The sequence below is a fragment of the Cervus elaphus genome, chromosome 23 (assembly GCF_910594005.1).
Source record: "Cervus elaphus chromosome 23, mCerEla1.1, whole genome shotgun sequence".
Lineage (NCBI taxonomy): Eukaryota > Metazoa > Chordata > Mammalia > Artiodactyla > Cervidae > Cervus > Cervus elaphus.
The window spans coordinates 45,626,455-45,698,543 of record NC_057837.1 but is presented as its reverse complement, the minus strand read 5'-3'; positions in this window follow the sequence as shown (position 1 = coordinate 45,698,543).

Below are 72,089 nucleotides of genomic sequence, written 5' to 3'. Positions count from 1 at the left end.
ACACTGGGCACCGTGAGGGACTCAGGGTGTGGGAACGGTCAGGGAGACTTGAAAGGCAGTGCTGCTAGTGGAGTGACAGCCAGCCCCCTTCCTGAAGATGCGAGATGGTAACATCACCACTGGCCCATCTGCCAAACACCTGGTCCAGAGGGACCAGCAGCCTCCAGAGAAATGGCTTCTTGTCAGTGGTGCCTGGACTTCTCAGAGCATCTCAAGAGATGCCCTTGGGCCTTGCAACTCCAGGACAAATGGCCATACAAATGTCACAGCTATTGCATCCTAATAGATGGTGGTGCATTGTCAAGAGGACTTTACTAAACATTTTCTATTGACTTTATAGAAACATCCCCTGGCCTCTCTGAAAATACACCAAGGGTAGGGACCTAGCATTCCAGCCCAGATTCAGTACCACAGTAGTCACATAGCAGACATGCAGACTTGGAGGCGGGAGTTCAGGTGCCATGAAAATAAAGATGCTGCCAGACTTTTCATCTTGCTAACCTTTGTACATTATCTTCATGAAAGGGGATGGGAGGATTGACCCTGTAAAGGATTTGACACCTGCAGAAGAAGCAGGATTGTGAAATAAGTGCAAAGAATGTATAATTGCAAACCTTTAAGCAGTTTGTAACAACATCTGAGTCATCAGGCAGATGTAGTGTCCAGAGAAGGGAAGGTGTGGAGTGTCCCCTTTAGGTTGTCTGCTTAAAGTGGTCCTTCAGTCATTGTGAGTTGGACAAGAGCAGAAGCTGTTAAAAAGAAGGCATGGTACCTTCAAAAAAGGCTCAAGAGCTCTTTCAAATCATAGGTATTGTTGAAAATGCCCCTTTTGAAGCAGTAAAGGGCAGATGTTCATGGCCCTGGAGTCAGGGTGTGATTTCAATTGCAATGTTCATTCTCACACAACACTCTTTGTGAACTTGGGCAGTTAGGTTAAACTCTGTTGCTTTCCACTCTCTATCTGTTAAATGGGAACATTTACGTCATAGTGCCCTTGAGAGGAATAACAGAGACAGTAAATGTAAAACACTTCAATGCTCCCTGGCCCAGAGTAGGCAATAAATAAGCATTAGCTGTCATTATCTTCAAGAACTCCTGCTTGAAATGTGATGAAATTTGAAAAACAGTAAAAGATATAGGATTCAGTTGCCAAGGCAATGACATGAAAACATTTCAATACCGTCTTTCCCTGGAAAAAAGTTGCTCATGCAGAAGAACTGGAATGTTAAAAAGTTTCAGCATTTGAGGTAAATTAAGGACAAATATTGATATTAAAATCTCAAAAAAAATCCTGACAAAACAAATTGTTGGGTTTTTCCATTACATTCACTGGGTTTGAACTTCTGCTTTTGTGATTAAAAATAAACTCATTTTCTCGCACAATACTTTTCTCCAACACGAGACTTGAGAAAATAGAAGATTCAGGTTCCAGTTAATCTCATAAGCAAATTTTACAGAGTAATTTCTAAATGAAAGCAAGTTGCCTTCAGAGGAGGGAATGCGCTGTGTTATTCAGGAGGGCATGCGTGAGGGGGTATCAGTGCTTTCCAGATGCTCTAAAGCATTTTGTTGGATTTAATGTAGTCCAGTAAATGATACAAAAGAGGACATCTCCCACCCAGATTAAACTGGGGTGGATTCCAAAATGCTGGCTGCCTGTCGCGTCAGTAGGCACAGGTGGAGCTCAGGGTCCTATCCATCACTCACTGACCTGTGGCTTCAGGCAGTACATCCACGTGTGTGCGCTGGGTTCCTACCGCCCTCTGCTACGCAGCCTCTGTGGAGCCCCCAGGGGATGCCCAGCCCAGGTGGCCAGTCCTTTAAGCCCTGTCATGATCCCTTGCAGGCTCTCCTATCAACAGCCGAAACATCTGAGGAACTTTGCCAGCTCGGACCTCTGATCTTACCTATGTCACAACATCTTTACTTAGAGGTCCCTGGTTCCCGACTGGTTTCCTTTGCAGTGTTTGCTGTTTCCAAGTGCTCGTCTCAGAAGTTCCACCTCCAAGCAGCCTGACCCTGCTTTCTAATGATTTCCATCCCTTGACAAGTTGCCTAGTCACCAATGTCATTACATGAACTAGCAGAGAAACCACAAGGAGGCTTTGGATGGTGTTTAAGTCCTTATGGTCACATGCAGAGTGTGAGTGATCTCGGTGGTAACAGAACTGAAAGTGAGCCTGTCAGTCACTTTTTCATTGCTTTGGATCCCTGGGTCAGGAAGACCCCCTGGAGAAGGGCATGGAAACCCACTCTAGTGTTCTTGCCTGGAGAGTCCCATGGACAGAGGAGCCTGGCAGGCTACAGTCCATGGGTTGCAAAGAGTCGGACATGATTGCAGCGACTTAGCACACACGCACATTGGTTTCTGTATTTTGCTCTAGATGTGTTTGTGCTCTGTCTGTGTACATGTTAGGGCTGAAACTAAAGGTCTGGATTTCACCCTCCTTGTAAGTAGACAGATAGCCAGCACCAATTTCCTGCTGACGGGAGACAGGAGACCCCAGGGTCAGAGAAGACCGGTATATTACTCATGGCCCAAAGGAGGCTTGACCTAGGCAGGAACTCAGGAGTCGTGAGATTTTCTCCCATCACAATGGATCCCAGGCATTGCTTCTGTGACAGCTCACCCTGTCATCAAGTGAAAATCAGCCATTTGCACAGACCATCGGTCAGAGGGATTGTTCGGCCTGGCAATCAGTGTCTGCTAACCTGAATGCCGTGGCACGTGGGGTGTGACACCCCATCTCCATCAGTAAGAAAGCTTCCTTTGCTGCAACTGATCATATGTGCTAATATTAGTGACAATTAAGTGAATAGGTGAATATATTTTCCAGTGCCCCACATTGAAATTAAGTGTAACTGGAACATGTGGAAGCTCTGTTTTACTTCTCTCCATGAATCTGGAGAGCGGCCCTGTGAACACGGGAGACAAGACAGGGTGATGGAGAGAAGCAGGAGTTTCTTCAGACACATGTGTTGTGACAGTGGTTGTAGCTGCTGCCCACCTGCACTGAGTTGATTTTAGTGTTTAGAGTTAATGTACCTGACAGTCTATGGAGACTAAAAATTCAGAAGTATCCTTTGAGGAAAAAGGATTGAGAATTCAAGGGTAGGGTTGTGGCACCACCTCCACCTGTCAGGGCAATATGCCAGAATCAGAGAGATTCTTTCTCAGAATTACATGTGAGTCAAGACTACTGATTATTGGACTAAATTCTGTATTATAATAGAAGCACATTTAAAGCTTTCATCAGTTGTTCAGTTATCTTTTGTCAAATATAGAATGATATTGCTCATGTCTGAATAAAAAGAAAACTGTGAAAAACTAAAAACAAAACAAAACAAAGAAAAACAGGCTGCCCTTGAGAAGGAGAAACTTTGAGGGAAAAGTAGACAATTTTTGAGTATCTTTTTACATCTACCTGGATCTTGTCCAAAAGCAGAGAAAATTGAGTTCTATTGGGCCATTTTACATAGTCACATGCAAGCACAAAGTAGAAGCATACCTGCCAAGTATAGAGTGTAAGTGATAATCTCAGGAAATACTGGCTCATGTCTTTGTTATTATTTCAAATATAAGCTTTTCTGCATCACGTGATGCCACTGGTATCTGACTTGATTTGGTAGAAAGAGGCTGCAGCCAGTCAATTGTAGACTGTGGCCAGGTAGGTTCCCCTTGGTTCAAACTGTGAGAACAGCTCAGAGAAGACCAAGATGCTGGGAAGAGGGGAGCGACGTGTGGACTGAGCTGTCCCAGAGAGCTACCCCGTGCACCCCGGGGTGCCCCCCCACCAGCCCAGCCAGATTTAGCTGAGAAGCGGGTGCTTGTTCCATCTGGCACCAAGATTCTGCGCTGTTGTTGCCACAAGGTACAGAGAGCAGTGGGCTTTTAGCTCAGGGACTCCTGCCTGTGTCTCTCAGCTCCCCTCCTCCACAGAGCAGCAGCCTACAGGCCCTCACCTTCTGCTAAGCAGTGCTGGTGGGGGTGACTGTGGGTGGGGTCCTGGACTCACAGAGCAAAGATGCATTTCAGGCAGGGCAGGTGTGTTTCTTGCGGGCTGAGTGGTGCTCGCAGAGCAGTGATGGGCTCCCATCACCTGAGATCACTTCAGCGAGGGAAATAGTGCAGCGAGAGAGGGGATTTGAGTGTGTGGGGAGGCCATTCCTCACAGTTAGTCCCCTCAAAAAACTCCCAGGGCCTGTGCAGCCTTCAGCAGTGAAATGCCACCTCTCTGCAGTCAAATGCTCTACCCCTGAGCTATACCCCCAAAATGCCACCTCTCTGTTGAAGCGAGAGGACTGAGCTCTGCTCTGCTCACCAGAGATCTTCTAGACCTGCCTGAAGGTAACCCTTTCTTACCACGGCCCCACCTGATGTCATGCTGCGTGTATCTGTGCAGGTTCAGCCCTCTGTAAACCATGATATAGACAAGTACGTCATGTCAGGGCCTGGTGTAGAGGGTTTCAAATATTGTAAGACAGAAGTAGGGTGAATTCTAAGAGGTGTCTGTTGAGATGAACAAATGGTGCAGGCTGTGGCTTCCTGTGGCTTTCCTGATTTCCTCCCATGATGTGGAAACAGTGGGTGGCATTGCTCTTAGGATCTGACATGGCTGGAGTTGTGTATCCCCTCTGTGGAATTCAAAACTCCTGACTCTAAGCGACTAAACAAAAGCAGCCTGCGTTGACAGAACCGCTTGTCAGCTTTCCCCAACGTGAACCAAGTTCATGTTTCCCCAAAGTGAACAAAGGAAATATTCTCATGTCCTCTGTGAAAATCTTCTGACTCCTCTGGGCCAGACTGAGCTATAAAGTTTATGAACTATTATTAACAAATATCTCAGTATCACAGAACTTACCATATTCTTAGTACTGAGTTCATGTTTCTTTTTTTTTTCCCTAAATTTGGTTGTAAGCACTTTGCATGGATAACTTTACACATATGACTTCCCCATCTTGTCTAACTTAGAACTGAATAAGTATTTATTAATTATCCACAAGCTTATATCCTATTTTCCTGTTTTAACTTTGTTTAGGTATTATTATAAATTAATTATTCTTTCAAAATATTTCATGTCCAAGAATAATGTTTCAATAGTCCTAGAAAATTCTTGAGTGAAACAGAACAAGGAAGTGACTTTCTGGGGAAAAAAGCTGAGTCCATTTCTTTTGGATTTTACCCCTTTTTAGAAGCAGATTGAGACGCTGAACCCATCTGGCCACATCAGGAAGATACAACGCCTACTCTGTGGTTAAGAAATAGAACTGCTGGTTTTGACAGAATTATAAGGACAGGTCCTTCCTGAATGTGGGAAAGCAGGGCAGTTACTCTGACAATTGTTAATTTTCTTTTCATGGTCCAGCCAGTTACACTTTCACATAATCCTGCAGGACGCTATTTCTGCCTGGGAAAGCCTGGATTCTGACTTAATTTTTCCAAAGGGCAGACAGATTATCCCCATATCAGCTAATGGTGGCAGAGCATATTTGACAAGTAGACCCCTGATGGGATCAGAGGCTCAAAGCGTGTTTTCAAGTTAAACTTTAAAAACCTCTCCCAGCTGGAACTTCCCCTCCTGCCCAGAGCAGCCTGACCAATACCACTGGCTGCAGGTTCACTCTTCATGCGAGTGAGTGGAGCTGTTTAATTACTGAGGAAGCCGGGCTTCCAGCTTAATGACCAAGACAAAGCACTCACTTCAGAGCCCTCAGTGGTGATCATCCAGCTTCCAGGAAGAGATACGCACCTCTAAAAAGACAGTTCGCCAATGCAGTTTCTGCCTTCTGCCATGTGAAACCCCATGCTCGCCTCCCATAGATGGATGGCTAAGCTGAAAAACTTGAAAAAAAAAAAATGTGTGTCTTTATGACAGCATCAACCAGGATATGAAATAGGATTCCTCCCTCTGTTCAAATCTGTTCAGTTGACTACTGAAAATGTGATTTTTAAAAAAAATTTTAACTTTTATTTCCTTGCAAAGAGAAATGAAATGACCTTCACTGAGAGAGAGTGAAAAAGATAAACTGATTTACCCATCATTACTGGCTATAAATTATTTTCCCTTTTTCTCATCAGAAGGTGAAGAATTGTTTCTACTAGTGAAAATTCCATTTCTTTTTATTTAAATCAGTAAGTAGTTAAGTAGTATACTGCACAATTGCACTCATTCCACACTCGAGCAAAGTAATGCTCAAAATTCTCCAAGTCAGGCTTCAACAGTACGTGAACTGTGATCTTCCAGATGTTCAAACTGGATTTAAAAGAGGCAGAGGAACCAGAGAACATATTGCCAACATCCTCTGGATCATCAAAAAAGCAAGAGAGTTCCAGAAAAACATCTATTTCTGATTTATTGACTATGCCAAAGCCTTTGACTGTGTGGATCACAATAAACTTTGGAAAATTTTTAAAGAGATGGGAATACCAGACTACCCAATCTGCCTCTTGAGAAATCTGCATGCAAGTCAAGAAGCAACAGTTAGAACTGGACGTGGAACAACGGACTGGTTCCAAATTGGGAAAAGAGTACATCAAGGTTGTATATTGTCAACCTGCTTATTTAACTTATATGCATAGTACATAATGTAAAATGCCAGGCTGGATGAAGCACAATCTGGAATCAAGATTGCCGGGAGAAATATCAATAACCCCAGATATGCAGATAACACCACCCTTATGGCAGAAACTGAAGAAGAACTAAAGAGCCTCTTGATGAAAGTAAAAGAGGGGAGTGAAAAAGTTGGCTTAAAACTCAACATTCAGAAAACTAAGATCATGGCATCTGATCCCATCACTTCATGGCAAATAGATGGGAAAACAATGGAAACAGTGACAGATATTTTTTGGGGGGTGGGGCTCCTAAATCACTGGAGATGGTGACTGCAGCCATGAAATTAAGATGCTTGCTCCTTGGAAGAAAAGCTATGACCAACTTAGACAGCATATTAAAAAACAGAGACGTTACTTCGCCAACAAAGGTCTGTCTAGTCAAGGCTATGGTTTTTCCAGTAGTCATGTATGGATGTGAGAGTTGGACCATAAAGAAAGCTGAAAGTGGAAAAATTGATGCTTTTGAACTGTGGTATTGGAGAAGACTCTTGAGAGTCCTTTGAACTGCAAGGAGATCGAAGCAGTTAATCCTAAAGGAAATCAATCCTGAATATTGATTGGAAGGACTGATGCTGAAGTTGAAATTCCAATACTTTGGCCACCTGATGCAAGAACTGACTCCTTGGAAAATACCCTGATGATGGGAAAAATTGAAGGCTGGAGGAGAAGGGGATGACAGAGGATGAGATGGTTGGATGGCATCACCAATGCGATGGACAAGAGTTTGAATAGGCTCCAGGAGTTGGTGATGGACAGGGAAGCCTGGTGTGCTGCAGTCCATGAGGTCACAAAGAGTTGGACACGAATGAGCGACTGAACTGAACTGAAGTAGTTACTCGGTATTAACTATGATATTCATTTAGCTGAGTTCCAAGTAAAGAATTGTAAAAGAAATAAGACATTGCAAGTGTAAGCAGTGATTAAAGACACCCTGGAGAGGTGTGCTATCTTAAACAAAGGCAAGTTTTCAAAGCGTATGTTGTTCAGTTGCTATGTTGTGTCTAACTCTTTGCGACCCTATGGAAGTTCTCAAACTCATGTCCATTGAGTTAGTGATGCCATCCAATCATTTCATCCTGTTGACCCCTTCTTCTCCTGCATTCAATCTTTCCTAGCACCAGGGTCTTTTCCAATGAGTCAGTTCTTTGCATCAAGTGGCCAAAGTATTGGAGTTTGAGCTTCAGCATCAGCCCTTCCAATGAATATTTAGTGTTGATTTCTTATAGGATTAACTGGTTTGAGTGACCACACCATTGTGGTTATCCAGGTCATTAAGACCTTTTTTGTACAGTTCTTCTGTGTATTCTTGCCACTGCTTCTTAATCTCTTCTGCTTCTATCAGGTCCTTACCATCTCTGTTCTTTATCGTGCCCATCCTTACATGAAAAGTTCCCTTGAATATACACTGTAGTTAAAAATAAAAGAAAGCCAAAACCTTGAAAATTATTATTAGAAGTCTTTTCTTGGATAGTTCTGAGAAAAGGGGGAAAAAAAGGCTGAAAAACACTGATCTTATAAAAAAAAAATCCATTTCACAAATAAATAAGCTTTGATGCCACAAAAAGATCAAATTTACTTGTCCACAACCACAGTGGTAAGGGACCCCGCTGTGATAGAAGGGAGATTTCCTGCTGAGTGCCAGTGCTGTCTGTCCTGACCCGGGTGCCAAGCCCACGGCTCTGGTAGAGTGAGAAGTAGAGAGAGCCTTGGAGGTAAGTTCAGGCTGTCCTCGGGCAGGCACAACCTCGAAGAGGACAGAAGCACTTGGAGACATTTCCATTGGATAGAAAATTTTGCAGTTGCAACTTAGGTTCCTAAAAAAAACTGAGATTTCTCTCACAGGGAACATTTACTGGCCTCAAAATTCAGTAACATATTAGGAAAAGGAGGTGTGTTTTATTTGAATATTTCAAACAGTGGTAAAATCCCAGGAGCTCTTTCATCTTCTGCAGTATACCTTACTCAAGCCTTTAAGTAATTCAAGAAAAAATGCACAACTGGGTTAGCAAAACCTAAGTGGCAGCATTGGTGCCCCACCCCTGAATGTCAGCTATCAGGTCCCAATTCAGCCTTGATTCAAGATTTTAACACATCCATCTTAATAACTGCTAGAGTGAGCAGAAAAAAAAAACAATGAATAGGTGGTAGGTTTCAGCAACTCAGTTGATGCTCTTTTTCTATTTGATGCGAATGGACGCTGCATTCAAACTGTAGATGCAGTCTCTTTCCTTGGGCACATGAAGCATTTACCAGAAAATAGACCACATGCTGGGCCATAAAATAAGTCTGAGCGTATGTCTAAGGGTTGGAATCCTGTGCAGTGTGATCAATGACCCTGGCATGATCCAGGAATCACTAAGGGCAGGATAAACAAAAGGGCCTAAGCATCTGGATATCAGACAAGACTCTGTGAAACAATCCATGGGTTAGATGGTACCTGCAATGATAATTTGAAAATACTTTGAACTCAATGATAGTGAAAAACAATATTTGAGTAAGAATTACCCAACAGGAGAAGCTGGGCTGCAGGGGAGAATCAGCAGTGGCCCCAGCCACTGGGCCCTGAGGCACTTCATCACCCAGGCCCTGGGGAAGGGTGACTTTGGGTCTCGATCCCCTGATGGGAGGATTCCCTCTCTGGGAATCAGGGCTTCTAAACCTTCAGAGCCAAAGGTGTCTTTACAGGAAGCATGTATGTGTGTATGCATGTTCAGTCCCTCAGTCATGTCTGACTCTTTGCGACCCCGTAGACTGTAGCCCCCCAGGCTCCTCTGTCCATGGGATTCTCCAGGCAAGAATACTGGAGTGGGTTGTCATGCCCTTCTCCAGGGGATCTTTCCGACCCAGGGATGGAACCTGTGTCTCCCGCGTCTCCTGCATTGGCAGGCAGATTCTTTAACACCATGCCACCTGGGAGATTCCCCAAGTGGAACTCTAGGAGTTACAGTGTGTGGGTCCACTCTAACCCTCCTGTCTTGGATGGAAGTTTCAGATGTATTTGATAGGGATAGACAAGAACATGTTAAAGAGAATGACCACTGAATGTCCCGTGTGATCTGATGCCAAGCCAGAGGGGAACTTCATGTGGGTGTGGCCAGGCAGCGGCAGGGGAGGGCAGAGACTGACAGTACAGACTCAGGCTCTTTGGCTGAGTGAGGCTAACCGCTGCTGCCCTGCTGCTTCCTGAAGTGTTTCTCATTTACCATCTTGGTGGGAGTGGGCTTGGGAAGGCAGATTCAGAGTCTCTGTGGCCTGACCCCCCATGACAGCGCTTACTCCACAGGAAAATTAACACGGGGGTTGTGCTGCTTTTGAATGCCAAAGAATTGACGCTTTTGAACTGTGGTTTTGGAGAAGACTCTTGAGAGTCCCTTGGACTGCATGGAGATCAAAGCAGTCATCCTAAAGGAAATCAGTCCTGAATATTCATTGAAAGAACTGATGCTAAAGCTGAAACTCCAATACTTTGGTCACCTGATGCGAAGAACCGACTCATTGGGAAAGACCCTGATGCTGGGAAATATTGAAGGCAGGAGGAGAAGGAGATGACAGAGGATGAGATGGTTCGGATGGCATCACGGACTTAATGGACATGAGTTTGAGCAAGCTCTGGGAGATGGTGATGGACAGGGAGGCCTGGTGTGCTGCAGTCCATGGGGTCATAAAGAGTTGGACATGATTGAGCAACTGAACTGAACTGGACTGAAATGATGATTACATGGCTGTCATTGACCCTAACCCTGTGATAACACCCAATAAGGCAGTCTTGGCCTGGAGACTCCCATAAGCCTCCTCCCGTTCCACTTTATCAGTGAGGGGCCCCCGGGCCTTGCTGGGATGGAACATAGAGTGTGCTGATCTGAACGGAGGTTCCCAAGAGTGCCTGGGGCTGCGGGGACCTGGTGGATGTGACCAGGCTCAGGGACTGGAGGTGGGAGATGTTCTGGCCTTGTCCAGATGGGCCCTCAGGTAAACACGGGGTCCTCCTAGCCAGAGGCAGAGGAGAAGGCCATGTAATGAGGTGGAGGTGCTGGGCTCAGAAGTTGCCCAAAGGGCCAGGAGCAGAGGATGCAGGATGCCACCTGCAGGCTGGGAAGTGGACGAGGTGCCCCCCCGGACCCTCAGGAGGAAGCACTGACCCGGATCCAGTGTTTCAGCCCAGGGAAACCAAACTCTGGTTTCTGACCTCTGATCTGTGCGGTAATAGACATGCCCCAGGTTTGTGGGAACCTGGGTTTGTGGGAACCCGGGGCTGCAGTGCCAGAAGTGCACACAGCATGCTGTCGGTGTAGCCTGGCCTCCCAGCCTGCCGGTCCCCTGTGATCTCATTCTGGCTTTTTGCTTCTCCTCTGTAGGCCATGGGCCCCGCTGCTGAAAGAGCCATGTGGACAACGTGATGGCTTCTTCGGCCCCGTCCTGTTAGATGCTCTTGCCCTGAGGAGCTCCCTCCCCTGGTGCTGGGGACCGCGCCTGGACTCCAGCACGGGAATCTGGCCCTGCCTGACCCTGCGTGGCTGCAGGTGCTCCCTGCCTGGTTCTGAGTCCGCCCAGGGCCTCCAGGTCAGCTTTGCCCCAGGTTAACTATGGTCACAGGCCCGGGGGCAGATCCTGCTGGTTGGGGAAAGGCTTCTGTTTTCTCCTATAGCAAAGACAGAACCGAGGACCCCAGGGGATGATTGGATTCTGGGACAGAAGGAGCCTGAGTCCTGAAGGACAGCAAATAGCAGCAGGACCTGACCTGTCACAAAGCATGTTGGGGGCTGAGAGGGCAGAGCAAAACATGTGCAGCATTAAGCCTGAGATCTGTGTCTCTTTGCTGGCATTTCGTTTTGCTTGTCAGGTACACTAATAAAATCTCTATCGCGAGGTGCACCCTCAATTGAAGTTTGTTGACTGCATTTATAAATAAAGGAACATGAGAGCATGTGAGCCACTATTTATGTAAAGAAATCTTTAATTGCATATTTGCTTTTTCTTAGAAAATAATCTGCAAGACTTATATTCTCCCTCTGCTCACCTTTGTTCCTCATCATATATTCTAGAAATTGTAGTTCTTTTCAGCACACATAAATGAGCATTTCCAGATGAAACAAAAAGCATGGCCAGCCAGCAGTGTGCTTTCAGGACAATGTTTGCCAAGCACTCAGCTTAAAAGCAGTATGTAATTACACAGTGTTTTTATTATCTCTCTAAAAATATTGTTCATCATGGAGAATCCTGTAATTCCCAATTTATGAAATTAAAGAACCTGAAGGCTGGTTCCAATGTGATAAGAAAAATCCATGTTCTTCAACATTCATCTTTGTGTATAATTACCTGCAAGGCTGTAGCATGATCATTTTATCATATTTCTTCTCAATGTTCTGCTAAATCTATGGTGTATGTATGTGCGTGTGTGTGTGTGCATGCACTCACACAGATATATACTCTTATTATGATGCTCCTGAATATAAGACCTTATTAAACTATCATTATTTGAGAACTTTGTTATAAAAATGTATGCACAATGCCAGTGAATCCTAATTCTCTGCTACAGCTTCTTCTGCACAAGGATTTCAAGTAATTTCTCACTGATGCACGAAAGTCAGTGTTTGTCCTAGTAGACCGCTATTTGGACTTTGGTTGGAATTTATAATTCTGAAATATGTAATACACAGAATTTATAATTTTGTAATTTATAATGTTGCAATGTCGTTGAAATTGTAACTGACTTAGATATTTAACTATTTCCAAAGACAGTAGTAAAGCTTTGCTGTCATTTAAAGATTTAGGCAATTTTATGTCCAATTGAAATGTTTAGAGTTACTTCTACTTTTTCAGAAAACTGCATTATTCATTAAGCAGAGCAGTTAGTTCCTTTTCAGGTAATGACATTTTAAGGCACATTTAAATATAAATCTGAACAGAAAGATATAGTAAAAAAGCAAAGACTAAAATGTAGCTTTTTATGAAATCTACAAATATACCCTTCTCCTCAGGAAGGCTGCTCATAGCCCGTTAATTGTTACCTTGTACTTCCAACAATGGGGTTTTCCCTTTTGTAGTGATAAAATCTGTGAAGTCCTATAAATCAAAATACAAATTTCCAAAATATCCTATAGGAGTGTCTTTGAAAATCAGTGTCATTGCTTATCACTTTGTGACAGTTAATTCTTATTGCTGACTCTCAGACTAATTTTCATAGATTTGTTAATATGTATTATTATTAGGCTGTATGAGTGAGAGAAAAAAAAATCTCCCTTTTGGGTGATGTTTGGGTTCATTCCTGTTCTCCTAGGTCTTGCAGCCTGGACTTCTGTTTTGGGGGGGAGTGGGGAGTCCAGTCTCCTTCCTTATTGCTGCTCGATCATCTACTGCTTCTTAGCTGCTGCTTTTTCATAGTCCTCCCCAAACTGGGGCACCCTTTTGATTTAATACCTCTAAGAAGTTCCAGCAGAATGATGAAATGAATACAGTGTTTAGTTACATAAAAATAGAATTGGACAGAGTCACAGAAATGTCTGTTTTTTCATTTTAGGATGATGTTAAAAGCCACAGTTTGACTGATCAAAGCTCCAGTATTTGCCACCATTCTAAAGTATGTTCCACCTTAGATGCACAAGGCACAGAGCTCCAGCAACGCTGCAGGATCTCTGACATCTCTTGACGGTTGTGTTCTTTGCTAAACGGGCTTCAGGTGTTATTGAGGGAATTAGACATACGAGTGTGGCAGGGAAGTGACTGGACTGTCAAACAGTCAGTATCGACCAGCTAACTTCTAAGTGAGGTGAGATTCCTCACAGAACACAGCCATGTGGTGTGTCTGGTCCCATTGGCTGCCGTTCTCTTGTGTACCTTCTCCTCCAGTTGGATGGAGTTAAGTTCTGTTACAAAACACAGATGAATTCCTCATCACTTCCCCTGGCCTGAAGCATTGTCAGTGCTGCTCCTCCATTCTGTGGTCTGCAGGAATTTCACAGTCCCTAAAGCAACTTTGATCAAGCTTCCCTGGGTCCCTGAACCCTGCATGGTCCGCAGAACCTCAGACAGCCATAGTCTGTATTCAGAGGTAGCAGTGTTGTACATATCATCATGGAGCGAGTGCTTGTTTTACTTCTTCGTGTTGTCGGTATGAGATATCTTTCCTGGGTCCTCTGTTCTCCCAAGAAGTTCCATTTGTAATAGCATTAAGAACACTAATATTCTTTCAGAAAGTTTTCATAGAGTGGTGTATCCACATAAATGCAAAGGTGAATCTTTACATGGAAGAACGAATGGAAACAAACAAAAAACAGTTTGTTTGTCCTTGAATAGAAAGGTGTATCATTTCAGGTATACCAAGTGTCCCCAAACAAATTATATTTATTTACAGTCCTGAATATTCATTGGAAGGACTGATGCTGAAGCTGAAACTCCAATATTTTGGCCAGCTGATGCGAAGAACTGACTCATTTGAAAAGACCCTGATGCTGGGAATGATTGAAGGCAGGAGGAGAAGGGAATGACCAAGGATGAGATTGCTGGATGGCCTCGCTGATTCAATGGAATTGAGTTTGAGTAAACTCTGACAGTTGGTGTTGGACAGAGAAGCCTGGTGTGCTGCAGTCCATGGGGTCGCAAATAGTTGGACATGACTGAGTGACTGAACTGAACTGAACTGAGGGTCACTGAGGACTTCACATGATCACAGTGATTGTGCTGGAAGTGGACACATTGGAAAAGCCTGGTGATCCTCTGCATGAAGGCTCCAAGCCTCCTCCTTGGCAGTCTAAGAACAGGTTCTCATCAGCAAACACATAGGTGTAGAAGAAGATGAACACCCACTCAGAGCCCAGCACTGGCAGAAAGACTGCTTTAAGCTGAAAACATTTGAGATTCAACATATGCAGGAAAAAAGCCTCCTTGGAGCATCCCTTATTTGACTAAAAGCAGTCACTTCTGGGGAATTAGCCTGTCTCTGGGAATGCGATGGCCCTGAAGAAGGTGAAGAGTACCCACGCCGGTATACAAACATGGTCATGTGTCTCCCAGCTGTCTTAAAACCCACTCATCTTTTGTAGAGACTGATTTTTCCCTAGAAACCATTTCTCCTCCCTTCCTTTCCCCTAATGAGTTAGGTATACAAGCTTTTAACTTTGACCATTTAGAAAGCCAGTTACTTATTTTGTTGGTTTCTGTATGCATATGACACAAATATTTTTCCTCCTGTTTGTTAACTGTATTTTGTCAACTTAATTTACAGAACCTAGTTACTGCACCTAAGGGAGCAGAGGAGATATTTTCCCTCCCCGACAGCATCATTACATACTGGGATGTGGAGAAGGATACACTTTAGTAACTACCTGCTTTCTAAGAGACACATTTACATACTTACATGCTTTTGTAAGTGAGACATAATTTGCACATGGTGACACTCACCCTTCCTGGTGCACAGTTCATGAACTTCGGTCAGCATGTTTTTTCCTGAAGATCCTTCATTCCCTGGCATGGATGCGCTCAGGAGCCGAACTTGCCAGCCAGATGTGAGCATCTTGCAGACTCTGAAGTGATACCTTTAAACCCTATTGAATTAAAGAGACTTTCCAGAAATCACCTGTTCTTCTTAAGAAACCTGAATGAATTATTTCTGTCCCAGTCTGTATGCTTCCCCCCCCCCAACACATCTAAATGATGTCAGTGTCCCCCCACTCCCCCCGCCTCGATGAACTGAAACGCCAGAACTGCCTGGTGTCCTGTGACACATGGCAGGCTAACCTTGAGAACCACACATGGGTAAGGTTCAGATGTGCCCAGGGGATTTGTAGATCCAGGAACAAAACATTGTAACCAAAGTCGGTGGAGCTCAGTCTTGACTGATGGCGTGTATATTTAGAGCATTTAAGGAAAGGGAATGATCTCAGTAGATCAGGAAATGCAGGGTGTTTAAAAGTCCCACGTGCTCACTCAGGCAGCTTTTGAGTTTACTGGGACTGGGACACAGTACTGACCTTTACTTACTATGAATTCTTGTAGGAAAAATGACAACCACCCCCTCCCAGTCGCAAGGAATCCTCCTCCACTGCTGGGAATGTGCCAGTTTGGGGCAGACTCCAGGAAGACATAGCTTTATTTTGGAGACTGAAGTAATGGGGAACTAAGACTCTGGTTCCCAAGGGAGCCAGGTTCCAGTCTGGCTCCGAGACCCCCGTCCTGGGAAAGGAAGTGTGTAACCAATACTTTTCCTCCCTGAAAGCCTCAGGATCCAGGCCCCGTTTCCCCTATAAAACCTGAAGAAAATACAAGGCACTTTTTACCAACTATTCAAACCATATGATAAGTGCTCAGTGTCGCTGTGGCACTCTTCTAATTTCCTGATTAATCAGACATTTAAGACAAACTTTCAAACGTGATTTGAGAGGTTAGCCCATAAGTGTGTCTCCTGCACTTCCCCTTTCATCGTGTAACAGTCACGATTTAAAAATCTGGAGCACATATGGCACCCAGGTTATAGGTGTGATTAATAATCACATGTCGTCTGAGGCTCAAATGCCAAATTGCAGATTCCAGTGACTTTATCATGAAGCCACATTTTTCTCCCATGATAAGCTTTCTTCTCTTGTGATAAGCCACTTATCTGCCTTAGAAGAACCTATTTGTACGTATAGTTCTACATTTAAAATTGATGGTCCTTGTCAAGGGTATGCGTGTTTGTGATTATGATGTTTTTACATTAAAGTCAAGTTTTCCTGTAAGAAATTAGTCTAGAATAGAAACGTGAAAAAATAAGACAATTTATGTACTATCTATTCCAAGTCTGTTTACTGAATATGTTATAAGGATAATAGTGGAACAATATAGCATTATTGTGTCATCTCATTCTTGTCAGACATTCTGTGCCCCATGTGGAGACTTTATTTTTATCAGAAAACTAAAACCTCTCTAAAAGCTATCCTCTTTCAATATCCTCTCAATAATAAATAATAAAATTATTTCTCATTATCTTTACTTTTGTTCGTTAAAAGTGGCCATTTTCTAAGCCAAAAAGGAGGAAAAATAATATTTACCCTGAAACCAAAATTGCAGTTTTCTGAGGTGACTAGAATCGGTCGAGAGGCTATAAGAAAGTAGATTCTGCTATAGAGTGGAGGATTTTGAAAGAAGTTCTGCTATGCTTTTTTTGGTTTTCTGTGAAGCAACTTCATTCTCTTGACAGTGAATGCTGTCATAACAATGGTATCATTCTCCCTCTAAATGTGTCCACTTTGTGACATGGAGACTGAGTAGGAATAATGGAATATTTATTTAGATCAGCAATTCCCACACTTAAGCATGCATCTTGCATTTTAGTCACTGGGAGTGGGGGGCTTGTTACAGCTGCAGGTCTGAGGCTTCGTCTGGTACCCACGTTTCAAACAGCCTGGGTCTGGGGGTCCATGTCTACCTTTTGAGAACCGCTGGTGGGCCAAACTTGCTTCTGACCACGTGTCACATGTGGAGAAGGAATCCACTCTCCCTCCCCCTCCTCCACTAGATGGGTCCCCCAGGGCAGGTGGGTGAGTGTCCGACTCACAGGTTTTAAACTGCAGTGGTGGGATGGTTCAAAATGACACCACAAGAATTTTGGACCTGGAGGATCTAGAGGACAGTGGTTCTTGCGAGTGCTGTCTTAAGAATTTGAAAGGATATATTGGTAACCAAGGCAGAATAACTCTTGTTTGGGAGACTGAAGCTTGTTCTAATGAAAAGCGGTGTTGCTTGGAAGTTCTTTTTAAAATAGAAGCAAGACAGTCAAAGGCTCCACTGGGCTCAGCGCCTGCTGCAGGCAGCACAGAAGGAAGGTGGTGACATCTGTTAAACATGGTCCTTGACTGAAGTGTCTCAATGCTCTTTTCTTTTTCTGCATCAAAGTATGTTTTTTGTGCTTTGAGGGCTCAGGAAAATAATATTAAAATCTAGTTTACATTAACATGCTATGAAAACCTAGCACACACATTCCTTAAGTGAACTATAAAGCAATTCATACTTTGGAAACATTTATTTTAATATAAACAAGTTACTGATAGAAAACAGCTGGAGTAGAAAATGTCATTCTGGACTCGATAGATGACTGAATTGATAGCATGGGGTTTGGAGAGGCAGGAAAATTGATAAAATGGTTCATGCACAGACACGACAAAATCATGAAGAATACAAAATTTAGAAAAATAATGAGTCATCTTCCCTGAGACTTTTGTGTCCACATCTATGAAAGTTATAGAATAAAACTTTCCTCCCAGTCTCAGCGAACTCTGACCTCTGGGAGGGACTGGGCTGTTTGCAGTGATGGAGTAGATGGTGCTCACAGGGCAGTTCCTTCACTTGGACCATAGAGCTTCCAAGTGGTGGGGAGGATGTGGAAGTCACAGTAAACCAGCTCTGTTCATCTTGCTGGATAGAATCACTCAACCTCTCATGTTTTTGTTTTCATTTTATTGAGATATGATTCACAAATAAAAATTATACGTGGAGACTTCCTTATGTGTTGACCTGACTGCCAGCAGCTCCAAGAGTCACCAAGAGATGAGCTTGCTCTCAATAGAAGGCACTGGCCCTGTGTCCTGCTCCTACACACAGGTCACAGTCCCACTCGGCCAGAGAGATGCTGAACCCCGTGGGTTGAACACTAGCATGTTTCATGGGTCCCTCCTCCCTGCTATCACTCATCTTTCTGCCCATCATTTCTGCCCATCATTTTCTTCTTGACATTGACCATGGCAGAATACTATACCTAGTACTCCTCGTTCCATTCTCTCACATCCTTGCTTTATATGGCCTCAGAATTAAGTTTCCAAGATTAAGCTCTTTTCTTTCCCCTAAACCTCTGCTCCCACTCTCATGTATTGAGCACCTCTCACTAGATGGTGTGAGACCTAATCTCAGTTGCCCTCAAGGGCAGGTGCCCTGGGCTTTCCCCTTGCACACTCACGTGCTTTTTCAAGTGCTCCTCCCTTCCATCTGGGATGACTTTCTCTTCCCTTCTTTGTCCTCCCACCCTTCGAAGTTCTTTGGGAATTAAAAGCCTTCTCATTATTCATGATTCAGTTGCATCAGAACAGTGACTTACAGAGAAAGCATGAGTAAATATGAAAAATAATCCCACACACTAAGAGTTTTATAAAACTAATCATTTACTCTGCTCTGCCCTTTTCAAATGCAATCTCCTTCTGACCTTCCTTTGTTATAAATAGTGTTTAAATGTGATGATACTTATCATACATTAAAAGCATTATTGCTTTATCATGAGCATTATCATTGAGTCTGGTTTTTTCTTGAGGGTCAGAGGCCAGTTGTTATTAAACAATTAAGAACAATTTGTGGATTTAATGAAGAGGTGATCCCACATTGAAACACTACGTAATTCTGCTTGTTGTCTTGAAGACCGGAGGGTGTGGCAGGCCAGGAGTGAGAGCTGCCCAGCTGTCTGGAGGGACGATGACTGTGTTATGGGACTCACCGCATCTGGCAGTATAAGGAGATTTCCTTTCACCCTTCTTCTTGGAAAAGTAAATTCCACAGCAAACTGCAGACTTGAGCTTATTATCTCCAAATACCATTTGAAAATAAGTGATCAGCACTGTGGAGTCATTAAATATACACAATTGGAAGATTGAGCTTATAATCTATGAGAAAGACTTGGAATATATCGCTTCATTATTTTATTTTATAGCCAAAGACATAACTTGCATTATGTTTCAGTGAACAATGGGCATCAAACCCTGACAAAATTACCTCATTTCTTTTTTATGCTTTCTCAATATAGGCAAATGCATTACAAACTCTAATTTATTCTGACCCAGAAATTGCTCTGTGGCATATTTCTGCAGGCCCTTGTGTGCACGAAACAGGAAGTCATTCATTGTAGGGTTATTTTTTCCAAATCATTGTTTATATTCCCCAAAGTTAAAATAAAGTCAAATTAGTTTGCTCCTAGTCAACTTTCATTGTCTATTTCCTGGAAAATGACTCTGTTATCCCCCAAGGACTGGGAACCTTCTGTCACGTCTAAGAATAAGAACAACTAATAGACGTATTTACAGTCACACCAGCAACAGTGAAAGTGGTTGTGCCTGAGTCAAATGACTGGATTCCGTGTATCTGAGTGTGCTGAGATGTAGTGTGCTACATCAGAGGATGAGCAGAAGAAGGCCACAGAGTAAGGTCTCCCAGGGGGGCTTTTGCTGTCTTCATCCTCGCCTCTGTTCACAAGACTCTTAGTTCTCTAGGAGGACCTGACACCATTAAACCTCCTTAACATGGAAAAGCCCAGACATTTTCATTCCTGTACTCATCGTTGTTCATTGAGACTTTGATGTAGAGTGAGGAACCGGCCACGGAGAGGATGTGCCATAGGATTTTGCTCCGATGAAGTTCAAAGCAGAGGAGGCTAATTCACTGAGATGCAAACCAGGATAGTGTCACCAGTAGTTGGGGGTATTCTGTGACAGGAGGGGAGTGGGGTGTTTGGTGACTGGAGGGAGTGGGGTGTTCTGTTACTGGAGGGAGTGGGATGTTCTGTGAGTGGGGGGGGAGTGGGGTGTTTTGTGAGTGGGGGGAGTGGGGTGTATGTGACTGGAGGGGAGTGGGGTGTTCTGTGACTGGAGGGAGTGGGGTGTTCTGTGAAGAGGGTGTGGGGTGTTCTGTGACTGGAGAGAGAGGGGTATTCTGTGAGTGGGGGGGAGTGGGGTGTTCTGTGACTGGACAGGAGTTGGATGTATGTGACTAGAGGGGAGTGGGGTGTTCTGTGACTAGAGGGTGTGGGGTGTTCTGTGACTGGAGGGAGTGGGGTGTTCTGTGACTGGAGGGAGTGGGGTGTTATGTGAGTGGTGGGGAGTGGAGTGTTTTGTGACTATGAGTGGGTGGGGTGTTCCATGGCTGAAGGGAGTTGGGTGTTCTGTGAGTGGAGGGGAGTGGAGTGTTCTGTGCCTGGAGGGAGTGGGGTGTTCTGTGACTGGAGGGGAGTGGGGGTATTCTGTGACTGGAGGGGAATGGGGTGTATGTGACTGGAAGGGAGTGGGGGGTGTATGTGGCCGGAGGGGAGTGGGGTGTTCTGTGACTGGAGGAGAGTGGGATATATGTGACCAGAGGGGAGTGGGTGTTCTGTGACTGGAGGGAGTGGGGTGTTCTGTGACTGGAGGGAGTGGGGTGTTCTGTGACAGGAGGGGAGTGGGGTGGGTGTGACTGGAGGGAGTGGGGTGTTCTGTGACTGGAGGAGAGTGGGATGTATGTGACCGGAGGGGAGTGGGGTGTTCTGTGACTGGGGGGAGTGGGGTGTTCTGTGCCTGGAGGGAGTGGGGTGTATGTGACTGGAGGGGAGTAAGGCGTCTGCGACTGGAGGGAGTGGAGTGTTCTGTGACGGTAGGGGAGTGGGGTGTTCTGTGACGGTAGGGGAGTAGAGTGTTCTGTGAGTGGAGGGAAGTGGGGTGTTCTGTGATGGGAAGGAGTGGGGTGTGTGTGACTGGAGGGGAGTTGGGGGTGGTTCTGTGACTGGAGGGGGCAGGGTGTTCTGTGACTGCAGGGACCCGGGGGGACACTGGGGTCCTGGTGGCTCCTTTGCTTTCATCACAATCGTCAGGCATGCATTTCAGCAGAAATTCCCTGAGATGGTTGCCCTTACTGTATGTTATACTTGAGAAATTTTGTCTAGTTTTAAACATAAGCGAAATAAAGAGTGGTTTGATAATAAACAGCTTATATGGACCCCCCTTTTTCCAACAGGCACCAATGGAAAGGCGACAGAGGCCGCCTGCTGGCAGCCCGAGGCATGCGGAAGGCCATCTGTCAGCCTTCTACTGTGCTCTCAAATCGCTCTAACCCTTTGTGTGTCTTGTCCGTGGCCCAAGCGAAGAGGACACATACTCTCCCGCTGTGGTTCTCAGATCATGTTCCTGTGAATCAGGGGCTTCTGAGTGCTGGACTGAGGGAGTTCTGCTACTGAAATTGAATAATAGTAGCCTTTCCCCCCATTTTGCAGAAACTTTAATGGGTGATATTTTCTTCGTTTGATATTTGTTCTTTTGTAGAATTTCTTTAATCTCTGTTATCTGCTATCACCTTTCTTTCACTGAGCTTTTACCAAAAACAAAATTGGGGAGCAAATAGCAGATTTAAAAGCATATAAACTCTGGTCATGCAGAGTTTGATGGCTTGCTGCCTCTGGGTGAACATGCTGGTCCTGCGTCAGTGGTTGCAAGGACATGATAAAATACATCTGAGCGGCACAGTGCTGTTTAGCGTGTCAAGATCTGGGTTCCAGTTCTAGGCATCCGAACCATTGGAGAACTTCTGCCCTGCAGCGTGTAGAGACGGCCTCGCCCTATAAACTTGGAGGAAGAACCAAGTCAGTTGCGTATTCTAGACCAAAGCAAAACAGACCTTTTTCACTCCTTTTTTTACCCCTTCAGGCACAGCATCATTGTGGTGACTGAGCCCCGGGTTTTCTCCAGGCTGCACCACTGAGCTGAGGTCTCACCTCAACCCTCCCGCTGGAGCACAGAGGAGGCGAGGGGACCATGCCATTAGGGCAGAATGAAGCAGGGTTTTTTATGCTTTAATTTTTCAAAATATCCTCTTCTATCATTCTAGGGACACTTGGCATGGCAGTCTTGTTTTATAGATCAGGGAAGGGATATGAAGATTAAACAGAAAGTTTATATGGAAGTTATACATATATTTAGTTTGTGGCCAAAGTCAGGCCTCAAAACTAAAACCACTGACCATGAGCCTGAGCCTTGTTTTAGGTTCACAGGAAAATCGAGAGGAAGGTATAGAGATTTCCCACGTACCCACTGCCCCCACAGGCACAGCCCCCGCCTGCGCCCCCCACTGCCCCATTATCAACATCCCTACCAGTGGGACATTTGTTAGAATCGATAACCTACACTGACACGTCATCATCTCCCAGAGCGCACCGCTGACCTGAGGGCTCATTCTCGGTGTTGTAAAGTCTATGGGTTTGGACAAATGTGTGACAGGTCCACCATTAGCGTGTCGTTCAGAGTGTTTTTGCTGCCCTAATAATCCTCTACTCTCCCGTTCCTTCCTCCCTCTCCCCGTCGCTGATCTTTCTACTGTCTCCACAGTTTTGCCTTGTTCAGGGTGTCTTATAGTTGGAATCATAAAGTATTAATACGTACCCATTTGTTCCTAAGATTTTTAATCCATTCTTTAAAGAGAAACATATTAATTGAAAATGTTCTTTGTTTAATGTCCCCTAAATGATACTGAGCACTTCATTTTGAATCAGGCTAACATATGCCTCCTGCCCTGAGTTCTGGGACAGTAAGTAGTTTATTTAGAATATAAGCATTTAATGATTTTACCAAAATAATTTCACCCTGGGAGATGCAACAGACATGGTACTTTTGTCCTTCTTGTCTGACTCTAACAGACAGACACGCATGTCTTTACCTACTGCCATCTTAGAAACAGCATATGCAGATGGCAGAGCCCTTTAGGGCCTCAAGTGGTTAAAGCAGAGAGAAGCACAGAGAGGAAAACAAACAGGAGAAGATCTTCAGGGTAGAGGCCCACTGACCCTGGGAGGCGTCAGCTTGGGGGGTCAGCTGGCAGCTCCCAGTGTGTCAGCCAGACCTGGGGCTGCCAGAGGGACAAAAACTTCATTGGTCTATTTCTAGATAACTATCCAAAACACAAAAGAAAATAAAATCCCGAAAAGCAGGTAATTAAAAACCCAAAGCATGCTGTTCACAGAAGGAACCTTGAGATTTTGAAAACAGGTTTTAATTTTGGGTTGAGGTGAGTGAAAACACAGATGAAAGGTCCATGTTAAGGTGACTTCAAAGTAGCTGCCTACACCTTTGAGGAGGAAAATGGTTGTCAAACCCCCTTATTGATAACATCAGCCTTGCCTGCGTCTGGCTCTTTGGTGTTATCAGATAATTTGTCGCTTTCTCTCTCTTCTGAGACCGTGAGGCTGGTCTCCCACCTTTCATCTCCCCCATAGCTGCTTCTCCTATCTCTGTTCACTATCTGAGGATATGATGAGGGAACCGATGAAGGGATGCTGAACAGCATTGAAAGGACAGTGGTGGAGGCTTGTTGTGACCCAGATGTACAGTCTCCAGTGTTTGGCCACTGGAGATAGGGGAGCCACCCACGGGCCACGATGACACAGCTGCTCAGCAGTCCAGGTTTCATTTGCTGAAGTTGAAAGTTTGCATCAAGTCTGGTAAATGTTACTTGGACATTTAGATCAGATACCTAAACTCTGTATTTTTACTGTAAAGACTCATTCAGTAAACACTTTAGAGTTTCCATTCATCAGTGACTTCAGAATTCTGAGCAGCTATACTTCTCTGTCCTGGTAAACTCCATGAACCAAGGAGGAAGCTTCTGAGAGGAGGTGGGTCACAGCAGTGGGGATACTACCCCACGGTTTGCCGGCTTCCCACATGATGAAGTGATAAAGAATCCACCCGCCAAGGCAGGAGCTGCACGTTCAATCCCTGGGTCAGTAAGATCTCCTGGAGGAGGAAATGGCAACCCATTTCTGCGAGAAGAATCCTGTGGACGGAGAAGCCTAGTGGGCTACAGTCCATGGGGTTGCAAAAGAGGAGTATACAACTTGGCCTCTAAACAACCATTTAGTCTAATCTAAATGGCACGGCAGCCCACTTTAAACTCTCAGTAACAACAGGTGTCATTGGTTACTCCTGCACAGTCCCTGTGACTTAGGAGAGTCTTTCTCTTTGAGTTCACCCACCTGGTTCATGCAACACTGAAAGGTCTCGGGAGCAGAAGGGTGAGCGGAAGCAGTGGTGTCCTGCCCGCGAGGCCCCAGCACACGGCACTTGGTCTCCACTGTGACAGGAAGCCGGGTGAGCGGCTGTGGAGGGTCCAGGGGGGCTCCCAGTCCAGTGATGATCATGGCCTGTGTCTTCATTCACTGAGTCCTGTTTTGATTTTTAGCCATATCTTATAGGTTTTAGCATACACGTTCTGTACATATTTTGTTAGATTTACGCCTAAGCATTTGACTTTTGGGTGCTGTGGTAAATAGGATCTCTGTACTGATTATTCATTTCTAGCATGAGAAATACAATTGATTTTTTTTACACAGACTTTGCATGAGTCAGTATTCTCCAATATTGTGAAATTTATCCTTGCTTTGTAGATTTTTTATATTCTTTGGTAATTTCTCATTAGATAACCATATCTTCTATAAATAGAGACTTCAGATGTCCAGCACATAGGGTAGGATAGTTAGTAGTGGTAAGAGAGGTCATTCTTGCCTCGTACTTACTTTGATGGACAGCCATTCAGTTTTTAACCATAAACTAATAATGCTAGTTTCATGTTTTTCATGCATGCCACTTAGTACATTAAGGAAGTTTCCCTCTATAACTACTTAACTGAGAATTTGTATTATGAATAAAGATTACTTCTTTTTGTCAACAGTTTTCTGAATCTACTGTGAATTATCTTATTAATATGGTAAATTGCTTAGACTGATGTCCTGATATTGAATCAGCTTTAAATTCCAAGGATAAATATCACTTGCTACTACTATATCATCCTCTTTATACTTTGCTGGATTTAATTTGCCAATGTTTGGTTGGAAATTGTTGTGTTTATACTCATGAGAGAGAGTATTGGTGTATCTTATATTATCTTTGTCTAGTTCTCATATTAGGGTAATGCTGGTCTTGTTTTCTATTTTTTATTTTTTCTGTATCTTAAAAGAGATTATGTAGAATTTCCACAAATTCTTTCTTAAGTATTTGCTATACTTCACCATCTGACCTGATGTTTTCTTCATCAGAAGATTGTTAACTATAAATTCAAGTTCCGTAATAGATACAGGACTGCCTTGGTCACCTGTGTCTTCTTGAGGGAGGTTTGGTAGTTCTGTCTTTCAAGGAGTTGGTCAGTTTCATCTAAACTGTTGACTCTTTAAGCACGCTCTTTCCTTTTTTCCTCTGTGTCCACTGATGTCTATTGTGTCTATATTTCTGTTTAATTCTCAAGCAAGGCAGCGGCACATTCCTGGACTGTGGTTCCATGGCCTTTCCTGCCCCTCTGCCAGCTTTTGTCTGAACTCAGCGTACATTTTTTCTCTTCTTCTAGGGTTGAGGGATTTTTTTTCTTTTATACCCTCATAGCTGAAATGGGTTTTCATCAGTATGCTAAGGTAATGTTATATCCATAAATTATAGAATTTTGGGGGGATTTCTAGGATTGTGCCCACGGATTGGGTTTTCATGACCTTCCTGTAGTGGGTGTGGTTCTCCTCTCTAAGTCTGTAGCATAGGGAATCCTCTCAACTCTGTCACAGTTTTGATAGAGATTCCCTGGTTTTGTTGTGGATGGAGAAGTGTGTAATCTGACAACTGGAGGATGGAGGCTGTGTTGGCAGCACCAAAAACTCTGCTCTCTCTAACCACAGCCATTCCATCTCCCAGAGTTTCCCCCCACCCCAGCCTCCCTCCCCTATGTGAGCTCCAGCTGGTCCAGAGAATAGTGGCCTCCCCTCCTCTCACTGCTCCCTCCAGAAGCCGGTCTCATCTCTGATTCTAGGCGAGTTGGTGGCTTCCCACCTTCAGCTCTCATATGCGATCCAGAAAAGCTACTAGCTCGTTGTTTGGTGCTTTTCTTCGGGAGTTTCAGAGTGCCCATCTTTCCAGTTCTGTGTGCCTGGAACTGGACACCATTTGTCAGCTTTCTGTCTCTCAAAATCTTCATTTTCCACTGTAAAAAGGTATGGAAAGGATTTGTCATAAATGTTAAAAAAGTAAAAGTAATAATTTCAGTATTAGCAATGACATTTTATTTGACTTGTTTAGATGCTCAGTCATGTTCAACTCTTTGTGACCCCATGGACTGTAGCCTGCCAGTCTCCTCTGCCTATGGAATTCTCAGGCAAGAATACTGTGGTGGGTTGCTATTCTCCCCTTCAAAGTATTAATTTCAGTATTAAAAATGACATTTTATTTGACTACCAAACATATACTTAGTATTTCCTCCAGCTAGTCACTGTGCAATGTGCTTTATATAACTGACATCTGAGTTTTAAAACAACACAACGACATGGGTAGTGTTATTGTCATTTTCTATTTTTCTGGTTTAGGAAACTAAAGTCTTAGTTTTAGTTTCACCAAGTCACAAAACCAAAATGAAACACACAGGACTGTAAACGTCTTAAGTATTACTTCTGTTCATCAGGATACATTCAGTGTGTTCATGGAACATGAATAATAGAATATGTATCAGCATACAGAATTACTGTGTTTAACATACATTGCATTTTCCACATACATGGAATGCAGTGCAGAGTAAGTTCATACTATCATGGATGAATTGGTGAGCTTATATCAGGAGTACCAAATGACTGATTAGAACAGCTTCTTGGATAAAGATTTCCAACAAATGATGACAAAGAATACCAATATTTGGGATATCTATATAATTCATTATTATACAAATAAAGAATATGTAGTTTTCTCAAGATAAGGATAATAACAGTGAGATACTAATTAAAATATCATGGTAACATCCTGAATCCAAGTTTCTAAAAATTTCTTTATTTAAGCAACTAATAGGATCTAAGTTTTCATTAGAAGAAACCCATTGAATAAATGTTACAATGAAAACTCTTGGAACTGTACTAATTTAACAGAAAAGAAAAGAGAGTCTGTATTTCATTATTTACAGTATTGAGAAAGTAAAACTCTTGAAGTGTTGCAGTGACAATTATTGTATAACTCAAATGTGTAAATAATTTATGAGGAAAGCCTAGAGACCAAACCCAGCTTATTCAAAACAAACAACTTAATTAGGAGCTAGTAATATTTTTACTGTAATTGGCATATAAACACACCCCTGACAAATGTTGACTTTTATCAGTTTGATCACAAGATAAAATTAACTTGTGATTAATTAGGTTAGTTACTGCTTAGCAAAACTGAAGACATCTGATTTGCTTAGTTTTAAGGAGAAAATTGAGTTTCTTTGGTAACTCAAGATAGACATTCAGGTGTATCAACAAATTGTTTCCTAATTGATATTTTAATTGTTCTGTTACAACCCAAGAACATTTACAGGGGATGAGCTATTATGAGGACAACTCAAGAGTATTGTTGCTATGTGACCTATGGTGGACATATTAGAACAAATTTCTAGAACTCCTGAGTTGGAGAACTCAAACTATTTTATTTTGAGGTTTGCTGTGAAGCTAACATAATCAAGGCAGCTTGGTGATGTTGAAAGTCTAGACATGTAGATCAGTGTCAGAGAAAGAACACAGTTGTATATGAGTTGTTACTCATGGCCGTAGGGATTTGCCCAACTGATGTGAAAACTTATGTGTACACGAAAGCCTGCACATCGGTGTTTACTGGTTTTATTTATAATATCCTCAAATGGGAAGCAAAGAAAACTCAGTACCTGAGTTGATTTTAAGCTCTTATAGCTATATAATGGACTCTTATCAGAGATAAGAGGAAATGACCTAGAAGGTTATGAAAAGAGAGTAATGAATCTTAAGTGTGTATGTCTAAGAGAAAAAAAAACACCAGTCCTTAAAAAGGCACGTATCACTGTGTCTCATTATATGACATTCTGAAAGGTAAAACTGTAGTGCCAGGAAAAAATGAAGGTTTGCCAGGGTGTCAGGATGTGGGGGAGGGGATGACCAGGTGAGAAGCACAAGGAAGGGTTTCTGTGGTGACACTGTTTTGAAGATGCTCTAATGATGAATTTAAGATGTTGAGCATTGAGCAAAATGCACAGAACTTTAAGGCAGAAAAAGTAAACCTTAATATATGCAAATTAGAATCATTTATAAGGTGGGGATACCAGGATTGAATGTAGAAGGTGACAAGTAACTTTAATCGTATTATAGATGTATGAAGTGGGGTCTGACGCAAGTAAATTTGAAAAAGAGCGGCACTTGTAAGAATTAAGGCAAAAAGAACTATGCTTAAACACTGTACTGCGTTTGATAAAGTTAAGGGTTCACTCAGTGATAAGGACTGACAATTTTAAAATGCTGCAGGTGTGTATTGGAACTGAACAGTGAAGTTAATGGTCATTGGGCAGTGGGGGCAGGTGTCCTGTTGCTGGAGGAGGTTACAGGTGAGGTAGGGAAGAGGCCAGAACAAACCATGTTGTGGCAGAGATGGTGAATGTCAGCATGAGTTCTCCTTCAGCTTAGTGTAGACACTGGTGTTCTTATATCAAAATATTCAGATAAACGTGGGGTAGTATAACACCTGTGTCTCCCTGTTGTGTCCATTGAGAAGGCCTTGAAACAGAAACCCATTATCAATGAGTACACTTAGCTCCCAGATCTTGGTTTCTAATGCCATTCTCCAAGGAAAGCGGCTGGGACTCCAAGAAGGAATGGATGAAAGTGGAAAAGAAAATACACAAGACGATGACCCTGGCACTTTCACCCTATAGTCATCTCCCCCAAACACACTGTTCTAGCCTACCCATGAGGAGATATCCTGGGTGGGGCCCTGCAACAGAAGACATTAAGAATCAACTGAAGAGATATGAATCAGTCACTGGTCTTATTTATTAAAAATGCATTAATTTCAGCTCATTAATTTTGACAAATGTATCATGTTAGTATAAGACGTTAATAATAGAGGAAGCTGTGTGTAAGCCATCTGAGCACCCTCTGAAGGGTAGTCACAACAATTCTGTAAATATGAAATTGTTCCAAAATAGAAAAGTTTATTTAAAAATCCTTAAGTGAATGTAAAAGTGAAGACAGGAGATTGTGCTAGGAGTGACCACAACTGTGGATAAATGTTGCTTGGAGATTTAGAAGTATTAACAGAATTTTAAAGCCACCTATGTGGTTGTTATATATAAGCTTTTCCCTACTGTCTCAGGTCATCCAAACTTTCAGTGTGGTTTAGCTAAGATACCTCCTAATGCCTTCATTAAACCAGAGATTTTCCTTAGGATGTCTCCCCATCTTTCTCAGCTAGGATTAACAGGATGGTGTAAATGTGTGACAGTGTTAAAAGTGTGACAATGACAGTGAGATTAACTTAAAAATATACCCCTAAATTTGTGTGCATTTTCCTTAAATTTTTCAAATCATTTATGCAATTATTATTTTATTTGTTATCCAGAAATATGTTTTGAGTTAATTATAATATTTAATGTTTGCTGTTTTTACTTGGAAAATAAATAAATAAATATAGATGTTCTTCAATTGTTTTCAAGAAAATGAGATTTTCTTAATATTTTGTGTCCCAATATTTAAAATCTGCAAAAATGGCAAAAGAATTGTATTTCCTTTTCTTTTGACTTAATATCTGTGTTATTCTGGATTGAACACCTGTATCTTCAAACATTACATTCTCAAAGAAAGAAACTTTACACATTATATTAATATTGACACTTTTACATAACTGGTTCCATCTTTTTCAGTGCTTAATAAATATTTGAATAAGAAATATACAGTCACAGGTCTCTTTTCCCTTGAATGTTAACATTCTTTCTCAATTTTTTTTTGGAAATAATCACATCTTCATGATGGATAATTAATTTAATGAGAGGAGTAAGTATTCAAATGCCTTGCAAAAGTAGACTAAAGAAACTGTGGTAAGAAGAATTTAAAACACACACATGCATGGTGAACTAATTAGAAAAGATAGACTTTTAGACTATTGAAAAGCATTTTATTTTCCCTAACTGTAGTTTTTATCATATAATGAAACTGAAAATTAGTGTACCTTTTGGAAACTTATAAATTAACTTGGAAGAAAAGTTATGACCAACCTAGACAGCGTATTAAAAAGCAGAGACATTACTTTGCCAACAAAGGTCTACCTAGTCAAAGCTATGGTTTTTCCAGTAGTCATGTATGGATGTGAGAGTTGGACTATAAAGAAAGCTGAGCGCTGAAGAATTGATGCTTTTGAACTGTGGTGTTGGAGAAGACTCTTGAGAGTCCCTTGGACAGCAAGGATATCCAACCAGTCCATCCTAAAGTAGATCAGTCCTAAATATTGATTGGAAGGACTGATGCTAAAGCTGAAGCTCCAATACTTTGGCCCCTTGATGTGAAGAACTGACTCATTTGAAAAGACCCTGATGTTGGGAAGGATTGAAGGTGGGAGGAGAAGCGGACGACAGAGGATGAGATGGCTGGATGGCATCACCAACTCAGTGGACGAGAATTTGAGTAAACTCTTAAGAGTTGGTGAAGGACAGGGAGGCCTGGAGTGCTGTGGTTCATGGGGTCACAAAGAGTTGGACAGGACTGAGCAACTGAACTTAAAGTGAAAGTGAGGTCGCTAAGTCATGTCTAGCTCTTCGAAACCCTATGGACTATAGCCCACCATTCTCCTCTGTCCATGGGCTTTTCCAGGCAAGAATACAGGAGTGGGTTGCCATGTCCTTCTCCAGGGAATCTTCCTGACCCAGGGATTGAACCCAGGTCTCTCAGATTGCAGGCAGATTCTTTACCGCCTGAGCCACCAGGGAATCCCTAATTGAACTGAACTGAACTGAAATTAACTACACTGAGTGTTCCCATGAACTTGCTCCAGGCAGTTCTCTCTCCACAGTAAGGGGAGACACACCCATAACGTTGGTTCCTCTGGGTCTGCACTCCAAGGAAGCCAGTTTCTCCCAACACAAGATGAGTAGCTGGTCAGGAACTATAGTGCCTACCGATTGGCGTATTTGCCTAAAACCCTGTGAGTGTCCTTTTAAAACAGTTTTAGGATAGAAATATTGAACCTGACTTACAATAAGAACTGCCTGTGGTTGAAAACATACAAACCACTTAAAGTTTCACATCAACATGGTGGTTTCAACCTTAGCTCTAAATGTTGCAAATTAATCTTGTTTTGATACTTCCCAGAGTTTTCAGTTCTGTTTTACATATGATAACATACTGCTACCATTTTCAGTGCTCTTAAATCTGTGGGTTGATATTCCCATTTCTTAAATTTCATGTTGATTTTCCTCACTCTAAGTTAATGTGTCATAAAAGAAAACTCCCTTTTAGAAAAAGCTAGCGAATTTCTCTGTCTAATTTTCTTCATTTTCATTTCTGTCATCTAGGTATTTGTTTCCATTAGCATGGAAGCAGCATGAGGAAGTTTCCATGTTGGAAAATTGCTGTAATTCTCCAATCTAAGTTTCCTCTGATATAGAATGTAAACAAAGCTGGTAGATTGCTTTCACAAAAGTGCTGTAAACACATGTTACTGTTCCTGGACTCACTGCTTTTAACTGTAAAAACTGTTAGCAGGAAGGAATTCCCAATGGCCCTCCTGCTATCAGAACCACCAGCAGCAGACAGGGATGCTTCCCTGGGAGTGGAAGTGTCCAGCACAGTAAACTGTGCCTGCCCCACATGGACCATGTTGTTCGGAGTGCTGGCTCCAGAATTGCTGGGTCTTCCTGCATCTCAGAGGGCTTCCCTAGTACCTCAGCTGGTAAAGAATCTGCCTATAATGCAGTAGACCCCGGTTTGATTCCTGGGTCAGGAAGGTCCCCTGGAGAAGGGAATGGCTACCCACTCCAGTATTCTGGCCTGGTGAATTCCAGGGACTGTATACTCCATGGAGTTGCAGAGTTAGACACGACTGAGCGACTTTCACTTCACTTCACTTCTCTTCTTTCATCTCAGAGGGAGTGGACAGGGGTGAGCAGTGTTCCCCACACCCTTTCCCAAACAGAGCCAGACCTAATGTGGAGTCCCCGGGAGAGCTCTTCTGTGCTAAGGACCTTGCCTGCCTCCCCAGCTTGGGAACAGCTGCCTCTTGCAAGATCGTAGTCTCACACTTTGCATCCAGTTCTCATATATTTGCTGTATTTCCCCCTTTCGGTTATAGCTGGAGTTCGTTTCAAGAGAGCAGCCAGTTGGAATTGTGGTATTTTCCTCTTTAAAGCTCCCAGGTTGGTACACTTTAGAATCATCCGGAAGATGTAACACAGAGCGCTGGGTCTCACCCCTAGGATTTCTAATTCTGCAGACTGAGCAGAGACATGGATTCGCATTTCTAGCAAATTCTAACGCTCTTGGCCCAGCCAACCTCTCAGGGAACCAGCTTTCTACACCACCTGGCACCACTGTTCCTTATACATTTACAAGGTACTTTGATGAGGGAGCTACTTAAAACATGCTCTAAAACAACTTTGCAATTTTTTTTCTACTGTATTTTATAGTATCAATAGATGCATTCCTAATTCACTTGTTACAATTTATATGTAATATAAAACATGGGATACAAACTCATTAAGTCCAAGAGAATGGTAAGTTACATGGAAGCAGTCATTCTTGTTGATGGAGGGAATACACTGTTTTTCAGGGAAATGCTTGTTAAGAAACAGTAAGATTCTACAACTCTGCTTCTCTCTTGGACTTCCAGTGCTGGGACTCTCTTCTGTTTAATGAATAACCAGATTCATAAACAAAGATTTATGCCCAAGGATATTGAGCATCAATATTCAGAGAGTCAAATATCAGAAACAATCTACATGTCCAGCAGTGAGAAAATGGGCATAGAAAGCTTGGTAAACTGTTAAGGAAGAGTCCAATGAACCCTGTGAATTTAAATACAATTATAAAGTGCCTTTCCATCAAAATGTCTGTGAGTAAAACACTGATTTTAAAAGGAGGCCCATTTTCAACAGCATAAATCAGAAATTTAAAAATATGATGAGTCTCTTAAATTTTAGGATCAAGTTTCGTTTCCTCACCTGCCTTCTTTGAAGAGCAGTGCCCTCAAGGGTTCTGAGCAAAGGAAACCCAACGAAGCCTCTTGTTTTCATGTATGCTCGGGAGACATGCCAACATTTCGTGATGCCGGAGGGCTTCCTCTGGGCTTCCTTGTTCTTTCTCATCGCTGCCGTGATGGCTTTGAGATGAAGTAGGTACAGAAGGCATTCATCACAAGAAATAGAACCATTGCTTTATTCAAAACATTTAAAAAACAAATACAATAAATCAGGTGTTCTTTTTCCTTTGCAAGTATTAAATACAGATGTACTGTATGCATATGAAATTTTTGATTAAAATGTCTTTCACCAGCCTGTCTCTTTAATTAAATAAAGCTTGTTTGGTATTAATCAAGGCACAAAGAATTTATACCCCAAATCCAGATTAATTAAAAGCCTGGAGCTTGAAGAACAGACTGCGTATAAAGACAAAAATAAATCAATCCAAACATGATATTTATGAATATGGACTGTTTGTGGGCAAAATATAAATAATTTAGATGGAGTAATATATGTCAGATATATGATAGGATTATTTTATATTATAGAATGTATTTACATGTAAATCTGAACTCACGTTTTGAATTAAGGTTTCTATTTTTAACATTTATTGTTCATTACAGAGTGATGATAGCTCTTCCTGGCTGATCCCCTCACAAATCCCGAAGCTCTCCACTACCTGCTCAAACGCATCAGGAGAGTGAGTCACATGGCGTCATCTCCCTTTGTGTGAGTTTGGTTTGATCTTATTCAACACAATGCTTACCTCCCCAAATGAAGCACTATCCAGCCACTGTATCAGGAATTGCTAGGGCCCAGCTCCTGCACAGAATTTGGTATGTTAAATTCATTGGTATATTCACCAAATTAAAACATATATTAGTCTTTAGTTACTTTTTAAACAAGAATGCAATCAAAACATTTGACCACCTTTAAAACTAAAAAATGTATGACTACTGATTCACATATGGAAATGTCCTTTTCCCAAACACATACACAAGCACACCACAGACACACACACGCACATTTGTATGAGACATATTATCTGATTCTCACTGGAGCTTTGCAGATGAGAAAGACCAAATTTGAACTCAGATATTCTAACTCTAAATTTAAGATTTACTGTATTATAGCCATATATGTGTGTGTGAGTTGCTCACTCATGTCTGACTCTTTGCAACCCCATGGACCGTAGCCTACAAGGCTCCTCTGTCCTTGGAATTCTCCAGGCAAGAATACTGGAGCAGGTTGCCATTTCTTCCTCCAGGAGATCTTCCCGACCCAGGGATCAAACCCAGGTCTCCTACATCGCAGGCAGATTCTTTACCATCTGAGTAACCAGAGAAGCCCATTACAGCCATATATCACATGTTAACCTTCTATGGAAGAAGAAAAATGATTTTAATTCAGTTAATGATCTCAGTTAGAATGGAGAAAGCCCTGGACTATCTGGAATTCTGTGTCACTTAGCAACAGTCCTGGCTGACAAGAGGCCCTCAAGAAATGTCAGTCCTCCTCCTCTTCTCCTCTTCTGTTCTTTTTTTCCCTCACCTGTGTCCATATTTCTTATTTTTATATTTCTATCCTATTTCAGAAGGACAGTAATGAGACAATGAGAATAGAATATACATTTGATCATTATACAAAATAAAAATGAGTACTTATAAAAGTGGTGTTTCTAATCAGTTGGGAAGATGATGTCTTATTCAGGAAAGATTGTGAGTATTCATTTAGGCAAGATTGGGAGACTCTTGACAAATATAAATGTAAAAACTAAATTCAATGAAGAGAGATCTAAAAGAACGTTGTATAATGCCATGTGCTGTGTCTTGGAAATTCTTATTAAGCCTGATACCTTAGAAGTACTGACTCAAAGATGTGACCTTCCAAATAATCTCAAAGCCCTGTGCACACACTGACATGCACAAACATACAGAGACACTCATGGCAAACACATACACAGTGACACACACAGACACACCCACATACACACAGGTTACCACAAATTTATAAAAATGCACTGTTGGTCAGAGATCCTGATGCATATGAAGTATTAGTAGCTTCTGTTTTCATCATCAGCATTTTTATTAACAGTTAACTGAATACATTCTTTAAGGTGTTTAATCATAACTTTCAAATCAAATCAATAGTTGTGTTACTTTTTACCGTGGATATTGATGTCTGTAATGGTCTCAGTTTTTTTAAAAAAATAAGATATTTTTAAAGTTAGAAATCATAATAGTAAAATATAGGAAGAGACCGAATTCTTTCTAGCTATAATAAAATTTACCCAAATTTGAGTTTTTTGTAAAATTACATATAAGTAATTTGTTATAGCATCTTAATTTTTGGTTACTCAGTATGTTGTTTAGTTGCTAAGTCGTGTCTGGCTCTTTGTGACCCCATGGACTGTAGCCTGCCAGGCTCCTCTGTCCATGGGATTTACCAGGCAAGAACACTGGAGTGGATGGCCACTTCCTTCTCCGAGGATCTTCCTGACCCAGGGATTGAACCCATGTCTCCTATGTTGGCAGGCATGTTCTTTACTGCTATGCCACCGGGGAGGCCCCACCAATTATTCATATTTTTTGAAAAATTATGGACTTGACAGTGTACATAGTTTTCTGTTTGAAATGGTGTAAATTATAATACTGCATGTCCAGATTCAAGTATAAAGCAATAACTGAAAATGTTAAATGCTGCCAAAAGCTCAGAAACAACAGAAGGAGAACCAGTGAGTCACCCAAGCAGTGATTAGTGAATGCTGTATGCTCACACCAAAAAAAGTTGGCAAACCAAGAGCCTCCAACCAGAAAGGGTGAGGCTCAGGAGTGTGTTGTTAACGCAGCTTGTCTAGCAAGAAAGCAGTGACTTTATTCTTCACCGCGACTGGTTATGATTCTAGAATTTTCCTAAATGATGGGGAATTGGTCAGTGGTGACCTCATAGCATCCTCAGGAAACAGTTTGTTTTGCTTACGGTTCCAGAGCAGAAACAAGGAGTCACGCGAGTCTCACAGAAGAAGCATAATTAAACTTTGCCTGTGTGACTATACTGGTTTTGTCTGCTCCAGGAGTTTTTAGGTCTGGTTTCTGTTTCAGGCTGTAACAAGGGCATGCACATTCACACTGCAAAGCCATCCCCAAAACGATGAAATTGTTTCCCCTCTAAAGGTAATGGAAATCCTGCAGAATCTACACTTTCAGTTTATTTCTTGATTAATGACAAGCAGCAAAAAATCAAGAGATTTGCCGCATTTATAAAGGAAAGAGATTTTTAGCAGAAAAAGGAGGTGTCTGTGCTTTCGTTTGTTAATGTACGGCAGATGAGGTCCATTTGTTTGTAGAGATGAATTTGTAGAAGAATTTGAAACTTGCACCAGTTGTTCATTCTGAGTTTTGCTGAGTTACCATGTCTCAGCCTCTTCTGTAGATTTTTCTATAGACTTCTATAGACTATAGATTCTTCTATAGATCCCAGAGATCCAGGGGCACATTCCTGCTGTCCCATGGTTTATCTTCCTCTTGTGGGAAACACTCACCACTGAACATCTCAAAGCAAAACAGGAACAGTTGTTTAGAGTCCGACAGTGGTGATGGGAAGGGGGAGATTAAGCAGAAGGATGGGAACAGTGATGGTGGTAGGTGAGAAGTTTGCTTTTTCAAATGAGGTGTCCATGGCAGCCTTCCCAGAAGAGGTGGTCCTTCAGAATCAAGCCGTGAAGTAAACACAGCACTATTCCCAGATTCTCTTTGTCCTGCCAATCTAACTTTCCTGACTTTTCTCATAAACACTTTCTTCACCCTTTTTTATGCTGTTTCCTTCTCATCTTTCCTGCAACATATGGATTTGAGAGATCTATTTTAGTAGGTTTTCTATATCATCACCATAACCCAGCAGGTGGTTTTACAGACATGTGGGCAGCAGCTTGTTTTTTTGTCTCTCACCGAAGAAAAGCTATGCCGTTCATGGTGCAGGCCCATGAGTATACAACAGACACTCTCTCATGTCCTAGAGCCTTTGTTTCTGGAAAAATATGGGCTAAAGTAGGCCTTCCATCTAGAGGAATTGCAGGCTCTGACAAGGTTGTTTTTGAAAGAGTTCCATTTTGTAGAATTAAATGTGTAAGGCGTTGCATTTGTAATGACCCAGTCTGGTCTAGTTTATGCTCTGCCATTTCTTCACCTGGGTCACTCCTGCTGTTTCCATGTTGAACAGACCCTGTGATGATAGTGAGCATGTGTCCTATTGAGCTGAGTGCAAAATTCACCTTGATTTCAAGGAATGGACGACTGTCATCAATACTTCGCCTTAACTACAAAGGAAGTCTGGTTGCTGCCATGCTGGTCTGTCTCATTTGAGGAGATACTGAACGTGAATGATGGGTTGTTTATATCTTCTCTGCCCCTGAGCCCCCCACATGCCACCTTCCTCACAGCTGGAAGACAGAGGGTGCCAGTCACCACCCTTCCATCCCAGGTCGGCCTGCTCCAAATGCCAGTCAAGGATGAGACACTAAAAGCTGTCTCCCTCTCGAGACTCAATCAGGAATACTGAAAGTTTCCAGAAATTTTAAAAGCTCTTATTCCAAATTGCTCAACTTGCTCATAAATCTCACTTCTCTCACGTCAGGAACCAGGGTGGATTGTCGCATGTTGACATTAACATCCATTTTGTCCCAGCGGAATGGATCAAGGAAAGTTCTGGACTTTGATCATGCATTTGCAGCTTGTGTGGAACCGGGTCCCTCACCTCAGTGACATCCGTCTCGGCATCTGCGTGGACCAGCTGGTAACAGTTAGTTTGTTTCCTATCACTTTTGGTTGTGCATTGTGCTTGTTAATAAGGATGGATGGAAAGCAGGTGTGGCAGTTTCTGAACAGTTATTGGGACGTAATTGCTCCGGGCTATTGTTGGAGCAGTTTGCATTTGTACATTGTTCTGGGTGCAGCTGTCAATAGCCGCCGAGCTAGGAATGCACAATGAGTCCGTTTCGGCTGCACTTACAAATCTAAATTGATCCTGAAAGGCATCCAGATCTGACAAGTTAAGCAAAAATGCTAATAAAGCAAACAGACTTCATAAGAGCCAAACTATTGAGAAATCTCAATCTTTTTAGGAGTTTTGACGATGTTTCTTCAAATTCTTAGCCCAAATGCTTCCTGGGAAATATTGAAATCTCAAATTTTCACTACTTCTGTCGGTAAATCAGGCGAAACTATCATCAAGGTTAATAATTCATTTTAGAACATCCCTCTTAAAATTTTTAGAAATTGCTTCATGTAATTCAGCTCAGCAACCAAACCCATGAGGGTCTGAGAGCCTCTGAGCTCAGCCTGGAGAAGGTGGCCACCCCTGTTTTGTGTGACCTTAAGCAGCTCCCCTGAGTCTCTGTGCCCATGTGTAGAGAAGCAAAGCAGGCGTCAGTGTTTGCCGTGCTGTTTTATGGGATGGTGTGTGTAAACTTAAGGTGAACTGAACACTTACCTGGCGGCAGGTCAGCACACACATCTCTAAGCACCTCACATGTCCCTCATTTAATCCTCACAAAATCTGTGATTCAGAGGTTGTGCTTCTGTGCTTCCATTTTGCAGGTAAAGGTGTGGAAACTGAGGCTCCTGGAGGCTCGGGGTCCTCTCTGCCACAGAGCTGGGACTCAGGTACCTACCGGCTCCAGGCTCAGTGTGGACTGGGTCCCACGGTGCTCTGCTAGGGTCTGTTTTATGAAACTCATAAAACAGTGTTTGCTACTTCTGTTCTAAATGGCGATTTCTAATCTATTTCTGTGGAATCCTGGTGTCCAGTGAACTTGATGAAGATGTGCACCAGCAAATTGTGTAGTATTACCCTCAAATCAGCTTGTAAAAAACATAGATTAATGAGTAAAAAGGTTAGTATATTTTTTACCTTTTCATCCACATGTTCCCCCTTTGGCACCTTCTGGAAAATACTAGAGAAAGGTAACAGATGATAGTGTAAACAGATCACTAATAAATCAGGATTACCTGTAAGCATAGGAACAGATTGATATATTTAAGCCACAGCCTGAACCTGTGGTTGTAATTTGACTTTATCTAAGCATTATTTACCCATGTTCTCCTGTAATCAAGTTGTTCTCAGTTTATGAGGTGACATTAAACATGCCAAGACTTCACCACATTAGGCAAAATGCTGTGAGTCCTGGAAACCCGTGTTGTCAGCTGTCTGAAGAGGGTGCTGGGCCCTGACTGTCTATGTGCTGGACAACATGGGGTCTGCAGGCAGAACCCCCTCTGGTGTGTGCATCTCAGTCTCTGCGATTTTTGCCGGAACAGCTTGAGATTAAGTTGAGCTTTTCCCTCTTATCCCTAATATCAAAAACATACTTTCATAACCAAGAACCTTATTAACATTGATTTAATGCTTTTGTGTATTTCATGGTCATGTTCAAGTCTCACTGATTGCCTCAGTATCATTCTTTATAGCAGGATCCCAGCCTCCGGGATCTAATGCCTGATGATCTGAGGGAAGCTGATGTAAGAGTAGAAATAAAGTGCACAATAAATGCAATGCACTTGAATCATCTCGAAACTATCCCTCCCCTCCACCCTCCTTGTCCATGGAAATATTGCCTTCCATGAAATCTCTCCCTGGTGCCAAAAATGTGGGGGACCCCTGCTTTATAGGAAAGCAGCCCTCCCAGTTCAGGATTCAGCTAGATCAGGTGCTAACTTGTCTTCCTTGGCTTCTGCTCCTTGTGTTGGAAGAAAACAGGCCTCTTGCTTTAGAAGCCCCCCTCTGTGGGCTTGTCGGTGTTGCTTTATGATTAAATTTGGCACTGAATTCCTGGCAGCAGCCCTAGGGGGCTGGTCTAAATGATGTCAGGGGGCAATTGACCTTGGAGCATGTGGCTCAGCAGTTGTTGCCTGATTTCTCCACCTTGGACTCCCTATTTTTACATCTTGAAATCAGCATATTGCTGTATGACTGAAACCAGATATGCCCCCGACCCTGAATTTTGGGGTTCTCTTGAGTGAACCAGGTGCCTCTTGCCTGCTTCTGCTTATGCCTTATTTTCCTGTTAATCTGGGAACTTTTCAACAGATATAATGTGTCTACTGGAAATCTTGGGTTGGAAGTTAAGAGTGTAGAGTTTTAGGTTAAACTACACAACATGGAAACTAGAGAAGTCCACCTCTTAGGGTCTCATCTTTTCTCATGTCAAAGAATTGCTGGGTAATCATTTATATGCTATGAGTTTAAAATATAATCGTATCCAAAACAATGTAGCAGAGAAAACACCCAGTGGTCCTACCACAAAACACCTAGAAACATCAGATAAAGTATAGAAAGTCTCTCAAGTGCAAAACTAAACTCCAAATAAACAGGAAAATCTCCCAGGGCAAAAATTAAACAGGGACAAAAAATACAATGTGCCTTTTCCCTCTGGGGCTTCAGTTACCTCATGGGAATGTGCTACCCTTAGTGACACTGTGGTTTGGCATTTAATGACCCAAAAGAGCACAAATGAACAGGGGGGGCAAGTACATGGGTGTGAAGTCACAGTCAGACTGTGGCTGGGTCCTGAGTGAGAAAGACCCAGGAAGGCCAGGCATGTATGTGCTCACTGAACAGAAAAACAACTCTGGAGTCTGCCTGTAAAACTCTGTCTATAAACAAAACACTGTCTCATATAGGGTTTGGATTCAAATTTTTACTGATATTTTCGGTTCATAAAACTTCAAGTCGAGACATACAGATTGAATCTGGGTCTGTGATGCCCCTAGGAGCACTTTATAGAAGCACAAACATGTTCTCCACAGTGGGAGGATGTTTGATTGTAGGCCATTTAGGGTTTTGTGCTGGTAAACAAATCATCAAAGTTACAAAAGTGAAAAAAGTCCTAGAAAATCCAAAACTTAGTCATCAGAATATATTTTAAAGGACACTTAACATAGAAAATACAAACTGAACAAATTACTAGAAGGAAATTACTAGAAGAAAATACAAACTCAACAAACTACTAGAAGGAAAGAAGATATTAAAAGATAAGGCTAATAAACAGAACCAAACATGACAGCTGGGTATAAAAGTGCCTGACAGGAAATGGACTTCCGATACTGGAAAAATGGTCTGAGTGGCTAGAAATCAAGTGGTTCTGGCTACAGTGTGTCTAGATTGAGGTAAATAATGCAAAAAATATCAACAGGCATTCACAGCCTCAGTGGCTTTTCCTGGGTGCAGGAGTTGAGTTCAGACTCAGCTCCTAGAAGAAAGGTGCCTTGATGGCATGTGTGCAGCCAAGTGACCTTGTGCTCAGAGACTCAAATTCTGGAGTAGGCCCAGCCTGACCCACACCTGGCTGTCAGTGCAGAGGGAGCACGGTTTGGTGTGGGAGATTCATGGAACTGGATGGAAGTTTGAGGTAAATTTGAATTGTGTTAATTGAACAGCATAATTCCATATTTGTACATATTGAAAAAGGATCAACACAGTAAGTTTAGATAAAATCTATCACTGTACAGTTAACATTTTCTTCTTGTGATGAGAACTTTAAGATCTACTTCCAGTAACTTTGAAATATGCAGGTGGCTCAGATGGTAAAGAATCTGCCTGCAATGCAGGAGACACAAGTTCAATCCCTGGATCTGGAAGATCCCCTGGAGAAGGGAATGGCTACCCACTCATATTCTTGCTGGGAAATTCCACAGACCAAGGAAGCTGGTGGGCTACAGTCTATGGGGTCACAAAGAGTTGTACATGTCTGAGTGGCTAACACTTATAGGTACCAAGCTAGACACCATGTCCCCACAAGTTATGAATCTTGGAACTAAAAGGTGAATACTTGGAAGCACCTGGTAGTATAAAGCTTCTCCACAAAGTCAGAGGACTTTATTATGTCATACAGATACAAATGGATACACAGAAAAATATCTAGGTATTTGTATACAGGGAAATTAGGATACAAGTTTCCTTGCTCTGTCAGCTGACAAGCCCAGGAGGCAATAAGAGTCCAGCAGCACTGGCCACACCCAGTGCCCAGAGTTTGGTCTCTATTAACAATACAACTCTCATCAAAGGATCCAGGGATCTTAGAGAAATGACTGACTCTAGGACTGGGGAAGGGAGTACATATTATGAGCCTGAGCTCAAAAACCAAGAACACAGAGACAGTGAGAGCAAGGCAGAGGGCACAGGTACCCAACTAAAATCTCTCAGTGGTGAAGTCTGAACAAAGTGCATAGCAAATTTCCATGAGTCCATACTGATGTAAACTGAATTTATAAATGGCAAAAAATAGACAAGTCTTCTGTGCAAAAGATTTTTAAATCATGTAGCTTTCTGTCTTCAAGGAGGTGGAGTTTGAACTCTCTTCAGTGTGGGCTGCTTTCCTTGACTTTTGAAGAGAAAAGAATGGAAAGGACGAAAACACTTTCCATGGAAAACTTGACACATGTGACCTCAGCCCAGTGATCCAAGTCAGCACCACCAGTGATGAGTCATGTTGACAGCACGTACCCTTGATAGTTTGTGATGAGATGGTACTTTACCTCTGGTCTTTTTCCCAAAATCCTTTATTCAGTCTAATCATGACAAAGACATTAGAAAAACTCCATTTGAATAACAGCCTACCATGTACCCAATCAGAGCTGCTCAAGACTGTCAAGGTCATCAAAACCCAGAAAAGCCAGAAGTGTCTCAGCCAAGAGGAGCCGAAGAAAGTGTGACCAGTGAATGCAGTGGGTGTGCGTGTGGTGTCCTGGAACAGAGAAAGGAGGCTAGGGAAAAGCTGAAATAGGAATAAAGTGTGGACGTCAATAAAGAATAATGTATCAACTTGGTTACATACTTGTGATAAGTTTACTGTGATGTAACATGCCTTCAGTAACAAGAACTGGAGGTGGAATACATGGTAACTAATATCTTCACATCTTTCATGTAAATCTAAAGCTATTCAACATAAAGCTTTAAATGTGGGCCATATAAGTTTGTAATAGAAAGGGAACACTTCTATATGAACAACCCTTAGACCATGTCCTGTGAATTAATCTGTATCAACACTAAGGCTTTACTGGATGCTCTGGGGTTGTTAAGCTTTGCATCACCAGAGGGAACAGAGACTTACTTTAGGTGCCCCTGGTGGAGCAGGGTGTGAACAGAACACCACAGGCAGCAGGAGCCAACCCTGCATGATTTTTCTTCTGTTGTGCTTTGAATCGCGATGCCTTGAAGGGACACAGACCTAACACATGGGCACACAGCAGAGGACGAACAGTGCCAGCACTAACCTCGGAGCAGGATGGGTCTTCACAGTGGCCCCCTCCCGATGCCAGTAAAGTATAGTCAATTACTTTTAAAATTGCTCCCCCACTAATGTCGACACCCTAATGGGATCAGAACCATTACACTTCTCTTTCATCTGTTCTTACATTGTACAGAGGCGGGGGAAGAGGTATTTATGAGCTCTGAGAAACTCTGCAAATTAAAAGGATCTTGATAATGAGATAAAAGATTCCCCTAAATCTGGGCTGCTGTGGTTTGCTTTTTGTCAATTTACAATTGACCAGAAGGGAGGAAAGTCTGGTTGTTCAAATCTTGTCTTCAAGGGACTGAGCAATCTTCTTGCCATTTCATATCCCTACTTTTTTGGCAGAATGATGAAAATAAAGGGTCAGCTCCTTGAAAATCAAAGCTGTTGGACGTTCTTTGCTACCGCAGAGCAGAATAACAGGTATACTCTCGTAGACACAGGACTCAACGTAAAGTGTGTGTGGTTAGCAAGCTATCCTTGACTTCACTGAGTCCATGTGCAATGTGTAAAGGGGTGCACCATCTCAGCAGGGATTCAAAACTTGGCAAATTATGAACACACCTAGTTTCTAGCTGTAGCTCAAGGTTTTCTTTAAAGGTGTGTTTCTTTGAACTTGTATTGCATTCAGGGAAGTTTAATCTTTGTCAGAATCTCAGTCAAAATGAAGTGCTATCACTTATAAATATCATCAATCATACAAGAGTGTGTAAGGTGCTATTTCAGTTAATTTTGACTGGATTCACAACTGACCCTGAATGCTTCTTGAAAACTCAAATGCAGATAGGAGAGGGAAAAAAATCGACTGTCATTCCAGGTCCCTGCCTGTTTTTTTTAAAAAAAAGCTAAATAAGGCATTGGGTCAGACCTTGCCATGTTGGAAGTGCTGTGTCTTTCCTTAGGACACTAATGTGCTGCTGGCTGCTGCATGAGTGTGGCTCTGACAGCTGCCAGGACCGGCAGAGAAACCACACACTGACGACACTTCCAGTCGCTGAGTCTCAGGAGATCTGGGGCACAGGCATGGTGCTGATGAGTGGGTCTGTAAAGGGAGGGCCCCATGCTCCTCACTGTGATGTAGTCAGGGCAGGACCAGGGCTGTAAACATCCCGTGGTTCTCATGTACCAGCCGGTGTGACGGTGATGGGAAGGCAATGCACAATCTGAGAGGAGGATCACGACTTCACTCACCTTGTCTTGAGAAAACATTTCACACCAATCTTACACTGAGTTTTTTTTTTTTTCCATTTTCAGTAATATTTTCCCACAATGTCATTTGTGGGATTAAAGTAAATGTCAATGACTTTGATGTCATTATATAATCATCCTATTTTTTGAGTAGTGATACTATTCTACAAGACTCTTTACTCCCTTTGAGCTTCCTAATATATCTCTGGTAGCTCAGATGGTTAAGAATCCACCTGCAATGCATAAGACCCGGGTTCAATCCTTGGGTTGGGAAGATCCCCTGGAGAATGGAATGGCTACCCACTCCAGTATTCTCGCCTGGAGAATTCCATGGACAAAGGAGCCTGGTGGGCTACATTTCATGGGGTCCCCAAAGAGCTGGACATGACTGAGCAGTTAACACTTTCACTTCACTTTTCAATGTATTTCAAGGTATTTTTCATTGATCTTTAAGATTTTTGCTTTCATACTTTCAGAATTATAAGTAATAGAACCATCGCAAATACTTCAAACACTTAGGAGAAATCTTATTTTCTAAGATCCCTGTGAATTGTTATGGTATGACTTTCCACTGTTCAATATGAATTTACTTAGATAATTGCAAATTACCAAGACCTTGTTTTAAGTAACAAATTATTTTGCAAATATTCATTTATTACATATTAAGGGTAATTTTACACTTTGAATAAGACATGATTTTCTGAATTGGTGCTACAATTAGAAGCAACAATGATCCATTTTATGACAGTAATTCTCGAATTATTGTTGCATTTTGCTGGCACATAGAGATTAGGCTTTGTGCTAAAATAAGCTAAGTCTGAAAAAACAACACAGAGCAAAATGTAAGGCCACTCCATCCCCAGCACAGCTGTGGATCCCACTATCCTCACTGGGGAGCTATCGGGGCTGTGTTTCCCCAGGTCATCAATGACCAGTTTTCAATTCACCTTCATTTTCTCAGGCTGTTTCTCCACTTATGTGCCTCATACCTTAACTTTTGTATATGGTATAAGATACTGGTCCAGTTTGTGTATTCAGTTTCTTTCATTAATGTCTTGTGGTTTTCAAGTGTACAAGTCTTTCACCTCCTTGGTTATATTTGTTCAAGATACTTTTCTTGATGCAATTGTAACAGGGATTGTTTCTTAATTTTGTTCCAATGGTTCATTACTAGTACCTAGAAAAGCAACAGGTTTTCGCATATTGATTTTTGTATTCTGCAGCTTTACTAAATTTTATTCTAATAGCTTTTGGAGGTCTTTAGGGGCTTCTGTATTTTTGTTGTTCAGTCACTAAGTCATGACTGATTCTGTGATCCCATGGACTGCAGCACTCCAGGCTCCTCTGTCCTCCAGTATCTCCCGGAGTTTGCTCAAATTCATGTCCGTTGAGTTGGTGATGCTATCTAAACATTTCATTCTCTGCTGTCCCTTTCTCTTGCCTTAAGTCTTTCCCAGCATCAAGGTCTTTTCCAGTGAGTTGGTTCTTCGCATCAGATGGCCAAAAGTGTTGGAGCTTCAGCTTTAGCATCAGTCCTCCCAATGAATATTCAGGGTTAATTTCTTTTAGGATTGACTGGTTTAATCTCCTTGCTCTCTGAGGTACTCTCAAGAGTTTTCTCCAGAAGCACAGTCAGAAAGCATTAATTCTTCAGTGCTCAGCCTTCTTTATGGACCAACTCTCATGATTATACATGACTAGTGGAAAAACCATAACTTTCACTAGATGGACCTTTGTTGGCAAAGTGATGTCTGCTTTTTAATACATCTGCAAACAGTGACAGTTTTGCTTCCTCCCCCCTCCCCCCCAATTTTAATGTCTGTTTTTCTTAATTGTACTGGCTAGGACTTTCAATACTAAGTCTAATAAGACTGGAGAGAATGGGCATTCTTGTCTTGCTCCTGATCAGCTATAAACATTTCACTGAGTGTGAGGTTAGCTGTGGACTAACCAGTTTGTCTTTTTCATTCAAATAGAGACAAAGACTCTCCAGAGCAACATACCTCCTTTAAGACCATCTTTAACAATTTTTCTTTGAAAACATAAATTCTGTGTACAGTTCGCTCTTCCTTAGCTCAGTCATTTTCATTTGATCTTAATTTTTTATTTCTCACTTATTCCTCATTTACTTCTCAAATTATTTCACTTACTCTACTTGACCCTATAAAGTAAACTTTGGGGTTATACATTATGGGTTCAAAATGTAAAAGATACAGGAAGAAATGCAGCAGAACCCTTACCATTCATGTCCCCTAGCAGAATTGCTCTTCTTTATATGAAACGATGTTCTCAGCAGCAGTTTTCTCCTATCCTTTCACTTACATTTTATGCACATCTGAGCAATAGATACATAAAACTTAATCTTTTCTCTTTACACAAATGGTAGCATATTATACATTCTTAACTTTGCCTTTCTTTTCCTCAATAAAGAATATTGGAAAGCGTTCTCTATCAATACCTAACCAGTTTATTCACACTTTGGTATTTCTGAAGTGTTTTATCTACCAACCATCACTTCTTTACTAGTCTCTTGAAAACCAGCATTTGAATCGTTTCTGATAATTTTCTAGCTTAGTATTGCAGTGAAAATATCTTTAAATAGATCATTGAATCCTACAAGTAAAATTGCTGGCTCAAATTGTATTTGCATTTGCTGCTAATGCCTTTAGATAATATATTTTATTCAATTCAAATAAATCATGTTTATGACGAAAATTCAAAAGAAATAAGAAAGGCATAAAAATATAATTCTGCTTCTTAACCTATTTCAGCATCACTCAGTTTTCTCTCTAGAGATAATCGATATCAGGTTATTATATCCTTTCAGAGATATTGTCTATAGAGAGCAGAGTTTAATCTTATTTGGGTATATTTGCATATTCTTCTGTATTCCACTGAGATCAGAATGCTCTTACCAACAAGGTGATTAACAAAATAACACCAAGTTTCAGGGTAACCACTGAAATTCAGTGTCAGGCACAGTCCAATCGAAGATCTCTGATCAGAGTAATGATTTTGTAATTTCCAGTTGTCATTGGAAGGAAACATAGTTATGGATGCCAGTCACTGCCATCTTCCTGGTCAGAGATTTTCAACCTCATTCCGATTTAGAGTAATTACCCTCTGCAGTTTGCCTGTGGTAGTCATCAGAATTTGCTTCACCATCATCTTGGATTCCTCTTTGGCTACTTCCTGTATTTCCTGTTTTCTGTGAATCTTGTATGTTTCTTTCTTGGTTTATGCCCTTGTTTCGGTGAAGCACATGCTCAGGTACCTTTTCATGGAAAATGCCTGGGGATTAAGTTTTTATCCTGGACAGGAGAGGAGCCCAAATCTCAGTTCAGAGGCAGCCAGGGAAGCAGGAGCTCCCTGACTCAGGGGACAGTCTTGTTCTACCCAGACCCTCACCTAGTGGGGGAGCATCACCCATTATGGAGGATGTTCGTTCACTTCATCCAGGAACACTCTCACAGGCTCGTCTCAATCTTCCTTCACCAGGTGTTCTGGGACCCTGTGGCCAGTCAGAGTGACATGTAGAATCAACCACCCTCGTCCATCTCTTTGCTTTAGCCCTTCATTCCTGACTCCAGCCGTGTACGTGCTGCTCCTGAACTATTCAGGAATCATGCATTTAAATCGAGTTGGTTGTGCTGTCCTCACCACAGGCTTATCGGTGCCTGGTAGGGTCTGCTAAGTGAGCTGCTCTTTGTCATCTACTTTCTGGATTTCATATTATTCTAAAGCTTTCGGCCCTCCTGTCTCATCTGGGAAGATTTATAATCTTTATTTTAAATGGCTTTAGGACTGCGGATTTGGGAAGAGGATTTCTAGACACCATGAATCTGTTTCCACTGTCTTAACCTAGAATTGTTCTTTACTTAATAAAATACAGTAAGTTGCTTATTCAAAATACTAAGTACATAACTTGTAATAATATCTGTGCAGAGCGTGCTCAATAGATATTTGACTAATAGAATTTCACATATGTGTGAACATTCATTAACACAAATACATTTGAATTGTGTGTGCCCACATCCATATATGAATATTAATGTATCTGAATATATATACTTAATATTATCCCTGTACGTCAGTTGGTAGGTATTTTTGCCTTTATTCCCTTTGAAGGCCGAAATGCTGTAGAAGTATGTTTGAATTGTCATGAATTTTTAAAAATCCTGTTAAGAAAGAACTTTGGGTCTTTTCAGTTTGAATAGGTAAGTCTCAGGATGTACTATAATCCTTCAGTTCTTATGTGAATCATCACACATTCCCTTAAATATCTACTCAAGTGTCTCACTCTATCTCAACAAACCACAAGGTATCTTGTTAGTCAAGAAAAGGCTTTAGCCTAAGTATAATATTGATAGCCATATGTCCTCTGGTTCTGTGGGTTTGTGGTTTGTTTGAAATATAGCTGTTGTACAGTTGGTGATTGTTAAGCATTCTGCATTTGTGATTTCGAGTACTGGCCCGGTAGACTATATACATCTTCCTGTGGTTAAGCCTTTTCGTGGGCTGTGGGACCTTAAGATGTAAGACTCCATGCCAGAACACACGGAATTTCCTTCTTTTGTGTGTTAACTTGTTAAGCTCAGGTTTCCCGTCTCTGAGTCAGGTTGAGATACCTGGTGAGGCTTCTTGTTCTCGCCTGCCTCGCTTTGAGGCCACCTTGCTTGTGTTTCTTGTGTGGAGCATTTCTGGCAGTGACTCCTTTTTTGGAGTCTGTTGATTGTAGACTCTTACTCTGAACCCCTTGACGACTGTCAAAACACATTTGTGTCAAGGTTTTAATCCCTGTCATGATTTGAGAAGCCTTGATTAGTTCACTCTGAAGACTTTCTTTTCATAATGAGAGCGTTTCTTAGCATCTTGACCTTTCAGATCACTCATCTCAAGGCTGATACATCAGAAATTTCTTTTAATGAATGTACAGTTGGGATTACTTTTATTTATGCTCAAAAACACTTCTGGTGACTTATTTTTCTCATTAGTTTTTACACTCAGATGGTAAAAGATAATTACTTATAATTTTATCATCAATACATCAAGATTTATTTTTGTAGATGAAGAGCATGTAATGCTTTATGTATTTAAAGGACACAAACTAAGTTCTGAAGCATGATAGAATTAATGTTCGTGAACTTAACATGCAACTTGCGAAGTAACCTGTTAACTTTGCCATATAGGCTACTGTGTACTCCTGCCAGGCCTGAGGGGAGTCACTCTCCTGGGTTGCTTCTTTCCTTTGTTTTTTAGTTTTATCAAAGTATGTATCCCTAAACACCATGTTTTGCACTTTTGCACCATAGTTTTGCACTTTTGACCTTATATAAATAGCATTATGCTGTGTGCAGTCTTACATTTTTATTTTCCACTCCATGTCATTCTTCTGTGATTTATCCCCCCTTCTCTGTATAGCTGTGGTTCATTTACTCCCACTGCTATGTAATATTCTATCATGTGAGCACACCGTATTTTATTTATCCATTTCCAGTTAATAGACGTCTCCATCATGTACAGTCTCTGGCTGTTATTGGCTGCAGTGCTCCTGAGCACATTTTGCTGTGCTTGTGTGTGACCTTTCACTGGGGAGGTGGCAGGGGACTGCATTGCTGGAGAACATGTGTGGGTGTTCAAGTTTGAAATGCCTCCAAGTTATTGTCCAGAGTGTTGTCAACTTCTTTACTAGTAGATTTAAGAATTCCAGCTGGCTATTTTTCTCACCTGCAGTGAGTATGGTCATGCTTTACTGTTCTTGCCAAATTCTTCAAATTCTTGCCCACCTGTAATTCCTCAGTGAAGCAGTGCCAAGGGCCAATGTGGTCAGTTACTATTCTTGCCAAACTCATGTGAATAACCAGATTAAGGTTACTGAACCTTGGCTTAATTTGCAAACAAAGTAGTCTTATCTTTTATAAAACTGAGGTTGATTATAGAGAATTTTTTTCCATGATATCTTTATGGACATCAGATTCTAGTGCTATTAATTTTTTTTTGTTTTGTTTTCTATCTGTAAACTAACTGAATCTTGAATCCTTAGTTTCTCCAGTATTTGACTATAACTCTCCAAACTAACATTTCCAATTTTTTCCCACCACTCTGATTTGAAATCAGGGAGAACCAAGACTGCCCTCTTCCTAAAACCCTGCAAAATAAACTTGCTGTCCCCTGAAGATAAACCACCATGGCATCTTACATATGGACAGACTTCTGTCTGCTGCTGTGAAGCCTGTAAGGTCATCACAGACATCCTGACTGCAAACCACAGCATCTGTCAGATTGCCTCTCCTCCCTTCACTCCATCTGAAGATGCTTCTAGCCAACATCTAGGACTTTCCTAGACTAGTTGGATGCAGAACTATGAAACTGGGATTACAGTCTACTTCAGTTATTATTTGGCTTCTGGTGGTTGTTTCTACAGAAATGCCTACTTGCTTGCATAGAATCAGCCTGTGCATCACCATCTCCTGTAATGAGTCCAACTAACCTGACCTCTTGTCAGGAGAAGGAGGGTGGTTCAAGGAGATGGAGGAATCTACTAAGTCAGTCTTTCACCTTTACCTTTGGGAAATTTCAAAGATGGGAACAGGGGTTATCAGAACATGCCACCCCAAAATGTGGATTCTTCTGAGCTGAAGGCAGTTGAGACCCAGCAGACTTGGGTCTTCGCTCACCTTTCGTCATCCAGAAGAACTTGGATGGGGGCCTATACCAGGAAGAGAGTTACCCTTTATATCTGAAAGACATATCTGCATGCCAGGCCAGATATTTACCAAAAATCTGTTCATCCTCTGAAAATCGTCCCCTCGTCCTCTTTGAGCTCTCAGCCCCTCCCACCCCTCTTAACTCCAGATGGTATAGACTAGCCTGTGAATCTGGTACCTATATGAGGCTCCCATGTGTGTGAGCTTTGTCTATCTCCTGTTGATCTATCTTATGTCAATTCAATCCTTAGATCATTAGGGAAGGAAGAAGGCCCTAAACCCTCTGAAATTTATACATTGAAATTCTTACCCTGCAAAGTGATGGTATTGGAACATGATTGGGTCAGGAGGGTGGATCCCTCAGGACTGGGTTAGTATCCTTATAAGACAAGCTAGAGATGCTCTCTCCCCCTCCTGCCATGTGATGACCCAGTGACAGGGACGCCATCTCTGAACTAGGCAGCGTGGTCTCACCAGACACTGAATCTACTGACACCTTGATTCTAGAATTCCAGCCTCTGGAACCAAGAGTTGTCGGTGTCTATTGTTCTTAAGCCCCCAGTGTGTGGGACTCTGTTATAGCAACCAGATTGGAATAATACCCTAAGCAATGAAAATTAGTCCAATGAGTAGAAATTAGGTCATTTGAATGTAGCTGACTAAGGGGTCCAGATCATATGTTTTTCAGGGCTTCCCTGGTGACTCAGATAGTAAGGAATCTGCCTGCAATATGGGAGACTCAGGTTTGATCCCTGAGTAGGAAAGATCCCCTAGAGAAGGGAATGGCTGCCCATTCCTGTATTCTTGCCTGAAGAAATACTATGGACAGAGGAGCCTGGGGGCTATAGTCCATGGGGTCCCAAAGAAACGGACATGACTGAACAACTGAGCATGCACCCACACAAATTTGAATTACCATTTAAATATTTTTTAAAAAAATTATCTGCTATTTTCTACTTTTGTATACTTAGATATATGATCTTAAGTTATCCTGTGTTCACTTTCCTTATTTATGAAGTTGTGGGCATCTCTAAATGGTCGGGTAGAGAAAAGCACCAGGGCTCCTGATGCACAGCAGGCAATGAGTCAGACCTTGCCACTACAGTTGGCAGGACTTCAGTGTCAACGCTGACGTTAAGGGCGTACATCTGCTCCCTGACTTACGTTAATGCAGAGCTGGCGCCTGAGAACCGGCAACTGGTAGCATAATCAACGTTAGCACACAGGAAGGAAGCAGGCCTCATATTTTGTTTCTGACCAAACTTCTATCTTATTTATTTTTTTTTTTTCAAAAGCTAATATTCTCTGGATCCTGTACAGTGTAAGATGTGGTGCTCATTGGGCTGCGATGGGGCTTCATGTGGAAATACGATTATGTTGTTGAGCTAATTACACAAGGAAGCTGTCAGAGCCACCTTGTCTAACACCACAACAGCCTCGTGTATTAGCCAGAATCTTTTTATAATGATACTTTAATTTTTATTTTTGCATTTTTCTTTAAACTTTTTATTTTGCATTGGGGTATTGCCAACTAACAATAGTGTTATAGTCTTAGGTGAAAAGCAAAGGGACTCAGCCATATGTGTGTATGTGTGTGCTCGGTCATGTCAGACTCTTTGCGACCCGATGGACTGTAGCCTTCCCAACCCAGGGTTTGAACCTGTGTCTCCTGCATTGCAGGTGAGTTCTTTACTGCCAAGCCACCAGGGAAGCCAGTCAGCCATACATATACATGTGTCCAGTCTCTCCCAAGATCCCCTCCCTTCCAGCCTGCCACCTAACACTGGACAGTTTCCTGTGCTGTATAGTAGGTTATTGTTGGTTACTCATTTTAAATATAGCAGTGTGTACATGACCATCCCAAGCTCTCCAACTATCCCTTCCCCCTGTAAGTGTCTTGGATTATGAAACCAGGTGCTGAGGACAGCCAGTCTCCAGGCTGTAAGCCACAGACAATCACTTCCTGGCTTCATTTCTATACTTTTTCTGTTAAAATCTCGCCTCTGGTTCCTGACAGCAAAGTGCTCCTGCCCACTCCCAGTTTGGTGCTGCCGGATTCCAATCAATTTTTGCTCAAATAAACTCTTAAATTTTGTAATATACCTCAGTTTGTGTTTTAAGATGTAGTAATACTGAAACTTTGGCAATGGCTAATCAATGTTTTAGCTGCCTCAGGATCCAAGGCAGCTCTTAGAGATAAGAAGACTTGAGCACTCGGGTCAATCAAAAGAGGAAAAAAATACAAAACGTGGGGAAAAAGCAATATTGCAGCCACTATAGAAGTGCTGGCTTAATTCATTTGAACCTAAAAAGGATTTCAGTTTTACTGTTACTTAAAATGGCATCTAAAGATACTCTCTGCATGTATTTTTGTGATTATTGTCAAACATTGTCTGCCATTTATTTTAAAAGCCAACAGTTACATGTCAATATAAAGTTTCCCAAATGCTCTGCACTTGTAATTGCCTCATTAATACACTTCCATTTACTTTCTACCTAATTGTCAATATTTTTAGAAGATAAATACAGGCCAGTATGTGAATTTCGTATGGATTTTGAAATTTATGCTCCAGTTACAGAAACGGGGTAACTGGGAGGATGAAGGCTGTTTCAGGGGAATAAATTTGAAGAGTCAGGAAAACAGCAGAATAAGAAGCTGGAGGCCGGGGTGCCCTTGAGCAAAGCCAGGAGGGCACCAGTCCCTAGATCAGGGCTGAGCTGTTGCAAAGGAGCCTGACCTGGGGCAGGAAGGGGTGGGTCCTGAGAATGCGCTTTGGCATAGAAGGATTACTATATGATAGGGGTTTCCTGGTGGCTCAGATGGTAAAGAATCTGCCTGTAATGCAGGAGACCCAGATTCAATTCCTGGGTCAGGAAGATCCCCTGGGGAAGGGAATGGCAGCTCACTCCAGTATTTTTGCCCGGAGAATTCCATAGCAGGCTACAGTCTGTGGGGTAGCAAAGAGTCGGATAGAACTGAGCAACTAACACTTTCACTTTCATCACTACCGTCACTCCAAAACAGATCTTTATAGAAGTACCAGGCACCCTGTTTCTTACAAACTTGGGTTTTTCACCTACTTACTTTCCCCCTCACTTGAGGTTTTACACCATCCTGTGTGATCTCATTCGTGTACTGGCTCATCACTATATTGATGATTCAATTTGCATGTGTATGAGCATCTCACAATTCTTATGAGTAATGCTCAAAATTCTCCAAGTGAGGCTTCAACAGTATGTGAACCTAGAACTCACAGATGTTCAAGATGGATTTATAAAAGGCAGAGGAACCGGAGATCAAATTGCCATCTGTTGGATCACAGAAAAAGCAAGAGAATTCTAGAAATACATCTACTTCTGTTTCATTGACTACACTAAAGCCTTTGATTGTGTGGATCACAACAAAATGTGGAAAATTCTTCAAGAGATGGAAATACACCTTACCTGTCTCCTGAGAAACCTGTATGCAGGTCAAGAAGCAACAGTTAGAACCGGACATGGAACAACAGACTGGTTCTAAATAGGGAAAGGAGTACGTCAAGTTTGTATATTGTGACCTTGTTTATTTAACTTATATGCAGAGTACATTATGTGAAATGCCGGGCTGGATGAAGCACAGCTGGAGTCAAGATTGCGGGGAGAAATATCAATAACCTCAGATATGCAGATGGCACCACCGTTATGGCAGAAAGTGAGGAAGAACTAAAGAGCCTCTTGATAAAAGTTAGAGAGGAGAGTAAAAAGTTAGCTTAAAAGTCAATATTCAGAAAACTAAGTTCATGGCACCTGGTCCCATCACATCATGGCAAATAGATGGGGAAAAAATGGAAACAGCGAGAGACTTTATTTTTATGGGCTCCAAAATCACTGCAGATGGTGATGGTAGCCATGAAATTAAAAGATGCTTGCTCCTTGGAAGAAAAGCTATGATAAACCTAGACAGCATAATAAAAAGCAGAGACATTACTTTGCCAACCAAGTTCCGTCTAGTCAAAGGTATGGTTTTTCCAGCAGTCATGTATGGATGTGAAAGTTGGACCATAAAGAAGGCTAAGTGCCAAAGAATTGATGCTTTTGAACTGTGGTGTTGGAGAAGACTCTTGAGAGTCCCTTGGACTGCAAGGAGATCCAACCAGTCAATCTTAAAGGAAATCAGTCCTGAATATTTATTGGAAGGACTGATGCTGAAACTGAAGCTCCAATACTCTGGCCACCTGATTCGAAGAACTGACTCCTTGGAAAAGACCCTGATGTTGGGAAAGATTGAAGGCGGGATGACAGTGGATGAAATGATTGGACGGCATCACTGACTTGATGGACATGAGTTTGAGTATGCTCCCAGAGTTGGTGAAGGACAGGGAAGCCTGGTGTGCTGTAGTCCACGGGGTCGCAAATAGTTGGACACAACTGAGTGACTGAACAACAGCAAGAACAAAATGAGAGTCCCCATCTCCAATAATCATTTAGAGTCAGATCACATGACTTAAATCCCACGTGTTGTGAGAAGTTAAATTCTCGGTGGAGAAATGTCATGTTCTTGGTCTCTGGATCCTCGTGCTGTCTTGGGATGTGTCCTATTTCCAGCTCTTCCCAGGAGAGCCCCTGGGCAGGAGCAGGAACGCCACACCAGGCACGTCTGGGGTATGGTGCACGTAGGTCAGGACACAGGCCTCTCCAGTGACTCTCGGGAGCTTAAATGGTGGCTGTTCTTTAAACAGAGCTGTTTCTTTTTCTAAGGCCCCACCATCCTTCAGGTAATTGATGTATTTGAGATGTTAATGGGCTAGTGTCACACGGAGAGGGTGGTGACTGAAGCTCCAGAGAACCGTTGTCCCCATTTCCGGGTGGAAACCTGTGTGCAGTTCTATGTAGCGTCTTCCAGCTGAACGTGCTTTGTTCTGCGAGGGTGGGGGTGGGGGGGCTGGCTCTGGGAGAATCCTGCTTTCATTTCTCCAGACCTCCAAAGGAGAGAGGGAAGGACTTGGCTTCCTCATCTGTGTGCTTCACCTCTTTACGGCAAGTCTCTGCCACATTCCAATTATGACTTCACTGCGTTGTCGATCAAGTGTGAAAGTGCCTCTGTCAGAGGAGAGAGCTTTGGATGCAAAGAAAGTTAAGCCAGAGAGTAATTAGAAGCACAGGTTTGGCGTAGTTTTTTCTCTGTTTTCAAGGGCGATAAAGACCAATTACCTTCGGAACAACTGGATGTGTATCTGTGGTCCGATGCTTGCAATGCGCTTTCTCCACGAAAATTACTCTCTACTTTAGATCTATTCCTACTGAACAGTTAGGGGATTTAGTTGGAAATTTTAAGAGTTAGAAATGTTTGAATATTTTAAAATGAGGACTCCTGTGGTGCTCCAGTGGTGAAGACTTTCCTTCCAATGCAGTGAGTGTAGGTTCAGTTGCTGCTCAGGGAGTAGAGATCCCCTGTGCTTCGTGGCCAAAAAAACCAACACAGAACAGAAGCAATATGGACACAAATTCAATAAAGACTTTAAAAATGATCCACATCAATAAAAATCTTTAAAAAAAAAGTTTAAAATGTATATTTGATTCAGCATTGAAACCTGAGATGAATTGTTTGACTCTGTGTCTTTGATTTTAAAACTCTGAAGTCCATTTTAATCTATAAAATGTTTTATTGAATTAAAACCATGGATTAGAAATCACAGGAAGGAATTTCAATACGGTATGGCTTGAATGAGACTAATTGCCTTAAAGCTGACAGGAATCTCAGGATATAAGGTAGAGATGGAAGGAAAAATAGCAATGTTTATTATGAAGTCAACTTACTTGCCTTAAATATGTGCTCCTGTGTGTATTTGATTTTTTTTAAATCTAAAGTATAATACATGAGGCATGGTTATTTAACTTAAAATGTTAATTTAAACTGATTTTGGAGGAAGAAATGGCAACCCACTTCAGTATTCTTGCCTGGAGAATCCCATGGACAGAGGAGCCTGGCGGGCTACAGTCCATGGGGTTGCAAAGAGTCAGACACAACTGAAGGGACTTAGCACGCAAACTTATTTTAAAACTTTAAAACAATAGACTCAAAGCATGACCTTCCCAGAAGAGGAGCCTGTATGTGGATGGGGACGACAACCTGGCCATCTATGCGGCTGGTGATTTTTATTTCGTTGTCAGACACGTCCTGGACCCTTCTGTGTCCTCCTGGCTCTCCGAGCACTCCCTGAGCATCAGCGCCTCTCCTTGCTGCACCGCTGTGAGGTGAGCACAGCCAGGATCCTTGTATAGACACGGAGGCTGAAGGACGACGCACTTAGGTAGCTTCCTGAAGCCGCCGGCTAGAGTAGAGACAGCCTTGGACATGCACCAGGGCACCTGGTTCCAGGTTTCCTGCTCCCCACACCCTATGTCAGTAACGTGCTCGTGCACACAGACCCACTCGAGCAGAGGAGGTAGCACCACCGCTTCCATCACACGGACTGTGTAGACCTGGCCTGGGTTGCTTGGAGTCTCTGATAACCGTGACGTCTCAGAATCTAAGCTGTGTCATAGGAGAAGTGATGGGCCTCATACCATCTCCTTCCTGTATGTGGTGCCCAATCACGCTCCAAAACTCAGCGCAGGCTGTTACCCATGTCAGTGGGGACTTCATATTCCCGCTGAACCTCAGTTCACTTCATCACCAGTGTATGTGGACAAGAGAACAGAATTGACCAGCAGATAAGAAGATTGAATAGAAATGGCCAGGTCTGGGGGATGACAGCCGGAACCCGGCGGCTGTTGCCGGTGTTCACTGTGTGCCCCCTGGGCCCATCATGGGATTGAGCTCAGGTGTCTCCAGTTCTCACAGGCCCCATCACTCTCCCATTGTTTCCCAGTCAGTAATTTGTGAGCATGCTGCTGCTGCTGCTAAGTTGCTTCAGTCGTGTCCGACTCTGTAGGACCCCATAGACGGCAACCCACCAGGCTCCCCCGTCCCTGGGATTCTCCAGGCAAGAACACTGAAGTGGGTTGCCATTTCCTTCTCCAATGCATGAAAGTGGAAAGTGAAAGTGAAGTCACTCAGTCGTGTCCGACTCTTAGCGACCCCATGGACTGCAGCCTACCAGGCTCCTCCGTCCATGGGATTTTCCAGGCAAGAATACTGGAGTGGGTTGCCATTGCCTTCTCCATTGTGAGCATGCCTTAACTTTTAATCTTTTCTGACACTTTTTGACCCAGCCTATGTTTGTGTTTTCTCACCATAAATCATCCTTCTCTAAGGGGAGCTTCTCACCAGTCAAGGTCTCGTTGCATTTTCACTCCCTATGGTTCCTCCAATTTCCTAGGATTAGAGCTGGAATCGCCTGAGACCATGTAGACAGTTCAATAAACTGCTTAAAAAAACAACCCTGCCCTTCCCTTACGATCTGCTTCCTGGCCTTCATTTTTGCACGGCTGTTATCCCAATCAATACTGGTATCTCAGTAATTAAAGGCTCCTGGGTTTAGAGTGCAGGCCTTCCTTCAAGACCCCCTTATCTTCAGAAACACTGCCGGACACGTTTGCTTCAACTGTCCTTGACTTCTACGGCCATGATCAACAATTGCATGGCTGTTTTGTATCCCAAATCGACTGCTCTGTCGGGTGGGCTGTTTAAGTGGTTTTTGCTCATACAATCATTACTGTGGCCCACCTTAATAATATCTGACAGTGCCATTTGGTTTGCATTTCTTATCTTAGTACTGAACTGAATTCGCTTTCACTCACTATCTTTTCGGGATAAATAAATACATTCCCATTGAATTATGCTTACCTACCTGTTAGCTTTCTGATGAATGACTCTGGAAAAGACCCGTCACAGTTTCAGAAGCTTCTGCTCTAATTCCACCTTTCTGGGGATCAATATCTTCACTAAAAATGGAAAATTCAGTCAAGCACAGGCATGTCTGCAAGCATAGGAATATGTGATATTACATATATCCCAAGCATTGTGAAAATAAACTGCCTTACTTTACATCTGGTCAAGAAAGCCAACTCTGTAGTTATACTTAGGTAATAAGGAGAAGCTGAAAAATATGCAAGATATGTCTCCATAGACCCCCTCCACCCACTGAGGCTGGAAGCTCTGCTATAAATCATGCAAACTGGCAGTAATGTGTCTGAATCTTACAGAAGCCCAGATTCCTCTTCTGTATAATGTCTAAGGGTCCACGAGCATGATAAGTTGGGGAGAGGAAGTTGAGGAGCAAATGGAGAGAAATGAAACCAGAAAAGCAATGAGGTGGTAAAGGAAATGTGTAGATTTAGTCAAGACTGTCATGTGAGGATACAAAGCCCTCAAATATGGCTTAGTATTGGCATTGCCAACAATTGTTCCACCTCCACCAACCATCACTATCACCCACTGCCACCTCTAACAATATCCACCAACCTCCACTGTCACCATCAACCATGACAACTATCAACCAAACATAACCACCAATGACCACCACTAATAACCAACCACTACCTCCAACAGTATCTATCAACCATCACTACTACAACCAACTATGACAACTACCAACCCATACCATCAACCACCACCACTATCACCTGTTACCAACCACCATTACTACCACCATCAGCACTAATGACACAACCAGTAACCATTGTAACCATCACTACCCACTACCTCCAGCCACCATCACACGTAGGAGTTAACGGAAGATGGTGCTGGTCAGGGGAGAGCTGACGTCAGACAGCTGAGGGATGGCCTAATTCTAACAGCCTGGGGTCAGTCCAGGGCTAATAAGGAGGACAGAGACCAAAAAATATTAGAAACAGCATAATGGAAAATTTGTAGCCCTGGTGGAAAAATGCAAGTTAAAAACACAAGCTGTCAGATTTTGCTGTGATACACCCAAAAGCAGTAGAGTCAAAAGTTGAACTGCTCGTATTCACAGTAAAAGGTGCTCAGGCTGGTGGATTCTGTGACCTTCACAAAGTCACCCAAGTGGAAGTTCATACACAGACCAACGTGGCTGGCTCCATCTTGAAATCAAAAGTCTCTTCACTGAACACACTGCCTTGGCTTTGTTTTTCAATAGAAACTACCTGTATTCAACCAAGAGTTAAAACATCTTGCTCCAAGTGAATCTTGGTAAATTTTCCACTTCCATCTTCAGCAATCTAAAAACTGCTTGGGTAATTGTACATAATAGTAAGGAGGAAAAAGGGGAAAAAATCAATAAAAGATTATATAATTGTATTTCTTATCTTTCAGTGCTGAAGCTATCCCTAGAAAATCTAGTTATCAGAAGACATCCACCTTGACAAGGTTAGTCTGCATTTGCAGTAGAGTAGTTTGTGATTTTTAAAGTATTATTATGATGATGATCATCATTATGGAGTTGTAGCATGTATCTTTTAATTTGGTTGTCAAGGGAGACAGGGAGCAGTAATTAAGGCTAAAAGATGGAGAATGGAAGCCTTATTAAAGGATATATTGAAGATGGGAATTTGATCTGAGAATTAGATTATGATGAGCGTTTCTAATGCAGCTGTGGCACTCTTGAGTGACAGAGGAACTGAGCAGGCAATTACAGCGACAGGCGTCTTCCCTAATCTTTACAATCCCAAACCCACAGTCACATCCATTTAAATTAATTTTTATGAAGCCTACACATTTATAGCCTCACCAGATTGGAAATTTGTTTATTGTCCACAGGAAATAATTTTAGGGGAGCAAATAGCAGCGAGAGCCATCCTGCCTGTCCCTCTTGTCTTTTTAACTTGTAAAATTAATAATATGAGATTAATCTGAAGGCGGCTGCTTTATAAAGCTGATTGATCCTCCGCAGCCAGGCATTATTATGATTATCAGTGGGAAGGTCAAAGGGAGCATGTAAAAGTCACAGCTGATTCATGAGTTCCTACACTGAGCAAAGGATTTGAAAAAAAAAAAAAAAAAAAAAACGAGGCTTGTGTTGTTCAGTGTTATAAGTGAGGAATCAGTCTTCCTTGCATTGCTGAAACTGAAATTTTCGGGAACGGATTTTAAACAACTTTGGACGTAGTTATTTCAAGATGTCTGTTCAGTAGAGATAGCAATAGTTCATTACCATGCATGCTGAAAACCTATTTTAAGAAGTACTTTGCTGCACAAAGATTAATTTACCACATCATATTTTTTTCCTCCCAGTAACACTAATATAAATAATTGTTGTACCTTAAATTGGCATTATATTTTGATAGCCTAGTTTTTAATATACAAAGAACTGTTCAGCAGAACTGTTCAGAAACATGGAAACACAGACAGAAAATAGGAGACTCCGGGAGCTGCTCTCTATTTAAATCCTGTTTATTGTCCTGATGCAGCGCGGGAGCTAAAATGCTTCACCATTACAATAGCCATGGGGCCATGATGGTTTTGCAAATATGTTTCCAAAACCAACAAGAATTTTTGTTTGTGACTTAGATATGGCAACATTTGAAAACTCATCCTATTTAAAAAGTGGTCTTTTCATTCCATCTTTTAATATACTGTTATTTCCTCTTAGGAAAGTATCATACAGGGCTTTCATGTATATGTATGTAGAACCAGGCAGGCCGCTATGACAGGGCCTCATGGGTGCGCCGTTCTCATAGACCGTCCTAGCAGGCAAAGGGTGTCAATGCCCTCATCCCACAAACTAGAAATCAGTAACTTTCTATCTGACGGTACCTATAGCTCCTAGAATAAGAAATAAACTATGTGATTAATACTGAAAGTTGAAAATACTAAAAAAGAGTAATGTACTTCTATTTGGGAGAAGAATTTGGGGAAATGAGAAGCAGGTGAATCCTCAATACCTAGGGATATTATTTATAATGTTTAACATTGAATAGCAAAAAACTATTATTTAAGGACAAGGTGATTTAAACTCAGAAACAATTACAGGGTTTGAGCGTTTTCTACTGAAGTCACAAATGAAAATAAAAAGATGCTTTAGAGAGAGAGAAAGTTTTAATCTCATGTGGTTTTCAATTATGTGCCTATATTTTGATGATAAAGCACTTTAAATTAATTATTTTAAATGTATATTTATTTTTAACATCTATATTTATTTTATTTTATTTTATTTTTTGTAGATGTGTTAAAAAAACTTTATTGTGGTAAATATTTCATAATGGTCATATATCATCACAAAAAGTTTTAATAAAAAATATGAAATTTATCTTATTTTGTGCCCAGCCTCTTGAATTGCAATAACAAAACAAAATGATTTAACCTGGTATGCAAATGCTGTATAAAATAAAATTTTATTTGCTCTAACTTTTGAAAGTTTCTAAAAAAATCAAATTGCTAAGCATGTACTTTTTTCTAACTTTGTTGATACATAACTGACAAAGAAAATTGTATTTATTAAAAATGTTTGTGATGATACAACAGCTTTATTTAATTTAATTTATGTGTGTGTGTGTGTGTGTGTGTGTGTATCTAACTGGCATCACTGCCGTGATAAGCTTTCAGTCACTGTCAGTTGATTCATCTTTTGTGAAAGCCTAGTATTCTGAGAAAACTTTGCTATTGTCTTTCACTGTTTATCATTTTTATGCACTGAATTTCCCCAGGAATTTTCTTTATAAAAAATTCTTCAGGGAGTTTCCTTTTCAGGTCATGTTGACACCAAGCATTAGATGCTTAAAACATTTTCTAACCTTCAAGATTATTAAATTAAAATTATACGTATGCACAATTGTAAAAGGTAAAATGTTATACATGTGGGTATATCTGCATGCGGAAACACACACATTATGTGTAACTCACCACCTCCCAGCAGCTACTCACTTATATAAAATACTAAATATGTTCCATTGTAACTGAGAAGAGAGCTCACAGGTAATAAGATAGTAAAATGTTTCCTTAGAGCAAGGCTAACAGTAGTAGAGAAGGCACTTTGCCTGCTGGTGTATTTTTCCCACAGCATAAATCAGAGTTGCATTTCTAAAATCAACTTGGAGAACTAGTCTCAAGGGAGAAGTAAACAAAATAAAAAGACCCTTAAAGTGAGGAGAAATAGCATGATCCAAGAGTTTAAAAGGATATTTAAAAAAAAAAAGAAAGAGACTGTATCCTCTTTTCCACTGGAAAATAAGACAAAGGGATGGAGTTCTACTTCAGTGTTGGCGGTCTGGGGTCTGTGGCTTGTGAGAAGTGGTCCATAAAGCACCTCCTGGCCACACATGGACACAAGGCCAGGGACCTTTCTCAAGCACTGGAGTCTTACAGATGCCAGCTTTAAGTTCTGCTGGTTGGTTCATTGATTATAGGCATACTTTTGGGAAGTGGACTGTGAGAAAACATGTTTTCCTGTGTATTATTGTTCACTGCCCAGTGTTTCAAAAACAGGGGACAAACTGGGAATCTGATGGAGTAGAAAGGGTCAAAGTCTTAGGGATGAAGGAGCACAACCAATGAACGTGCCTCCCAAGTGCCTTCTACTATGTGCTTCATCAGAGCAGCGATGGCAGAAAACCTGTGCAAGCCACATTCATATCCAAAATATATAGGGAACTCCTGCAATGCAGCATCCTGGGAGACCTTCTGAATACCTGGTCTTGGGTCTTTTGTTTTGTAAATTGGTACTGTTCAAAACATGGCAGAGGCCTGAAATAACATGATGATAGTCTCTTCGTTTCATCTTGCTTTTCTCTCCCCCTCAATGCTGGTTTTGTTTGGTTTTCAGCTGCGCAAATCATGACCTCTTACCCACCTACTCTCCCTCACCCAGATTACCCCAGTGACTTTCTTCTCATGGATATCAAATGTAATTATGTCATACCTCCATTTGTAGTTAAGGTAGCAGTGTCTATCAGTAGTTTTCATAATTAGAATTATTTTCTCCTAAAACCCTGAATGTGTATGGCTGATTAAACCCCAGGATGACTTATTTTGGTGTCCTGAAATGTTCTGCCTTCATTCAAAAAAAATATTGAGTCTCTTGGACAGCTGCTCTGTCTTTATCTCTTGAGCTGATGTTGAAAGGGATTTTCTATTTTATACTAAATGGAGTATGTGCTGAATTCCGCCCCCACCCCCAGCAAAAAAAAAAGAAAAATATTGTCAAACATAATCTCTTTGTGATATTAGAAATCATCAACCCACGTCACCACATCTTAGAGTCACTATTACATGGGTTCCTCCCCCATACTATATTCCTAAAATCTTAAAAGTCTAAAATTAGTGGACCTATCACCAAATTTTTTTAAAAAGTCAATGAACACATTATTGATGTACAGTGTCTTTATTTAATTATATAATATGATGATGAATTACATCTCTTGGAATGGAAATTGAATTTCTCCAGAAGCAGAGCTGAGGGACCTTGATGTGGGAATTCTGTGGAATGGCAGATACTTATCTCTCTTAGATTCAGTCCCTAAACTTCTTCTTTAATAGCAAGAAACCCTTTCAATTCAGGTGTGATAGAGGCCAAGAGGAGTGCCTCCCTTAGCTAACCTTATCCAATTATCTTTATCATCCTTATCTTCCTACTGTCCGTTCTGAAATTCAGCTATCCAGTCCCATGGTTGCTTAATTAAATTCAGCTCATTTCAAAATTATAATTATTTTGACTATGCTACTGCAACTTACAATAATTGAATGTTGAGGTCAAGTGAATAATATCTTAAAGGCCTTCTAATTGAGTGTTATTGCATAAAATAATTCACATGGGAACTGCACGAATCTGGGAACACTAAAACTAGTCAATTTTATAGCAAATGGGATCTTGGAAAAATAATTATAGTAAACAAGTATTTTTATGATTTATTGAATTCTGAATCTGCCCAAAGCTTCTAAGGGAATGTTTTTTTATTTTGTTTTGTTTTATAAATAAACTTAAGTATTTATCTTCAACTGGCTTTTGAATGCCAACTGGGAAGCACTAAATTTATACCTAATACAATATAAGGCAGGCAGAGAGTATAAATTATATTTAAACTGGCTAGACGTAAAATCCCCATCCACTTTTCTGAACATGTGTATTAGGGACTTGTTACCAAAATACATGAGATTGATTTAGAAAGCTTCTCACTGGGATTTGTCTAAATCCAGCCACTCCCCCCACTGCTTGTCAGTTTTATTCCCTCTACTACACATTGTTTTCAAGAAATGATTGAAATGGGAAAGTAATGTGTACACTTAAAATACTGGAATTACACAATGGCTGTGATCAGTCAGATGTTCTATGGTTTGAGTTGTGTTCTTATTAAGAGCAGCAAAGTGAAGAGATTACCTCTTTGTCTCTTTTTCCTCTGTGTCTCTGTCTTCCTTTTATTTTTATTTGTTTCCTTCTGTTTCTGTTTTTTCTCTCTCATTAGACCTTGGCCCTGAACCAGAACCTTTGCTTCAGCTCATGCCTTTTTCTGCTAAATATTTCCTCTGATGTGACATGTCTGCTCCGAAGGCAGAGAAACAGCATGCTTCTTTCAGGACTGACCTACTTTGGAACTCCTATCACTCAACATGAGGTGACGAATGAAGTGATCTGGCATGAAAAGAGTAGTGATTTGCAGAGAGCAACATTTATGGTGGTTTTAGCTGATTATAATGTGGAGAGTTATTTAATAATTACTCTTTGATTACAGCAATTTCCTCTTAGCAGAAATCAGAAATGTGAAGGACTTAGACTTTTAGTCAAGATGGAGTAACAGGGACTGGCTCTGTGGTCTTGCCTAAACCAATAAATATATACAAACAGGAAAAGTGTGTGTGCGTGTGTGTGTGTCTCAAAGGTACTGGATATTGGCAATAAAGGATAATAATGCCTCAAAGACAGGAAATAAACAGAGGAGCCCTACGATTCTCCAAGATTACAGCCTTCAGAGAATTTTCTGGCTGGGGCGCGGGCCTCAGGCAAGGACCAGCAGGTTCCCCGGGATGAGGAGATGACCTGAGATGGAGGGGAAACCAGGGCAGCTGGAGTCCACAGGAAGGGCAGGGAGAGAGAGGGGCACAGGGAGCGCTCTGACGTCAGCAGAAGGCGTCTGAGTGTGCCGTCGCCACACATGTCTGAAGAGAGTACCCAAGACTGGGAAGGGGGCCATCTGAGATGATCAGAGAGGACAGAGCCAACACTGGACTTTGGAAATGACAGCTGTTCCTACCAGAGAGACGGGATGACCTGTCATTCATGGGGCATTGGGTAGGGTCCTCAGGGGGAGGTGTGTTTCCATCGTGTGGAGTGACCAGACTAGACTAGTAATGTCCTCTGGTCTTGCCTGAAGGTTTTTAAAGCAAGATTCAAAGGAATCAATCTACTTCCCAGTGACTTAACCGTGTTCTGGAACAAAGCACATGGACATTTATAAGAAATCAAAATTATTCAGTACCCAACAAGAGAAAACTCATGATGTCAGACAGTCAAAGGTAACTAGGCCTAAATATATATATATATATATATATATATATATATATATATATATATATGAAAGAGGCCCATGATTAGGATAAAAATCAGTCAGCCAACACTGAACTAGAACAGACATAGGAGTCAAAATTAGCAAAGACATTGAAGTAAATGTTAAAACTGCAATTCATGTATTTAAAATTTAGAGACATGGAAGACAAGAATAAAATGAAAGTGAAAGTCTGTCAGTCATGTCCGACTCTTTGCAAGTCCATGGAATTCTCAAGACCAGAATACTGGAGTGGGTAGCCATTCCCTTCTCCAGGGATCTTCCAAAGCCAGGGATCGAACCCAGGTCTCCCGCATTACAGGTGAATTCTTTACCAGCTGAACCACAATGACTCAACAAAAATTAAGTCAAAATGGAAAAACATCTCATTTTAAAACCTAACACTATAAAATTTCTAGAAGATAACATTTAAAGATTTTTTAAAACCTGATATCAAAAACATATTCCATAAAACTAAAAAAAAAAATCTTTTGGCACCACCAATATTAAGACACAATCTCTGGGGAAAAAAAAAAGTTGAGAGAATAAAAACACAAGACCTGGAAATGCCTTTGCAAAGCATACAACTAATAGAGAATTTGTTTCCAGGATGTGTTGTTGCTGTTGTTCAGTCCCTCAGTCGTGTCCGACACTTTGCAACCCTATGGACTACAGCATGCCGGGCTTGTCCTTCACTATCTCCTGGAGTTTGCTAAAACTCATGTCCATTGAATAACAATCTATAAAGAACTCTCAAACCTCAGTAATAAAAAACAGACAATACAATTAATAAATATGCAAAGGATTTTAACAGAAACGTTATCAAAGATAGAGATGTCAAATATACATGGAAAAATGTGCTCAAATTGATTAGTCATTCAGAAAATGTGCACTAAAACCACAATGCCCATGCCTATTAGAATGGCTAAAATGTGAAAAGTCTGACCAGAACAGATGTTGGTATGGATATGGAGAAGCTGGTGCTCTTTGATGTTACTGGGGGGGATGCAATATTGTCCAACCACGTTGAGAAATGACTTGGCAATTTCTTTAACATGTAAACACACACTCACCATGTGCTCTAGCCTTATGTCCTTAGAGTGAACATGGTGTCCATAGAAGCTTTATATGTAAGAGTGGAAAACTGAAAATAACCCAAAGGCTTACTATCAGGTGGAGAATAAACAAGTCGGCATATCCCTACATTGACCTGGAGTGAAAGAAATCAGAAAAGTCAGAGCGCATACATACTCTGTGTTCCCATTTACGGAACTCTCCCCAAAAAGCGAACTCATCTATAGAGAAGGAAAGCAAACAGTGCTCACCCGAGGGAACTCTGGGTGCTTCTGTGCATTTACCCTCTGGACTGAGGTGATGGTTTTACAGACATGTGCTTGTGTCTCAGATTAACAGACTGTGCACTTGAAGGACATGCAGTTTATGGTATGCAAATTATATCTCAATAAAAATGAGTTATTCAGATGAGTAGACAGCAGGTGTGAATTTTTATAACTTGAATTTGCTCTGAATCAGAGTAATAGGGCTGTGGCTTTTCAAAACAATACAAACGTTGTTTGTTCGTCGAAAAGTCACCAGGAATTTTGGGTTTGGAGGCGTTTTTGTCCTTTTTTCTCCCCATAATCATTCTGATGACCATTTATTCACAGTAAGGACTGATTATCTTTAAATTGTGAAATAAAAAGTCTTAGTTTATACCTGCAACATCCCCCACCCACTACAACCCCTCTCAAATCCACCCACAGACACTGGCCTGAATTTAGTATTAAACATATAATGGGGATGAGGAAGTGGGGGATCGCTCTCTTATTTTGCCCTCTTAAAAAGCTGTCTCTAAACCGCAGTGCTTGGTCCACCACTTGGCACATCAGGGTAAGGGAGGTTGATGACATTTTTACATGCCAGATCAGTGTTTTTTTTTTTTTTTAAATCCTCTAAATTGCCCTTTAATCAGAATAATAGGCAAGGAGACTGAGTATCCAGGCAACCATGCTGAGACGGCTGGAACTGATGAGAAGGCGTCCTCAGACCTCAGTGAGAAAAATCGGGCCGCTCTGCCCCGTGTGGAAAAGTATGTTACATTTGGTTACCTGGGACTTGAGGGGTGAATATAAATGATGGAATTGCCTTTGTACAGGCTGGTGGCAGCTCTGTACAATGGAGCAGTGGCAGAAGTCACGATAGGGACTTTATCTGCTCTACTCAGGGCCCCAGGACCCTGCCTACTAAGAGCTTTAGAGGGATCTTACTGATGGTATCTGAGAAACTCACCGCTTGTAGGGTTCCAGGTAGTGTCAGCACGATGTTAGCAATGTAGGCAATCACCAGTATGCCCCCCGCAATTGTAGACTCATTGAAGTCCCTTTGGAATTAATTACAACACAGAGCCAGACATCTGATGTAACACCTCGGGGTTCCATGCTCATTGGAACAGGAAAAACAACACAAAAGTATTGGCAGTATCAACAGCTGCTTACCACATGTCAGGGCTTCAGTAAACAAAGTAAAACTGGAACATCAAATGCAATTGAAGTAGCAAATTGATTCAGCTATTTTATAAAACAGGCCAAGCTGGTTAGTTAAATGTGTGTGCAACAAAAGTCTCAGATCTGCCTTTTTAAAGACTTGATGACACTGGTCAGTTTCTATAGGACTATATTATTTTATTTGTTTTTGTTTTAAAAAGACTACAGTTTTCACTTTTAGTTTACTGTCAAACTATTGTTTAACAGGTCAGTAAGATAAACATGGCAGCTCTGGGCCCATATTCTTTCCCAAGCATTAGTTTATTTTAAAGTCTGTGTGCAATGATACTTGGAATGCTGGATATTCCTTTTTAATGGCTGCATTTTTAAAAAATATGTTGTGTTATTGTTGTTGTTCAGTTGCTCAGGTATGTCTGACTCTTTGCTACCCTGTACTGGACTGCAGCATGCCAGGCTTCCCTGTCCTTCACTATCCCCTAGAGTTTGCTCAGATTTATGTCCACTGAGTCAATTATGCCATCCAACAATCTCATCTTCTGCCACCCCCTTCTCCTCTTGCCCTCAATATTTCCCAGCATCAGTCTTTTCCAATGAGCTGGCTTTTCGAATCAGATGGCCAAGTATTGGAGCTTCAGCAACAGTCCTTCCAATGAATATTCAAGGTTGATTTCCTTTAGGATTGACTGGTTCGATCTCCTTGCAGTTCAAGGGACTTTTAAGAATCTTCTCCAGCACCACAATTCAAAAGCGTCAATTCTTTGACACTCAGCCTTCTTTATGGTCCAAGTCTCACATTTGTACTTGACTGCTGGATAAACCGTCGTCTCTAAACCGTTCGACTCCACAGACCTTTGTTGGCAAAGTGATGTCTCTGCCTTTTAATATGTTGTCTAGGTTGGTCATGGCTTTCCTTCCAAGGAGCAAGCATCTTTTAATTTCATGGCTGCAGTCACCATCTGCAGTGATTTTGGAGTCCAAGAAAATAAAATCTGTCGGTGCTTCCACTTTTCCTCCTCTATTAAGTGATGGGACCAGATGCCATGATCTTAGTTTTTTGAATGTTGCATTTTAAGCCTTTTCATTCTCTTCTTTCACCTTCATCAAGAGACCTTTTTGTTCCTCTTTACTTTCTGCCATTAGAGTGATATCATCTGCATATCTGAGGTTGTTGATATTTCTCCCAACAGTCTTGATTCCAGCTTGTGATTCATCCAGCCCAGCATTTTGCATGATGTACTCTGCATATAAGTTAAATAAGCAGGGTGACAATATACAGCCTTGTCATACTTCTTTCCCAATTTTGAACCAGTCCATTGTTCCATGTCCAGTTCTAACTGTTGTTTCTTGACCTGCATACATGTTTCTCAGGAGACAGGTAAGGTGGTCTTGTGTTCCTATCTCTTTAAGAATTTTTCACAGTTTGTTGTAATCCACACAGTCAAAGGTTTTAGCATAGTCAATGAGGCAGATGGTTTTTTTTTTTTTTGGAATCCCTTTGTTTCCTCCATGATCCAGTGAACACTGACAATTTGATCTTTGGTTCCTCTGCCTTTTCTAAATCCAGCTTGTACATCTGGAGTTCTCAGTTCACATATTATTGAAGCCTAGCTTAAAAGATCTTGAGCATTACCTTGCTAACTTGTGAAATAAGTGCAATTGTAATAGGATCATAAGAATCCAGAGAAAATATGCAGAGGATTGATTTAGATAAAGAAGCAGAAGGAGAAGAGAAGGTATAGAAGTACAGTAGGTGTGGACATGGGGAGCCTTTAGGCTGCTGGTGGTGAGTGATTTATTTATACCAATTTATCCATTCACTAAATGAGCGATATTTATCTAGTCCCATTCTCTGACAGATACTACAGTCAATGTTGGGGATACAGATACTACAGTCGGTGGTGAAAAGAAGAGGTACTTGTTTTTCTAGAGTTTACATTGTGTCTTTAAAAAACTCTGAGAGTAACTGGGGTAGACAGGAGACATTTGGGTCTTCCTGGTGGAATTGTTCATGAGTTGGGGTCAGCGCCCAAAAGAGTTCAAGAAGCAGAAAACAACTGTTGTTTTTTCTTTTTTGTTTTGGTTTGGGAATTTCTGCAAAGCAAGGGAGAAATGGCGAGCTGATGATGAATTGATTACATCATGGACAATTCTAAGTCCACCTTCAATCCCTGACTTGCAGGTGGTATGAGCAAATAAATACTGCCAATGGTCAGAGTTTCGGCAAGAGCACAGGTTGCTCAGGCAGCAGGGAGAGGGTGGAGAGAACCTGGGGGTGGACAGGGATTAGCACAGTTGAGACGACGGAAGATTAGGGTCATGATTCTGTGTAATATCCCCATGAATTTCAGACACTTTGAAAAGATCAAGCTGCATACATGGAGAGACTCATTGTGCTGAGATCAACTTTGTTTTGGCATAATAACTTTATGCTGTAGTCACTCTGGGTTTCTTCCTATTAATCTCTCAGATTGAGGGAAGGATTAAAGTTTCCCAGAGTATGTTCAGCTGGAAAGCATCTTGGATAACCACATACAAACACAAATATATTGATGTTTATCCACATTTAGATCATAACTCTCTGTTGGCTAATTGTTATATTTGTTCAAGTGGCAGGAGTACATTACTTAGAAACATGAGGATAAATAACAATAAACACTATCAAAAAATGAAGGGACTCTCCTTGAAAAAGAAACTAATGTTGGGTT